Here is a 62,737-nt window from a genome sequence, read left to right as displayed (position 1 = left end):
GAAATTTGATGTGGGTGGCTGTCAACGTCCCTCTACCACCGCCACCACCACTACTAGGCCAGTCTTTCATGAATATATAACTTTGAAAGGTAGCGGATAAATGTTGGATGACCCATTGCATGTGTTGTTTCTGTGTCTTTCTTTCTTTTTCAAGTTACTGATTCATCATGCTTTTGTAAAGAAGCAGAAAGTTAAGAATTTAAATCGTTACTCTTTTTTTCTCCTGCAAGATATAGTTATATTATAATAACGAGGAAATATCTTTCCAATTCATACAATTCAACGATTCTAAAGTGTGAAATTCTTCAAGTTAGCTTTCCCAAATTCTGTAATCATTTTATATAAAAAAGATAAGTTTCAGTTCAAAGGATCATATGGTGCAAATGATAACTTAAAAACAAACTTCAGATTCTTCAACTCAGAATGCGAATAAATTTTTGACGAGAGAAAGGCGCAGTAAATTATTATTATTATTATTATTATTATTATTATTATTATTATTATTATATAGAAAATAATTCTACCTAAAACTTAATCAAAAAATTCTAAAGTGAAAGAAAAGGAATTGCAATCCAAAAAGAGGCATAAATTCTTCATTCTGTTCATGTAAACAAGTAATTTAGCGGATCACGCAGTCCTCAGAGAGAAGTGGGAACCACCGACGGGTATAACTCTAGTAGAATGAAAATTTGCAGATTCCATAAGGTAGGCTTAATGATGCCTTAAGATAAGATGATAAAAGAAAAACTAATGATTCTATAGCATCAAGCTTTCGGTTTTAATTGGGATGAACAAAGATGCTTATGTTTCAATATATGGTATCCCATGTTAAAATAGTTAAGAATTTGCTTTAGCAAGTTAATTTAACATTACAAAGAAAGTTAGTATATTTAATTTAATGTAGTGAAATTAATGATGCAATGTAGTGTGATTGTCATTTTATTTCAATATTTAATTGCAAAATAAAAGTATAATTAATTTTTTTTTATATAACCAAATAAAATAATGGAACGCAATTCTGTTACAATTTTGCTTATATCTTACTAAATGTAGCATTAGTGTATAAAAAAGAGAATAAAATGACAGCTCACACCAATTTCTTGTGTGATCAATAATTTAGAAAAATAAGATAAGATAGAATCTTCATTTTCATTGATGGTTCATTCATTGTGCTTCTCTTTCTTCTTTAGTTTTGTTACAATGAACAAGGATAAGCCACTTGAATTAACAGTGGATCAAAAGGGCAGCTTTAAAGAATTCTTTCATACCTTACTTATTTTTCCTAATTCTTAGTACATATTATGAGTCAATTCTTGGCAGATAATATAAAGTACTGGGTTTCATTCATCATATAGTTCAATTTAGTACTTTTATAGTATAGTAGGTGAGTGCGAATTCACTTCAAATGCATCAATACAAATAAGAATCCCAATACCCTAAAATCAGCTTGAACTCAAATTAACTCAATTCAACTAAACTTTTATTCCAAAAATTTGAGGTCTGCTATATGGATTTGCTTTCTCCACTCTACACGATTTTGAGTTAAATCCTTAGAAATGTGTAATGTTTCTAGGTCACGTTGTACTACTATCCTCCAAGTCAATTTAGGTCTACCCCTTTTTTTCTTTCTATCCTCTAACCTAATGTGTTCTACTTGTCTAACTGGAGCCTCCGTATGTTTATGCTTCACATGACCAAACCACTTCAATCTCCCTTCTCTCAATTTATCCTCAATTTGCACTACTCCTACCTTTTCTCTAATATTCTCATTACGGACTTTATCTAGTCTAGTATGGCCACTCATCCACCTTAACATTCTCATATATGCAACTCTTATCTTAAATGCATACGACTCCTTCAGTGCCCAACACTCACTACCATATAACATAGCGGGTCGTATGGCTGTACGGTAAAATTTTCCTTTCAACTTATTGGGAATCTTGCGATCACATAAAACTCCCGTGGCACGTCTCCACTTCAACCATCCGGCTTTAATCCTATGACTAACATCCTCCTCCCATCCTCCATCTGCCTGTCCTCTTATATAGCAAACATACTCCTGTGTCTCAAAATTATAGAGGTCATTAACGTACTACATGGAATAAATCATTAATCAACAGTTACCACTTAGGCATTTACTATTATATGACTTTCAGAAGCATGTATATGTCACATCCTACTCCCACGTAAGATGTTACATGATCCCGTAGTACACCTAATGAATTACCGTACTTCACCTACCGATAACCCATTAGATATACTACAAGGGATTTTAAAACAATTTTCGTAAAATTTAAACCATCAATTAAAATCTGGTGTTATAAAATTTTTTCAAAATTTCGGCAAAATGCCGGCTGTGTTTTGAGAAAACAGTTCTTCAAACCTGAATAGGAAAACACTCCCAATATATTTTCTCAAATACAACTCCAATAACTTCATTTCAACTCACAATTCAAATCTCAATAATCAAATCAATTCACTTTCAAACCAATCCCATCATAAAGAATATTTCATTGACTACAAGACTCAAAATTAATATTACAAAACTATTCAGGTAAATGAAATCTCAAATTTTCATTTACAATAATTTATATTTAATTACATATCAAAATATTTTACAAAAGTTTTTATACAACTGCTCAAATAATTTACATACATATTATTACATGCATACATCAAAACCTGTGTACATAGGTATGCTTGAAGCTGATCTGAATGTCTCTTCAAAGAAGCTTACTTAATTGCTCTATGCTCTTTTCACTTGCGACAGCATACAAAGCTATCGCTGAGTGGTGAACTCAGTGGTGCACAACTATAACTTAAAATATAGTTCAATATACCTTAGCAAAATTACAGCAAATAATTTGGAAATCAGAATACTCATCGAATTCCAAAAATCATATTATTCATTGCCAATAACATAAATCATTTGTATGAAATGACTTTGATCACGAAATTCAATTTATCAAATCACAACCATTTAAGGTAATTCCAACAAAATCAATTATACATAAATCATAATTGAAATCATAATTCTTTACTATTAAAAAACTATTCTTTATCTCAAAAGCCATTCTTTATCTCACTAACTATGCAAGACTAATCCGAAAGGGCCATCTTCGGGGTGATTCTAACTCCCTATGGTCGGAGAGGTCGAATCAGATTCTAACTCCCTATGGTCAGAGAGGTCGAATCAGATTCTAACCCCCTATAGTCGGGGAGGTCGAATCATCGTGTACAGTACATATCACAATAATGAAACTTCCGAAAGGGCCATAACATATAAACTTAGATCTAACCTCTAATAAGAGGAGAATCTAAGCCTGTGCACGTACCATGGTAATCAAAACACAACTAACTCCATTGTCTTCTCAACAAATGAGAGAGACAGGTAATAACCTAGTCAAACATCTATAGTGAGATATAAAATAATATCACAATCCTTTTAGTGAGCATAAATCACAATACAATTCAATTCAAAGTCAATTCCAATATCCAATAATTTTTATGCTCATCACAATACAAATCATAAATTTGTATTTTTCCATACAAATTGCCCATCACAATTCAAAACATGTTCTATCACAATTTTTCAAAACATAATTTATTCAATTCATAATAATGCTTAATACTTGTGAAAATACCATTTCACAAAGCTAAATTCATACATACTATAACAATTTCAATAATCGTTGAATTAAATCCAATGCTTGTTAAACATAATACATAAGAAAAATATGTCATTTAATCATATGAAATATTCAGAACAAAATCAGTTAAAAACTAGTTGTGCACAAACCTAATTTGAGTCACTCTTAGGCCTTGACTCAATGTTCTTTATGCTTCTCAATATCCTTATCAACTGAAACACACAATTTAAAGTGTTTCAGTACTCAATGAATTTGTTTCCAACCATAAAATCCAATATTTAAATTTTCTTGGTATTATTCCCTTCAATTTATTTCATTAGTCAACTTATAATGTTGACCTTTAATACACTCTAAGTGAGTCAATTCTAATGTTACCAATATATCACATTTTATAGCCCTTTAGTGTTGGTATATGTTACTAAATTCATTTTCAAGTGTATTGCATTTTATTGCAATTTACCTGATTTCAGTGTACTATTTTGACCTAGCCGGACAACCTAGTTTCCTCAGTTTTCGGTCCAAACTACAAACTAGTAGGTCTGCGTCTTATTGCACCCGAGGCAAAATTTCAGGTCATTCTGAGTTGTGTAGACCGAGGTATGGTCAATTTACCAATGCTGGATAGAATGCACTAAAATGGTAGGCATAGGTCATTTTTAGGTCACTTTTGGTTCGGCCAATTTTGGCACCCAAACTTGTGCAAGCTATTTGGCTTGGTTCTGGCCATTTCTGGGCTTTGGTGTCTTCATAAGAATTGTAGATCTATGTCTAAACTATTCATGGTAAAAATTTCTGGTCAAGTGGACCTGTTTTGAGTAAGTTATGGTCAAAACACTAACTGCTGCTCAAATGTTCAATTTTCAGGCTTTCAAGTCACTAATCCGGATTTGGTCATTTTTCAAGTCACCTTCTAGGCAGAATTTAGGTAAACTTCCTTCATGAAAGTTGGCACATTTTGTGCCTAGTTTTACCTTCAATTGGTCTCATACCAATTGGAGTCACACACTTAAGGTTCTAAGCTAAAATATACACTGCCCTACTACACATTCTTCATCACTTACCAATTACACATTATATACTTACCAAGCTAACTCTTTCATGCCAATTCTAGTTTGCACCATACCATTAACACACTTAACAATACATTTTGGTCATTTTGGACAGCTTGTAACCATTCTCAACATACACATTATAACTCAGAATTTTCCAAAGTCCATTTACACAATTTAACCACATGAACATACCCCATTTACATATCCAATTCCAATCTATTATACACATATACATGCTGCCACCATAAACAACATAATTCAGTAAACCAAACCATGAAACAACACATTTCAACTACACTTTAAAAGTTGCCGAATTACACATCTCTTTCAAATTGCTTCCAAGCTTCCAAAACTAAGTGCACTATCACACATACACTTAGGATATATTATCCAAATTATTTCTATGCACATAAACACTTATATCAACATCTTAAACTATCATTAACAAGTAAAAACAAGTTACAAATAGTGAGTTTCCATTGCTGCCCAAAATGAAGCAACAACATAAATCTCCAATAATTGTTTCAAACCATAATTTAAATTTCTCAATTTCAATCAATTCAATTGCTATTACTTTCCATACATATACCCATATCAAACATCATCTTTAAACTCATCTACATCATTTAAACACATCAAAATCCCATGAATTTCTTGGCTGCCGAAATGAAGGGTTCACCAAATATACATTAATTTATTCAATTTCTTCATAAATCAACTCACCCAAAGCTCAAAACAAGATCTAATGAAAGAAAATGGGGAGATTAAGCACTAACTTTTTTTGAGCTTGACTAAAACCTCACCAAACTTCCTTATTTTTGCTCCCAATATTCTGCCCAAGATGTGTACATCACTTTTAATGAAGACACTTATAGGAATCATGACTTGATCATGTAGGAGAGGAAGCTTGCATGTGGGATGGCTATGGAGGACAATGGGAGAGCTTGAATTCGGCAAGGTTTTAAAATGGGAAGAAGATGAAGTTTTAATGCAGAATTTATGGTCCTTATGTGGCTTATATAGTCCACTTAGTGCTCCACTAACCTTATTGAATTAATTAAATAATTCAAATTCTCCATAATTGCACTAATGCCCTCTTTTTCCTTAAATTACATTTTATACTTAATTTCATTTTTCATTAAATTTTACAATTTAATACTACTTATTTTAATGGATATTTAGGCCAAAAGTCCACTTTAGATGTCAAATGACCAAAATGCCCCCTCTTCGGGTCAAATTCGGACTTTTTCGGTGCTACTGATTTACTCCTTGTACCGCCGATTCCTTAAATTTTTATTTTTGTTTATATTGACTTACTAAATTTTCTTTGACATTTTCAATGTTAATTACACCTCAATAAACCTTTAATTATGTCCCGAAAATATTTTCCCAGGTTCCCGCAGTCCAGGGCTAGTCAACGGTCATCACCGTAACTTCCCAGTGCGATCACCCATCGCTACGGGTTCGGCTCGTTTAACTTAGTCACATTTTATCTCTTTAATTTTTTTTAAAATTTTTCTTATCACATTTTTCATTATTTTATATCTCCTCACTAACATTCAAATGTAGTTCTAGGCATCCTAGCTGTCCGGACCGACACTGGTCACCAAAACAGTAAGAGGTCCTCAAAATTGGGGGTCAAAAAAAGACTCATTATCCATGCAACTTGAGATTATCATACCTTAATTATTAGTCCATAGGCATTTTAAGAGGATAGAGATTCCACCAAGTTTAAGCAATCCCCATCATTTTAGTTCTGGGGCTGAGAAGCCAGGGATTTAAATTGTTCTCTTGTCGGTAAGAAATTTTCTACCACTTCTTTCAATCATTTGATGTTCTGATGATAAATATAAGATGTGGGACTAAATGTTTCCATTCTTTAAAACAATATTATATGTTCTGATGAATATATGATATTCAGAAACACAATCATATTCCACAATACCATGTCATACGTACCCCACTACAGTGGTATTGATTAGTCGTTGAAATTTTCAGTTTACAGACAAATACATGGTTGCTTGAGGATTTTTCTGTTATTGATTTGATATGATAGTCCCTGACGTAAGCTCCAGTGAAGGCATGTCTGAGTTTGTGCTACTATCCATGAGAAATCCAGGTTGTGAAGGTAGTGAGAGACTTAGGGAATGGCTACTAAGCATTAGAACAGCAGATAGACGCAGATGCCATGGTGGGTCTATCTGCTGCATTTTCTTGAACACATAATAACCTAATGGCGTACACATCTGATTATATCACTCGTTGGACCGTTTCTTAGTGTATTGTCGATCAGATCTGAAGCTGTTCCTTTTCTCCAATTCTTCCGTGCCTGAAGAGTGTGGATGGATTTAGACAATCAAACTGAAATCTTGTTCTTTGAACTCGTCAGAGAAAAAGCAAAGAGAGAGAAATAATATCTCTAGTTCTTTTCCATTAAAGGCAGGGCTAATCACACAAATTCTGATTATATAGCTTGAGTAAGAAGTAAGCACACTCACATGGCTTAAAAGATGCTCTACTTCCTCCGAATTGCTCAACCAGCTATGAAGAGAATGTTTTTGTTTACCATGTACACTGAACCATATCCTCGTTGCCCAACCTTGTTAGCATCAAAGAAGTCATCTGCTGCTGTTTTTATTGTTGTAAAATCAAATTGCAGTGATTCCAGTCTTTCGATTGTATCATCATCTGACAAAAAGTGAGAAATGAAATCAGTAAGAAGCGACATAATGGAGAAACTTCAATTACAGAAAATGCATCAATATATATTTAACTTTTACACGTATTCATGCCCACTTCTCAAGCAGCTTACCTAACTAACTTTTAACTTTATGCTTCAACCGCTTTGGCAAAATGGCGCAAGTGAGTGTGAATGTGTGATCTGTATCACTAAAATAACGACTACTGGCACAATAATTACATTAACAATTTGAGATGTTCTACTCTTGTTTCCTGCAAGGCACACAATTTTGTATTAAGCCCAAGTTGAATGCAAATTTCTGGGCTATTACCTTTTGTTCTTGTCTGAGGGGTGGAAAAAAAATTAACTGCAACAGGAGAAGAATTGACTATAGATGGGGGAGGGAGTGGTGAGGAATCAAAAGTACTAGCAGTAGAGTCATAAAATTTGAATGTGTCAAACCAAAGGATGCAGGTTGGTGTAAGAATTATTCCTCATCGCTTTCCACCTCCACATCCTTCTCTCATTGCCGCTAGTAGACAAATACTGCAATCAGCTTTGCAATATCTGGGGTGCACTGCACCAGCCCAAACCCTTTATCTGGGCTTGTGGAATTCTCATCTCCTACTGAAAACTTGAGACCAGAAGAACCTGAAGAAGCTTGGGTTGTGAGTTTCCCCACCAAATCATAAAATGTTTAATTGAATTGATAATAGTTTCCTGACGCAATGAAAGATTTGACTCCATCCTGGCAAAAACGTTGCGATTTTGTGTACGTCACCATACATTTAGACTCATCACCCCACATAATTGATTCTTTTCTTATTGTGACGCTGCTTTATAATTCCCTGGATTGATGAGTTGATGCAATTGTAGCATGTTTCCGAGGGAAGGCCTGCCGTTTTATGGAAAAACCACCATTATCTGTGATGTTTGAAGGCAGAGAAGAGAGCAGTGTATTGAGATTTTTGGTGTAGGTACTGTTTGCCGAATAAGTACCCCAATTGGAATACGGCTGTGCCTATGAAATTGTGAAAGCAAGATTTATGATCACGGGGAAAAGGACGACAATTAAACTGGCAATTTCTAAGCTTATCAGAGGATTCTTGATAGCTGAAAGATGGCTTCAGTGGAAAATTGGAAAACTGGAGATCGAGTATGCCAATTTTGTCATTGTCTCAGATACACTGGTCTCAGGGATTAATCGGTGATGAGATGTACTAAAAAATTAAGTGACCATTTAATATGGTGCTTTTTTTCCCACAATGTCTTGCAACTCATTGGACACTTTGCACTTCCTAGTAGTAAAATAATTATGGATTTATGGTCTCAACTTGTAGTCGTTTTGTTTTCTGGGTAAGTAACTCGACTACTTATTATTACATTTCCTAATCTTTTACTTTTACATTGTTCAAATAAAAAACTAAAAAACTTGTTTGGTTGTCTAATTTTTTGTCCACTTTTATTTATCTTTGCCTATAATTATTTGTTATTTTGAAAAAAATAGTTGGTATAATGTATTTATTTTAATGATTACTCATAAATCATTATTAAAATAAATTTAAATTAAAAAACAATAGAGGAAAGTTAAAAAAAAAATTGTAAAAAGTAAATTGCATTGTTGGGATTCAAATTTGAACCCAGCAAATAATTTTGTTGACATTAAGGTGTGTATTATTCAATTATAGCTAAAAAATAAATAAATTAAATTAAATTAAATTATTTTAATAAATGGTAATTCAATCATCAGTTTAATTTGGTTAATGATTTTTAAAAATTTTTTATTTTTTATAAGATAGAATTTCGTCTTGGATTAAGATAGCCCGATCCTGGTAAAGAGAATTGGCCCAAATAACTTACCCTCTAAATGCCACAAAATTTGGCCCAGCCCATCCCTTTAATCTTCCAATAGAAAAACCCTAGATCGGTCCAAAATCCTCTCTAAAAGCACCGTGTATACATCTATATATATACATAAAGCCCTAACATCTTCATATTCCTCTACCCCCGCCACTGATCTCCGCTTTTCTTCCCCTCTTTCTACTTCCACAGTTCACACACCTCACGATTTCAAGATGGTGAGTTCTTCTGTACTCGCTATGTCTGCAAACTTTCTTAGATCTCTCTAAACAACCTCTTTTATTGTATATCTGATTGATTCATTTTGGTGGTATTTTTTTGCAGCCGTTTAAGAGATACGTGGAGATCGGGAGGGTAGCTCTCGTCAACTACGGTAAAGACTACGGGAAGCTCGTGGTCATCGTCGATGTCATCGACCAGAATCGAGTACGTATTTCTTTGCATTTCTGTTTGGTAAAAGGAGAGATCATATCTATGTAGTGATACAATACCTTATGTACTAATGGGGGACTGCCTCTTGCGTTTCTATTGTCCAATCGCGTATTGGTGCTTTTTGTTATGCGTATACTATGGATGTTGTTTTTTTGTTTCCTATTTTTGATGTTTGGTTTATTTGGTTGTGTGTAACATATCTGTGTTGTATTTACTATAGAATTTTTAGCGTTAGCATCCTGCACTTGCATTTCTAGTGTGAATTATTGGGGTTGGCTGATGGTAAAGGTCGGTGCATCACCTCCTGCGTTCTTAGTTTTAATCCCTGGATATGGTGACGGGTTTTCTAGGTTTGCTTAGTTAACCACCTGCCCAAAAGAGAAATTATTTCCAAGCAATGGGATCTGTTCTGAATATGAGCTCACATTTAACAGGGTCAAGGTGCAATGTTTGTAAACTTCTTAGGATGTGATGTTCCTTTATGTGTACATTTCATTGTTTAGTTGCTGAATGTGGATCATGGTTGTCTTAAGCAATTATTTGTTGTTTCTTGTCCTTGACAGGCTCTAGTCGATGCTCCGGATATGGTCCGAAGCCAAATGAATTTCAAGAGGCTCTCACTCACAGACATTAAGATTGAAATTAACAGAGTCCCCAAAAAGAAGAATTTGATTGAGGCAATGGAGAAGGCTGGTAAGGACAACATTCCCTGTGCAAATCTAGTTTTGATTTCTGCTTTTGATGCCTATCCTTTATTCAATTGTATATTCTGTGTTGGTAGATGTTAAGAACAAGTGGGAGAATAGCTCATGGGGCAGAAAGCTTATTGTCCAGAAGAGAAGGGCAGCTCTGAATGACTTTGATAGGTTCAAGTTGATGTTGGCTAAGATCAAGGTTGGTCGAACTGAGATTTCTACAAAATTGCTTATTACTCTTATTTTCCTTCCGTTAATGTTGAAGATGAAATGCTTTTTTTATCATTTAACATGTTTTTCTTAGTTGGGCTGGGTAGATTTTCCAATTTGATGGTTTTCTTAATTTCTGTAGTAATATTACGAATTTGTTGCTGAACACGCTCACAAACACACCCATCTTACTCAAAGCTAATGTATTTTGTTAATATGTGCATGCAGAGGGGTGGATTGATCAGGCAAGAGCTTGCCAAGCTGAAGAAAGAGAATCCGGCCTAAAAGTTCTCAATTCAAGTTGTCAATTTTGTTATCAATATTTCTCAAGTTATTTTGGAATGTTATCCATTTGGTTTCCTATTCACTTAAGAGATTGATTACAGTTTAAGGGAACTTTCTATGTATGACCTTTTTGTAGTGAGTTTTATTGTTCAACTTTTACTTTGACAGTATTCTTATGCTTTCTAATTTTTATGTTGATTTCATCGAGTGTTTATGTTCTTCGGTGGCATGTGATATCTGCAATGCATAGAGTATTTCGGCTTGTCAGATTGTTAGTTAGTATTGTGTTGCATTTTCTCTTGCTGTGCTTCATCTTTAAAATGATTGATACCCCGTGTTAGGAATTTGCTTCACCAACTCTTGTAAATGGTGTAACAAGTGCACGAATTGAAGTGCAAGTTAAAGCAGAATATTGTCATGCGTAGAGTTTCTCGGGCGAGGATGCATCATTTGTTCAATGGTTTATATGAGCAGTGGTGATTCAATGTAAAATTTTTGGAGTATTCTAGTGGTTATATGTGTAGCGTAAAATGCAAGCATCCAAGGGAAGAAGTAAAATGCTATTATATATGAATAGTCTGAAATAGGACTTTTGTAGTTTATGTTTAAATTTTGCGTGAAATAGGACTTTTGTAGTTTACGTTTAAATTTTGCGTGAGAATATATATTTTGCGTGAAATAGGACTTTTGTAGTTTACGTTTAAATTTTGCGTGAGAATATATATATATATATATATATATATATATATATGTTTTGATTATAAATGTTTTATTTTATATTATTATTTTGAATATAAAATAGATTATTTATGTTATGTTTTATTAAGATTCACTTTAATCTATTGGAATATGTTAAGTGGATGATGTTACCTAAGCTGTTTGATAAACATATCTAAATTGAGGGGCGGAGTAATAGTTTTCTTTTTTATTAGGGTTAATGCGATACATAAAAATTATTTGAAAAATGATTAATTAAAATGTTATAATATGCTATAATAAACTGTTAATAAATTAAATCTTTATGGAAGGATCATGTGCAGCAGAGTCAGGGGCCTGGGCTCCCCCTTTCCTTTTGTCCCTTCGTCTCCTGCGTAGGTTTCATAGATTTGTATCCAGAAGCTAGGGAGGCAGGGATGACAATTCTTTAACCTGATTCGATCCATTTGACCTATTAATTTTTTTCAATTTTGATATTGTACAGGATGAAAATGGACACATTTTTTTTCTGTTTTAAATTCTCATAATTCATTTTGTATAATAATATATTATTTTTTATTAAAATAATTTATTTTTATATATTTAAATATAAATATTTTTATTTATATTATATAATAATAAATTAAAAAAAAATTCGCGTAAATATCTTCTTTCCTCTGCTTCTGACGAAGAAGTCTTCACTCCAACCTTAAACTCAAGACGAGAAATAGGAGCGGTTCCGACCCTAACGTGACATGTTTATGATGATAATGATATGACGCGGATTGTCAATCTTAAATAATTACTAGGTTTTTTTTTTTTTTTTTTTTTTAAATTTTTTAAGGGAATTAAATGATTACAAGTTTGCCTGTTGCGTTGGTTGGCAAAATTAAATAGAATATTTTCACATACTGGATCTTATCAGAACTCGTGCACCAATTACGTTAGGTGTATGAGTTGGTTGAAAAAGGGCCAATTTTTCGCCTTTGATTGGAAATCAGTACGCTGTACACAAGTTCCAAATTTAGTCCGCGATGAGGACAACACTGATCAACCAACAATACACCAAAAAGCTTATTGACAGGATTGGTGCTAACTTAAGTAATTAGCTTGAAAATCACATGAATAATCATTTTCAATTTAAGAGTTTAAGAACAATTACAATTTGGTGTTCTGGCCTAACTTAACTTAGTTCAATTATACATATATATATATAAAACCCCAACTAGCTGTTCTCTTGGACTGACATCACCCCCTCATATGAAGCAAATTGTCTGGTGGCTTAAATTCTGCTCATGCATTCCAAGCAATGTGGTGGAAAAAGTTAAATGTCCCTAACATATTTAATTAATGAATGTAATTAACTTCTTCACCTAGCTTACTAATTTATGGTCTTGCACAACCACCTTGGTTGGCTACACACAAATGCCCTTGAGAAATAAATCATAGTAATTCAGATTTTAATTAAAACAAATACACAGCCCTACCCAACTCTTTTTTAAGTCTTGTGGTGAAAACAATAATCCAGTGAGAAATTATTAGGGTGGATAAAACATTTCAATTTCAGTTTAAATTAGAAAGTATTAAGAATTATTTAAAGGAGTTCTTAACGTATTAAATTTTTAGTTGTTAATTATAGTAAAAGGCCTGATAAAAATTAAATTTATAATTAAAAAATAAATTAAAATGAAATTTCAAACTCAGTTACTGTAAGTTTATTAAGCAATTATATAATACTAATAAATAAACTTATAATTAAAAAAATTAGTTAAAATGAAACCTAATTAAGATAGAATTATTAAGTATCATCTGATACCAATAATTAAATTTATAAATATTAAAACGATATTTTTTAATAAAATTTTTATTTTTTTAATTATACCAAGTTTCGTAGATTCGAGCGTTAAATTTTAGCTAACAGTTTTGGCTTTTAGCTTTCATATATATTAGACATATTAGATTAGACTAGATGACCCATCTTTTTAATATTATTAATTATTAACTATACATTTATATATTTATATATTAAAAAATTCAAAATTTTGAAACTTTTGAAATATAAAATAAATATAACTTTTATTCATATTATTTATATCTTATTATATGTACTATCTATAAAATAAATTAATAATTTCTTTTTTAAACATATAATTTTTAATTCTATATATATATTTGAAATAAACTGAAATTATATTTATATTAAATATATTCTCTTTTGTTTTATCTTATATTTTAAATTTAAATAATTATATATTTTAAAATAAAATTATTCAATTAAATATTATCTAATTTTAATAATTAAATTTATAATTAAAAAAATAAATTAAAGTTAAATTTTTAAACAAAATTATCATTTTTAATTGTATCAAGTGTTAATTAATGGTGAATCCAAAGTGTCAAATTTTAATTAAAAGTTTTGAGTCATTAGCAATATATATAGCATAAACTTACATTAATATCTCAAATAATTATAAAAAATTATTATAAATAAAAAATAATTAATGTACTTTCATTTAAAAATTAAAATTAATTCATTTTAAATATGATATTATCAATATACATTTTATTTTTTTTATTTGCAATATTAAAATTGATTATAAAAATTTTGAGAATTAAATAAGCAATGAAATAATATTTTCAAGTACAATAATATGAAATTATTTAAATAATATTATATACATTTAATATATGTAAATAGGTTTAATATAGCATATACTTAAAAAGATAATATTGTAATAATGATACAAAATTCACTGTAAAAGTCAAGGCATTTGAAATAGTAAGAATTACATAAATTATGTGTTTAATATTTATTCAATAAGAAATAAATTATAATAATAATAATTTTTTTTTTTTTATGAAAAAAGAAAGATGTTTAAACCACTAATTTCTCATAAAGAGTGACATGTAACAGCAACAAATATCATTCTTGTGCCAAATGACTGTAAGAATACATATATATATATATATATATATATATATATATATATATATATATATATATATATATCCTCAACAAATATAATCAAATCCAATAAATTTTCCCATTAATGCATTGACCTAAAAAATAATATTTTGAAAGCTTAAAGACGTTTTATTGAATTCAAACATCTCTTAAATGCCTCATCAAATGTAAAGGGAAGGGCAGGCCATGCTTACCCTTTGTCAAATGAGACTCTGATCCCTCACCCCAACTCCTCTCTTCATCATCTCTTTCCATCTTAATGTGATTGTCTTCCTCAAAATTAATTAATCATATATTCACAAAGGTTCTATTATCACAATTTTGGAAGATAATGATGAGATTTAAAGATCTTCATCTCAAGCTCAAGGTATGCCGAGCTATATATATGATTTCTTGCTTTGATCATTTACATCATCTTCAAGTGAAGTTTTGGGAAATCATAGCACATGAGTTCTTTGTTACTTCTTTCTTATGTTGCACCAAACTTTCCACATCCCATATCATTTCCATTTTCACTGTTGATTTGCTTTTATTCATAATGCTACAACTTCTCTACAAGCTAAGATCTCCTTTTTTTTTTTTTTTTTTTTTTATGTGCATGTTTGCTTAATTTCTTGCCAGGCTTTTCTGATTAGAGATGGGGGCAAGAAAAGAAAGCCTGATGCGGCAAAGAAGCCTTCATGGGTGATGCCAATATCTCATGGATGTCATGTTATTGAGGATCAGTCGTTTAGAGGAGCTTCAGATGGTTCGGGCACTGGCTCAGTTGTGGTTCAGAGAGAGCAAATAGAGGAGCTGGAGCTATGGTTTTTTGGAGTTTTCGATGCTCGAATTGGAGATGGAGTCACCAAGTACTTACAATCCCATCTATTTGATAGGAACCCAAAAGAGGTTGCATTTTTAAAAGCTTTTTTTTTTTTTTTTTTTTGATCTCTAGCTGTGACATATATGTATCTTCCATGGTGCCTTGCACCCTCAGATAAGAAGAAAGAGTAAAGAGACAATGAGAAAAGCTTATCTCGGAGCAAGAGCAAAGGTTAAGGAGACACGAAGATCAGATGATGAGAAATGGAGAGTGGGTTCAGCATCAGTGATGGTGATCAATGGAGAAAAACTTGTGATGGCCAACATGGGTGATTATAGAGCTGTAGTGTGCAGAGACGGTGTGGCTCATCAGGTGGGCCGTAAGCATCAGCAAACAGCCAAAAGACGCTGGCCTCGCAGGCTCTTTTCTGGTATGAAAGACCTTCAACTCCACCTTATCTACCAATTGAAATTGGCACTACTCTTAGCCCTGGCGAGAAATAATACTCCTGTTTGGGTGTTATTTATGTCAAGTACGCATATGGGCATGGAATTCTAGCAAAGAAGCAGGCGCCAAGCACTCTAAAGGCTCAGAGCTCGTGGTTGGAGCTGAAAGGATCGACCCTGATACTGAATTTGTCATCATAGCAAGTAATGGCATATGGGAGGTAGGATAAAGAAAATTACAATGAAAGAAAGCAAGAAACAGAAGGATTCCAATGATATTCTCTTAATTTTTTTTTTTTTCCAGGTGATGAAGAATCAAGAAGCTGTGAATCTCATCAGGCACTTGGAGGATCCACAAGAAGCTTCCGAGAGTTTAGCCAAGGAGGCTTTAAATAGAATAAGCAAAAACAGCATTTCTTGTGTTGTCATTCGCTTTGATTAAAAATATGTTTTGTTTTCTTTATTTGTGTAATCCTTAATGTGCAATTGAATTTTTTTTTTTTGAAATTACCATTTTAAATTTGAATGCTAGACCATCCTAGAGGGCCCATTTTAACTTTCGTAGACCATGATAGAGAGAGTTGAGCATGCTAATCTGTAATGTCTCTCTTCACATCTAAAACCACCTCATATCAAAGGCCCACATGGTGAAAAACTCAAAATTTAATGGCATCTAATATTCATAATAGTGAGGTTCCTAAATCACAAGAAAATGGCGAAAATTCATAAATCATTTCCCTTCGCAGTAGAAACATTCAAGTTGAGGATTCATCAAGTATTCCATGGAAAAAGAAAACCAGGTTTTGGATTTACGATAGACTGCACAATCTTTTGTAGTTCAAATGTTCCAGGTTACAATGAGGGCCAAGGTCGCACTACTTCTTAAGTCTCGAAGACAACTGATTATAGGAAAATCCCAATCATGCCATTAGACAAAAAAGCTAAAGACCCAAGCAAGGTTCTGAAAGTGGAAGATTACTTCCATTGATCTATAAACGCAAACGCAAGTTCAAGAGGATTAAGAGCTCTTTACAACAACTGTACAAAAACATATTCTGCAATCTACAATGATACAAATGAGCCAGCTTCTACTAAGGGTTGGCAGTCTTTGTACCCGTCGATAGAGCAGTTGGAGATATAATGTGGGGAGACCTGATCTCCATTAATCACCGTGTCATAACTAAACAGTTCACTGGACAAAGAGCAATTTACGGAAAATAATTCACCATAAGAACTTTGAAATTGACCACGAATGTAAGAAAAACAATCGTTCAGCAACATGGTTAATGTCACTTTTCTTTCCTCGTTGCCAGATAGAGCAATAGAAGAAACACAAAATCTAAACAATCACAACCCAAATCGTGTAAAACAGGGCAAGCTCGTGCCTTCTCACCTTTTAACAGTATTCACATTGTCAAGTACTGGGCCTCTTTTCACTGTTTTTGCTTCGGAAGGGTGACAACAAGGAGAAATGGCGAGAAGCTGCAGTAGAATTGTTCACCTTAGTAACAAATGGAATTTAAAAACATGGAGAAAATAGTTAATTGAATAGTGAGACATACTCTTTTGAGCAGTACTATTAGCAGTGGGGGTTTCATCTTGAGAGATGAGATTCTTCAACGTATGAACTGGTGATTACAACCAAATATTCAGGTCAGCTTGTATTGTAGATATATCAATCACTATTTAAAGCTTCTAATAAAAAGTATCCACCAGCATAAAATTCATCTTTAAAACAGTTCAAATTCACAACTAATGTGCAAACTTCATTCATGCATAGACAATTAACTGATACAACCCCTTTCTGTCAGGAAAAACATTAGGCAATCAGGACAAGATATTGATTGTATTGGCAAGAAACAAATAACAAACACAACTTTCACGGTTCTGAAGATCCTGAACTGCTGAGTTATTACTAGTACAGCCCATATAAGAAAAGAGCACACATCATGAACATTAGCATGTAAGATGGACCGATCCATTAAAATCAAATACATTGAATTTTCATATACATTTGCCCCATAAGTCAAAAGAATCAGCTACTTGACCAGATATAGCCCACACAGATCTCCACTGCCCAATGCCCATGATTCAGGATACAACGATGAAAACTTCTGAAAATAATAAGTTTAAAAACATTACACTGTCTAAAGAAGAAAACAAATCTGACAGCCTTTTGTAACTTCTTCCTTCAAAATACTTTACCAATTGAAATAACATATAGAAATCTTTAGCATGCAGGTGAATGGTGATTCCTGATTACAATTACCTAGCATTTGAAATTGGATGGAGGAATTTGAAATGTGAAATTCAAATTTGATGATTCATAAATTTTCTTTTATTGATTAGTGTCCTAAATTTAGATTAAGTTCATAAATATGGAACCAATCATATTTGAGAGTAAGTTCAAAATGTCCTTTGAAAAGGAATCATTTGCAATCCACGTCAAATGAATTCTCAACCACATCCATTAATATAACTTAGTAAACAATGAGTCAACTCATTGAAATAATTTAAACTTAAATTAAAGTTATGAAACTCAAATATCTTATTTCAAATCATTGCGTCCAAACATATATAGCATAATGTAACTTTTGACTGATTTCACTTGCAAGGAGACAACAGTTTAAAGATGACAATTATGTCCCAGTAGAGAGTGAAATATGTCTAATAACATATTAGTCATATTTGTTCACTAATGTATCCACAATTTGTTAGTTATATTTCACGGACCTTATGAGCAGTTCCTAGAGTTATTTTTGATCTTCCATTCATCAGAGATCACAAGGAGGGAGTATAATGCTTTTACCTTCACTAGAGGAAGCAATGTTTGAAACACTATTATCTGCCTCCGAACCATTCGCACTGCCATTATCCAATTCAACATTGTGCTCACTCATAGTATGACTCTTTTTTCCAAACTTCAGCAGCCGTCTAAAACCTTTTGATGTTTCCTTCATCTGAGGCTTATCTAATCCTTCAGGGATCTTTTCTAATTTCAAGCTTTTAGGATCAGATACATGAACTTTGAGAGCCTCTGCGTATGTTGTTCTCTGTAAGCTTGTTGGAGGTGCTTTACCATACTCTGAATTCCCAGTACATGGATCTTCCAGAGAAGAGACCCGAACAAAAGGAGCTTGGTATGGTTTTTCAGCAAGGGTAACACTTGAATGCTTTGGCAATTCCTTCTCAACATTACCTGCATTTTCAGTCGTGGTCTGACAGCACGAAATTTCACACAAAAACATCGAATCATTAGGCAAGTTTCCACCACTGCCAAAGAGAATAGGTCTAATGGTTTCTGCAGATCCAGAATTCTGGACATTTGAAATAAGTTCAATTCAAAGAAATTCTAATCTCTTATCTACACAAGACAAATGATCACAACAAGGGATCACCAACTAATTGCGTGACTATGACCACAATAATTACATTTAGGACTCGGAACTAAGAAAGGATTCTGGTTAATTCAAGCATTCATAAAATCCATTGAGACACAAGAGGCTATCAACTGACTATAATAGGTGCTATGATTCACAAATAAGGGTGCGTTTGTTTTGAGGGTAATGGGGGTTAAAAGTTCCTCCTATAATGTGTTACCCCTCATTAGTCTTGTTTGGTATACCAAGATTAATTGTTAACCCTATTAACCATTCATCCCACTTGCACACAACTTTGTTAATCCCATGGGAATATTATTATTTTAACAAACATATTATTATAAGTAATTATTATAATAAAAAATATTTTTGCTAATATATAGGTCTATAATAAAAAAAAAAACATTTTTGTTAATATTAAATTTTTTTTTAATATTTTATAAATAATTATTATACGATAAAAAATATTGTTATCAATATATACTTCAATGAACATACAAATTTAATTTATATCATTCATTCATATAGGTATATAAACACATTTAACTATACAAGCTTAACTGTTAAACTCTTTTTTCAGAGGTAACACCAAACATGGCTTAGTATTAATTGATGTGCTTGTAAATTACACCATTAACTGTTACTCTTATACTTGTTAACCTTCATTCCATTCGGCCCATACCAAATGCACCCTAAAATGATAACATACGAGATTTCAATCATCAGATATTAACAGTTCAAATTCTTCCAAGATTCTGTGTTACTAGTTACTACTATATTCTATATCATACTTCAAAATGGTTAGGTGTATACAGTGGCATAAAATTGCAAGATGCGTAAATATTAAATGTGAAGAATTTAGGTGTAAAGCACATTTTAACCTTTTGAATAAACATATTGAGGCGATGCCCATTTTTGAGTTCTTACTGACCTACCTCAATTGCACTGGGTAGCACTTCTAATCGGTGTTTGCCAGGTTCAATATCAGCCCCATCCAAGTTAAGTGGTGAAACTGGTGCTCGGATAGCTGCATAGTTTGACATAGTCTCAGCTTTCTCTACAATTTTATAGTTGCTAGAGTACCCTGTTTCAGAGCCTATCCTTTCTTCTGATGTGTGCATGGCAGGAATGGATGGCTTTTCACATTCTAGCATCACAACAGACTTTTCAATTATTGAATTGTCATCTCCATCACTATGATGTGACCTTATATCACTATTCCTTTTCAGTTCAGCACCTCCAGAAGTAGTACTAGACTTGCTTCCGTTCACCTTCTGGGGCATTTCTTTCACAGATGATTTGGCTAGAGGAACTTCACGTCGTGTTGTGGTTCTAATCTTCAGTTCTGGGAGAGATGCAGTCTTGTTTTTATCATGGTTCATGATTGCAGATATTTTCTTGCTCTCAGGTCCATTTGACACTTTAGGCTTTGATACTGGTTCAGTGATTCGTGGCTTAACCAAAGAAACATGATGGCCGCTACTAATTTTAGGTTCTGATAATCTTCTAATTCGGGCCATGGATGCCTTTGCATCAGGCGTTACACTACCATTCTCTTTCTTTGGTTCAGGCAATGATGACACCGACTGGCTTAACCTATTTCCTGCAGAGTTACCTCTGGTACTTAATTTATTGGATTTAGAACCTTTAAGAGAATCAGTTGATCCTGCAGAGACAGTTCTGATCGGGAACTTTTGTAGAGGTGATACAGATCCAGGCTCGGAATCACTAAACTTTGATCCTTTGTAAGAGCTAGGGGAAAGTTTTGCTGGCAATTGTTTTCTGGCTTGTTGTGAAGAAGGCTGCGTAGGAATGGAGCTGCCTCTAGCAGCAATTCTCTTTTGCCTCTCTAATTTCAAAGCTTCTAGACGTTTTATCTCCTCCTCTTCCTGTAAAAAAATTTAAAAAAAAAAAGAAAGAAAGAAAAAAAAAAACGGGGGAATGAAAAAAAGAGGATTAAACAAATGCTATTCCAAGATATTACAATTTTAAACCATCCATCTGGTAAAACAAAGTGTTTTAAAAAAAAGAGCAACACAAAGTGGATCAATATTTTGTAGCCAGGCTCAACAGCCACTTTGCTGCAAGTGTTTGACTTTTCAATTTGGAGGTAAGTGCTCATTAAAGGGTAGAAAATGTACCTTCTCTTTCTTCATTTTCTGGAGATCAGCTTTGAAGGTTCTGAGCCTCTCAGCACGTGCCTTGGCTTCATCCAAAGGACTCAACTTTGAAGGTTTCCCTTTCCTTATTGGTCCCACTGTCTTCTTCTTATCTGAAGTATCTGGAATAAGTTTTGATTTCCGGTCCATGTCCACCTTTTTAGTGCCTTTCCTGATGCCAGTCACCACCTCCTCATTTTTCTTATCCAATTGAGCATAATTTTCAGCATGAACCTGCATATCATAATCTAAAGCAGGGTCATAACCAACTGTCCCCTTTTCTGTCCCACGCTCAGGCAACAAACTTAAATCATCTGGCTCATATTTGACTTGGCTTCCTGCCCTGTTAGATAAGTTTTCCACTTGAGATGATGGCAACTCAGAGTCCATGTCAATTGCATGCCTTCCATCAGTTCCAACTTGATCTACTGAGACTGACCTCAACGAAACCACATAAGAATCATCATCCATATAATGTGATGAACTGTCCAAGTCTTTGTTTGGATGCACAAATCCATTTACAGCAAATGGATCTGTTGAACTCATATAACCAGGATGCTTTTCTGGTCTGTTTATTATAAAATCATCATTTGTTGACCTCCTATATCTACTTTTCCTTGCATCTATCTCTGCAGGTTGTATATCCATTTGACCATCCATGAAGCTTCCACCCTCATTAGATTGACCCATTCTTCTGGATATCAATGATTCATCATTTGAGGCCTTAGTCATGCGGGCCAAGTTTCCACTAATTCTCTGCATATCTGTCATATTCCCTTCTTGATTGTAACCTACATCTCGTCCATCATAAACTAAAGGATCATGACCTGCTGCATTTTCTCTTCTTCTGACTCGAACCTCCTTTTCCATCACAAACATACCTTTATCCACAGCATGTTCATCTTCATCTGCACCTTTTAGTAAATAACTTTGAAATGCCTGCCAGTGTCCACCATCTGTCTCATTCCCATGAATTGTTCCTTCCATGTTTGATGAATCTAACTCATCTAGAGATTTGGAATGGATTCCTTTCCTTTTTGAGGATCTCAGAGAGCTCTTATGCTTGCTACTTGTAGTAACAGACAAATCTCCCTCTTCCTCATCACTTTCAGAACCAGAAGCTGATTGTGATTCACTACCAGATGATTCCTGCCTCTTTGAAGTGATATAGTTAATGTTCCGAATAACAACCTTACTGGATTGCTTTTTACTTGATCGACTAGACTTTTTCCCTGATTCTGTATCCACCTCCTCAGTTTCAGTGTCAGTGTTGCCATTCCCACTATCCATTGAATGCCTTCTTTGTCCTTTTCTTTGGCCAGTATTAAGTCTAGTATCTTCCCCCGACGGATACGGTGGCTGAAAAAATGGGCTATTTCCTGGATAATTCTGATAGTAAGGAATCCCTTGCATAGGATATCCCTGAAAGATGGGCAATGTGCCAGGTGGAGAATGAATAGGCCAAGAAGGGAACATGGGATGTGGAAACTGGCCTTGAAAATATTCTTGCTGGCTTGGAGATGACTGTTGATCCATTTGAGGCTTTTCATCTGGTGCAAAAATAGAAAAAGTAATTTTTATTGATTTTTGAAGCAGGAAAAGAGAAAGTACTAATGGAATGTGATGCTACAAATATAATAATAACATGAATTATTTCAGAAAATACCTCTAAACAAAGTATTCAAACTTCTGTGACTCTTAAACTATTACATGTGCGCAAGTTAGAAAAAGTTAAGACTTTTAGACTTGTGGTACAATCCAATTTGTTTTTTGCCATGTGTTACATTGTACAAAGAGAGCATTTCTGAGAAGTAATTATTTACAAGAAGAAGAGAGCATTTCTGAGAAGAAATTATTTACAAGAAGAAATGAGAGTCACCGAATTGATGATTCAGCATCCAGCAGCAAAAAATTTCGCTATTGTTTCACTTGAAAAAGACAGATTCTACATTTGCATGTTGATGAATCTAACAAAAAGATTAGGGAGGTAAGACAAAAGGTATCATTTTTGAATGCTGATGCAGCAAAAACCTAGGGCATATTTTGCAATTTTATGCAGATTAAACTGAAGAGTGGATTCTTCTGAATATCAGGGAAACTGACAAATCCATGAACCACTATAGTTATTAGCCAATCCATCAGTTCTTAGACTTTACTTGTTTGTATTATGTGATAGAACGAGTTAAGGTCTTATCTCATTCTCAGGCTCTTCCATACCTCATATTTGTTGCTTAAATGAGTATTAATAATTTCAGAGTTTTGTTCTATCACAATGAATTTACATCAGACTTGTATACAAGACATTGAAAACATAGAATACAAAAATATTGATGACTTCTTTTCCGCTATAACACTAGAAATTTACCATATGAATACACAAATATGAACAGAAACAAGTTAATACGGGAAGTGGTGGAAAAAAGAGCATATGGCCATTTTGAAAATACAAGGGCTAATCAAATAACAAAAAAAGGCTGGAATGGGGCATCTGTCTTGAATTTTCAAAACAAGTTCCCACAGTAAAATCTTTTGAGAGATTGTTATATTATAAGCTTATACATGTACCTGAGTCAACACCCACTTTCCCATTACCATCTGAAGTTTCAGGCCACTGCTTGTTGATCGCACTAGAAAGAACAATGCCAGATGCATTCATGGCAGAGAAGTCTGACTGGCAAGACATTACATCAGCTGCTTCAATTTCAACCCATTGGCCGTTTTCATGCTTTCTTTTCCACAAGTCCAAAAATCTCACACATGCCTCCCTGTTGATAAAAAGAAAACCACTTTAGGGATGATTCTCCAGGAAGTATAAATTTTGCTAAAAATCAATTGATGGAAAAGATAATATCTTGATTTCATAAAGATAAAAATGATCAGTCCAAAAAAAGGTGATGCTTACATTAAGCGTGAGGCTCCAAAACTTTCTGCAAATGACATCAAAGATGCCATGTGATCAACATCAAAACCAGCAGCTACAGCGCGGGCAAAGGCCATGCCTTGCTCTTTCTGCAGCACAGTTTTGCGTGTCTCCAGAACTTTCATAAGCTGAACTCTAATGATACAAACCAAACACATTTTGATGATGTAATCAATAATAAAATCTAAAAATTCAACAAGAAAATCACACTAGGCAGTCATTATGATACATACATGTTTATATTCAGATTTGACAATGAACATAATTTCAAGAGTGCAAGTAAATTACTCCTTAGCAACAAACTTTTTAGTCATTTTAAAATATGTATGGCAATTAAAGAGAAGTTAATATAGAGGTTAGAAGAAACATAAAAAGTAAATTATCCATGCAATCTGATTTGCCCATCACAATTGCGTGTCAAAAACCACGATACTACAGAAGAGATAGATATAATAAGATTACTAACTGGGGTTGGCTTTGTAATATGTTGCAACTCCTACCAAAAAAAAAAAGGGACATGCAATGATCTTTCTGCAGAAATATCTGAGAATGAAAATGGATTCAGTATAACAACAGCCCTTGGCCAACTGATTGTATCCCTGCTTTAATTATGAACTTCTAGGAAATCAAAATGCAGCATTGCATCAAGGCGTGTGTATTTTAAATACTGAACAGTTATACAAAATTGTTGATTTCATTCTCATAAATCTTGCTGCTTATGACAACCATGAACATAGATTCAGATGGCAGATGCAGTCACATGTATTATAAAAACATGGCCATTATGGCCATAACATAATGGCTTTATTTATTTTAAATTGAAAAATGCATTAAGTGAACAAATATTCAAGGAGTTGACTAAAATTAGGAACTGAAACTAACTTATGAATTATGATGAAGTCACCTATTTCAAAGAAAGTGTAGAAAGTGCTAAACGCAATCCTCTTGACTTGATTTTTGCCTTGTTACAAAGTAATATCGAACTAAAATTTTATTTAGTAATAATTGTAAAAGATTCAAGTTGAATAAGGCTACAGCATTAAAATGGTGGCTGGGAAGTATAAAAATACCAAACTGAAAATAACTTATGAATTATACTGGTAATGGCCAGCCAAAAGAAAGATGCTTTGTCTATGTGTAATGGCGCAATTATTGTACTGGTAACAGCCATTGCCGCCACACAATATTTGGTCATTACCCATGATAAAGAAATTTTCCCATTTATTATGTGCAATAAAAACAATAATGAAGCTTGTGAATCTGCTAAATTATAACCACTGTATCTATGACCACGAAGCTTGTGAATTTTTGGAGTAATCACCAGACTGTATAAATTGATTAGCTCTTCATAAATGTAAAAGTCATGTAACACATGGTACATACTTTGAATTTCCCTCCTGTGCTGTTGATCCATTTGCTTCAGGTAGGTGTGCACCAGGCTGCCAGATGCAACGAGATCAAATCAAAGAAATTTGATGGTTCAGCATACAATGAGAATTATTCGGTGTGCACCCACCTTGTAAAGGACAATGGCTTTCTCCTCATTAGAATCCAGCAGAGGCCTGCCACCTGTCAAAAACCATTGAGTGTTATTCCAAAACCAATAGAAACATGACCAAATCTGGAGATTTATATTCTTCAGAATCTAGTTCTTATAATAAAAGCTTAATAAAATATAACATCTCAAATTAAAAAACTTTGCTAATACAACTATAACACATGATGGAAAATCTAAAAGAGTATGTATAAAACCAGATAACACATATCCTCCTCCCACTAGAAAGAGAAGGAAGAAAAAGAAGAAAAATCAATTGACAGTATCTGAGGGTGAACAGCAAGCATAAAATGTATAACCATTCCAAATAGATTAAAGTTAACATGAAGTTCATAAAACTAAAAACGGTAAGGAAGATGTCTTCTTCAACAGTACCTTCAATGTGTTCCACAGATTTTGTTTGATGATCTTTGACCTGTGCAACAAAAAATGACTGAAATCAAAATATAGGATCTGATTTACAGATCATAAGTTTCTCAAGGATTTATCATACCATGGCCAACCCTATTTCATTGTTACTTTGAACCGCAATTGCCTCTTCAATCTGCAAGATCTCAGATTCCAAGGCATACACGCGTTCCAAGACCTCTGGAGTGCTCACAAAACGAACAAACCTGTAAGTCCAAAGCATACTAGTCTGCATCATTGCATCATTAGGGTTGGAATATTACATAATTGTGTTCATTAATTATACTTAAGAAGGTGAATATGAAGGCCAAACTCAAAAGTCATGACATAAAAACTGTTAAACTGAACAAATTAAAAACTCTATCCTCCTAATAAACTATCATTGCAACCAGTATGTTGAAGTTCAAGTGCTGTTGCCCTTTTTCAAATTGTGAATCCACAATAAAGAATTTTATTAGCTAGTCCACAGAATCTTCATAAACCTAGAATGGGAATATGAAAAATGTAGGGAATTTTAACATGGGTCAATGGATTCCCATATTGGCTAAATCAAAACCAAGAAAAACAAAATGCTGATGGACACCGCCAACAACAACAACAAACAAAAGACAGAATGTGAGAGGAGCAGTAAATAGCAAGGCCAACCTTTCAACTGTTCCTCTTGTGAACCATGTTGCATCAGTTCCAAGCTCTGGCTCAAGAATAATTGAGTAACCCCCCTTGCCCATTTGATCTCGCACAGTCTTCAAGTGGGCAAGAAATGGATTAACCAAACCGGAAGCTATTTTCTCCGTCTTTCCATTTGCGGAGAGAACCAAATCACACCTGACAAAAAAAATGGCAAACCCAAAAATGTATTATCTTGGTAGATTCTATAGCTAATGATATTTTAATCAATAACCTCACTACCAATGCATTAAACTCTACAGATGCAAATTCCACTCACAAATCAACAAGAAAATTAAAAATAACAAATTTTAAAAATATATTAGAAGTAAACTACTAAAACTTCACCTTGGTGACACTACAATTTTCAAGTGTGAATCAAATTCAAGTTCATCAAAACAATGTTGTTAATAACAAGATATATAAACATAACACAGAAATGAAATGAAAAAACAAGTAGAACGTAACAATATCCAATTCAAAAAAAAAAAGGTACCTGCTGACCACAAATTCAGATCGTTTAAAAAACAAGAAGGTTCTAATAATAGAAATCACTAATTAATCAGAACAAAAAAGATTGCTCCTTTAGGACCCAAACAATAAGTGATTCATTTTTTATATAAAAAAAGGCAACAAATTTACTAAAAGGAAACTAAACAATAGTGGATTTATGTGCATAATCAGCTGCACATGTCAGCAAGTTAATCAAAAGAGAGAAACGATACCTTGTCCGAGTTGGAGTGAGTTGAAAAACAGCCGAGTCAAGCCGACTTGAAGACTTCATTGTTGCCAAAAAACCAAAACGATCTTTAGTCTCCTCTAAAACGAGATCAATCACTCATCAAATGGGAACCCAAAAAGGAAACAGAAACGGGAAAAAAAAAAAAAAGAGTTTTCTAAAGATCTATAAAAAAAGACTCTGAATTGGACAAATGAAGGCAATTTTGGCTCTCCGTAAATGAAAGCTCAACAAAGTAAAGCTGCAGAGAAGCCAAAAGACCAAAAGGTTCAGAGAAAGTGGTTGTTGAGAGAGAAAGAGACTTTGGATACCAACTGGGAAGTGAAAATTTTGTTTGTGTTTCTTTGCCAGTGGCGTAGAGCGACGTTATTGTTGAATTATCCAAGCAGATGGTAAATAAAGAAAATAACAAGGGCACTTTAGGGAATTTAAAACTGCGTGAAACGTGAGAACCGTAACAGAAAAACATTGTATCGGCTCGATTGAACTTGAATTGTGATTGAATTAGAATTTTATGAATTTCAATTAAAAATAAATTGTTTTTTTGTTGTTATTAAATTGGATTGGAATTGTTTTGATTGGTTCAAATTTTTTTAAAATTAAAAAAAAATTAACAGTTAAATTATCTCAAATCAAATCATATAAAAAATAAAACTAAAGTCTACACAATTTAATTTTGGATCGTTCATTTTAATAATAAAAATTATACAAATTGACAGGCTGATCAGATCTACATTCAGAGATTTTATCTGTATGAAATAATCAAAATAACCTCAAAATGTTCAACATTACCATTGAGAGTGGACCTCAAAATGTTCAACGTTACTGTTGAGAGCTCCACTGAGAAATGTGGGATTACTGGTAGGGATAGTCAAGGCAAACGTTTGCAATTAAAAGGGACTATTATTTTATTTTATTTATTGTATATATTTTTCAAAACACTTATAGTAAAAGCTGGTTTTAATTAGTTTTTATATATTGAGACCAAAAAATAAATTTTTTAAAATATTTTTTTAGTGAAATTAAATTCTAGATAATAAGAATAGGTGATTTCATTTTTGCTTTTTTGATGGGTCATTTTTATTAATTCTATTGAATACTATCATATATTTTTAGTGCTTTACAAATTCTTAAAGATTAAGTTTTCAAATTTGGATATGAATTATGATAATGTTAGGAAATAATATTTTGTACATTTAATTAATATTTATTATTGTAAAGATAATTTTAATATTATTAAATTAAATTTTAATAAATTTTTTCTCTCATTTTTATAAAATAATTTAACTAATAAACAATTTTTATTATATTATCGAATAATTTAAACATTTTCGTATATTTAATAAGTTGTGTCTTAATACTTATTACAATATCAAAGATGAAAATATATTCATATGGAGAGTAAGGTAGAATCATCTTAAACTTAATTGTTATTATTTGAAAAATATATCAATCAATCTATTTAATTTTATATATTTTAATTAATAATTTACATAAAAAAATTTTATTAACAATTTATATTTTAAAATTCAATAATTTAAATTTTATTTATTTAAAATAGAAAATATAAATATTACTATAAAACATATGTTTTTATATTGAATTAATTACGAGTTTGGGTAATGAATACCTAATATTAAAACCCAAATCCGATAAGAGTATTATTCTTCAAATCTAAACACTTATCAAATTCAATTATATATTAATCAAACACATCATATTAAAGTTCAATTCAGATTATATAACCTTAAATGTTCGTCCTATTGCCACCCCTAAGTTTAAAAAAAAAAGAGAAAAATGGTTATAAAGCTAAAATTAAAATAAACATTTATATATAATACACATTTTAATTCCTGAAAATGGTTTCTTAGACAAGTAGAGAAAGCATTTCTTACAGTAGAGAAAGAGTACAATGAGAGTAACTTAAGCCACAAAAATTGAAATTGTGAGCAAGCAATGAAACACTTAATTATAAAGAAGTGTTTAATAAAAGATTAAAAAAAATTAAAGGTTAAGTATTACTCTAATAAATTTTAAAAGAGTAGTTGTTAAGGGATAAAAAATAATTAATGATATAATAGTTAATAATATTTAATAGGAGGTTAATAAAAGAATTTAAATGTGCAATGTGAAATATGGTGGAGGTTTTCCTTACAATGCTCCTCTAACCCATCAATAATCAACCGGTTTCATTGAAACTATGAGTTCTAATTTAATGAAAGTGATTTAGGGTTTTTAAAATTTTCCTTAATTCATCAACATTAAGTATGAGATAAGAAATAAAAAATTTATTTAATAATTATCCTTGTAAAATTAAAAAATGAAAAATTTAATTATTTAAAATTGATATTTCCAGTCAAGTTTTAATTATAGTCAATTATTATTTGAAGAAGATGTCTTATATGAATATATAAATATAATTAATTAATTTTAATTTATTTTTATATTTAATAAGATCAAGAATTATTTAACTTTAGGGATTTATGATTAAAATTTTAAATTATTCACTTTATTAAAAAAAACGCAGTCCATCCAATATGGGTATGGCATCATCAAATGAAGAGAATGAAGAATAAGTGAAATACAGTGCCTCAACTTTCTATGACTCGTTTGGGTTGAGATTTTTTTTTCCCAGTTTGGATTGAGGTTAATTTAAAAAAAATATGTATTATTATAAATATTATTAAAATAATTTAAAAAATTATTTGAAAAATATTAATTATTTCAAAAATTTTATAATAAAAATATATTAAATTTTATAATAAAAATATATTAAATTTAATTAATATATGCAAAAATATATTTTTCTTAATATTAAATATCAAACAAACCATGCATACTCAATTTCATACGATATTATTAATTATTATTATTAGGGTGTATTTAATAAAACTCGAACTTATATGAGAATGAATTTAACAACCGTTAAATTAGATAATTATATTGAGATATATATAAAACTAATTAAAATGTACATACAAAATACATGAATCTATATGTAAAAATTTAATCTAACGATTAATAATTATTTGAGTTCGAACTCTCCGTAATAGCTCCCAAAAGAGTCTATAAAGTATCAAGATTAAGCTTATATGAGTTTAATTCAACCATCACTAAAATATTAGAACTAATTAATTAGTTAATTTGATATCTAGTTTACACTCAAAAGTTAAAATTAAACCTATATCTAATATCATATTATTTATTGCAATTTTAAATGAGATTGGGCTCATATGGGCTTTGATTAAAAAGTTAGGATTAACCTATTTGTTATTTGGGCTTGATTCTTATACACCCTTTTGCATTTGATGTTTTTTAAATGGGAAACTCTTTACACATTATTGATAATCATACTATGATTGAGACCACATTGAGATATTCCTAGCGAAATCTTTATTTTTTTTTTTGCTTTTTCAATTTTCAAATATAACTCTTATAAATTACCTTCTCTAATATTAAAAGAAAAAAAAACTATATTATGCATAACTCTATTAGACAGCTATATCTTTTATGTAGTTAATTCTTTCTTTTTTAGTTGGATCACTAAATAATTTTAAAGCAGACTAATGTTTTGAGATAAACATATTTTAAATGTAAATGTATATAAATTTAATTTATTATTTAATATACATAAAACCCAAAAAAAAAAATATGAATAAAAAAAATCCATCCATCTAAGATGAGCAATTCCACACCCAACAAAGTAAAACATGTCAATCCAAAATCATCAACCCTAGAATATTAAAAAATAAAAAGCTTATTAGAAAGAAAAAATTTTAACTTTTAATAATTATTAATATTAAAAGTTTTAATTTTAGTTAGAAATGAAAAAATTTTAAGGATGAAAGTAATTATATCTAAACTTAAAATTAATTTAGTAAAATTTAAATTTTGTTAATAAAAATTATAAAAAATTATAATGAATGCTTTTTTTTATGGATAAAAAAATAAACAAAATAATTTTAATACTATAAAAATTTACAATTCGCTGTTACAAATTTTGAGTGTTGAATATAATTGTTTTCAATTTTAAAGATTTAAAAATTTTTAGTTTTCTGTATTCATTAATAGGATGCCTCAATATTCTTTAATAGGATGCCTCAATAATTTTAGTCACCGTTATAGCTTCAGGACTCAGTGAATCATCATTTGTTGCTTTCTTAGGTCATACTATCATATTCCATTGATAGAAAATAATTACCCATATTTGCACTTCTTCTCACTCCTCATTTTTATTTATTTATTTTTTTTTTTCACAATTCCAATGATTAGTGGTCCATTGACCACGATCACTTTGAGATGTTCCTAGCCAAATCTTGACTTTTTTTCTTTTCAATTTTCAAATATAGCTCTCATAATTCCCTTCTCTAACATTAAAAACAAAAAAAAAAATTATGTTATGAATCAGTAAGCTAGACATTTATTTTTTTAAGTAGTTAATTCTTTTTTTTAAGTAATTAATTTTATTTAGTTGAATCACGAAATTACTTTAAAGAAATATTAATGTTTTGTGATAGATAGATTTAAATGTTAAAGTATAAAAACTTCATTATTAATATACATTAAATCTATATGAAAAAGTCATAAATGAAACAAAATATATCCATCCAAGATGAGTAATCCCACACCTAACAAAGTAAAACGTGCCAATCCAAAAACATCAACACCTGAATTATTTTTTTTTTTAAATGGCAACTAGATTAACAAATGGGCATGTTCAATGCACAAAGGATCTCATACTGATAAGAAAAAAAAAATTAATTAAATTTCAGTAGAGTCATTGACGGTGCTTCTTTGCTCCTAATAATAATGGGTATTATTTAGTTTCCCATAACAGTCAAATTAATGGGTATTATTTTTCTTTTCAGTATGAGATCCTTTGAGCATTGAACATGCCCATTTGTTAATCTAGTTTCATTAAAAAAAAAAAAAATGGCACGATTTACTTTCTTAGGTGTGGAATTACCCATCTTGGATAGATATATTTTTTTTTTCATTTGTGGCTATTTTATATAGATTTAATGTATATAAAATAATAAAATTTATATACTTTAATATTTAAATGTATCTATCGCAAAACATTAATATTTCTTTAAAGTAATTTAGTGATTCAACTAAATAAAATTAAATACTTTTTTTTAAAGAATTAACTCCTTAAAAATATAATTGTCTAGTTTATTGATTCATAATATAATTTTTTTTTTAATATTAGAGAAGGGAATAAGAGCTATATTTGAAAATTGAAAAAAAAAAAAAATAAGACTAGGAACATCTCAAAGTGGTCTGACATGGTATGATTGTGATCAATGGAACACTAATCATGAGAATTGTAAAAAAATAAATAAATAATTGAAGAGTGAGAAGAAGTGGAAATATTTCTTAAAAGACATGAGAAATGAATGTGATATAAAACTAATAAAGTAGCTAAACAATTGGATATCTTTATAGAATTGTACATCACATTTTTAAGTGACAACACAACAAACTCTAATTAAGATATTAGATGACCACTATTATATATATGGTTGGATTGCATAATATCGTGAAAATCATATTTATATAAATTAAAAACTAAAAAAAAAATTATATGCACTCATTATTTTTCTCTTATACAAATCACTCAACAAATTTTAATAATGTTGTGGCCTAAAAAAGATTACTATCTTAACTTCGTGGAACTTCACTCACCGTGTTCCACTGCACGGTACTTATGCAAGCTCCCTTCACAGTAATCTACTACACAATTAACTTTTGGCCACTTCATGCGGTTGATAAGGAAAAGGTACCTGTTGTGAACCAATTGTGTAGTTGTTCGTTACACCTAGCAATGAAATTTGCAACTGTGAGGTTGGCCGCAAAGGAAGAAACCAGTGGGGATCTTGCATCAAGATAGGGTTTCTTTCTTGGAAATTAGAAGGCAAATTATATCTATTTGCGGGCAAATGGCAAGGTTGGTGGCAAAAGTTAGGACAAGGGGTTGGTAAATGGGTTTCTTTGGTAGGGTATGAGGCTTGGTTGCCTTGTTGAGTCTGCCATGTGAGATTCAATATGATCTATGAGTGCTTGTGAGCTCATAAACACATGGTTACAAATTCTACAGTCGATTCATGGAGAAGCATAAGGACTTTTAGGGCCCCAGTGATGGTGCGTAAAAGTTTCTTTGTCTGAACTACACGAGAGAGAGAGGATATGTATATTTTTGTTCAAGGATGCCCATTAATTTATAGGTAATTTGTTTACCATATTTAGCTTTGGCAGCATGTATTATACAATGGGCATAGATGGAGGATTAATTAATGTCTACAAGAGGGAAGAATTTTCACTAAACATGTAATTATCTAGGTTGGGTGTGAGGGAGAAGCTATTGGTTAGGTTTAGGTTAATTTTTTTTTTCCTCTAAATTTTTAATTAATTAATAAAATTTTTGTTTATAAAAAAAAATCTGTGTGCAAGAGGTGCGTGTAATCATCTACTTGACCAAAAAAATTAATATAATTGAGGGGAAATGAAAAAGAATACAGAATAATCTCTTCTCCAAACACATATTTGATGAATTTAATGCTCATTGAACTATTCTCATTATGGCCAATTTTGGAAGGAAGATAGTGAAATAGACATATATGAAAATGATGACACTATTTTTATATAAGAATTTGTGGAAGGCTAAAATTAGATTGATATCCTAAGCAATAAAGAAAGTTATTAATGAAATTAATTGAACACAATGAGAAAATAGCTGTTTATTATGTGACAAAGTACATAAATTATACTCTTTATACTTATCTTGCAAATTTATTATTATATATATTTCCCAATAATTGTGAGAAATTTTTCCTTTTTTTTCTCATATTTTAAAATTTATTTAATTAGGATAATACAGCCAGCATTTGATTCAACTCCTAGTTTTTTTCTTTCTTGGTTTAAACTTTGTTCTTCGTTTTTGTTTAAGATTATGGTTGAAAGTTAAAAAAAAATGAATTGAAATTATTTTTTTAGAAAACACTCTTTTAAATGATGTTAAGAAATAATTAAAAAAAATAGTTTTGCTATTTTAAAGTCTTTTTATTGTTGTATTTGGCTTCTACTGGAGATCGATATCTATTCTTATTATTGAAGTATATGCCAATTTAAATTTATATTAAAGTTTAAAATTTCTTAGTAAATATCTTTGAAATAATACTCTTGTAATACCAGTTCAAATAATAGTGCCAAAAAATATTAATGAATCAATAAAAAAATATAGCGTGAATGGTTTATGTCTATAAATGTCATTTAGCAATTAATATCTAGAATCTACTGATAAGATATCATTCCTAAAAAAACAAAATAATTAATTTTCAATTAATTATAATGATAATACCAAAACTTTCAGGGATTATTGGGTGTTTAATTATAACAAATACATTAATTAGCTTTTAAAGTAACCAACAATAATGGCTCTTTATAAGAAATATATTAATTAGCATGTATCTTGAAAATTAATTCAATTAAGGACAAGGTCCATTACAATGTATGTGTTAAATAGATTTTTCTACTCTTTCGGTAGAGTAAATAAGGAAAAGAGAAAAAAAAAAAATACCATATATGACTAAAGCATGGATAAGAGATTCTACAAAAGTTATGCTTCAAGAAAGCGTAAAGGTTCTCAAGAGAGTAATCTAAATAATGAAATACCTAATGAAAATTGATTCACATAGCCAAATAACTAGTCTGTGCAAAAATTAGCTTTTCAGAAAATGTGAACTAAACAAACTTCCTAGCTAAAAGATGGAATCGGATTATGTATTTTACCAAATCCTCTTAGGACAAATTCAAATTGTATATAATTAATTTTGGAAGAAATTCGAATTAAAAAATAATACCTATGTTGGATTTGGAATTTATATATTGAATGTCCATTATCTGATTTCATTTATATAAATAAATAATTAAAAATAATATATATTATAACAATATTTATAAACTTTTATATATCATAATTTAAGTAAAATTTAAATACTCTATAAAATTATTAAAAAATATATAATTTATGTATATATATATATATAATTAAATGGGTTCGGGTATTATTTCGTGTCGTACATTGTAAAAGCGTGTAAACTATAAAAAAAAAACCAAATAGATAAAATGCCAATATTTACTTGCGTAATTCACTCATCCCATAGAGGGCTACATCCATAGAAATGTCATCTTTCACTATCAATAAAAATAAATTATCCATTACAAGTTCAAAGTTATACTATTCATAAACACAATTAATCTCAAGAGAACTCTCACAATAATCTTCAAAGTTAGATTTTTTTTTCTTATATAATTACAATTTTATTAAGAAAAAATTATAATTTTTGTTTTAATTTCAATTGATTTGATATAGTCCAATAAACTTATACTAAAGTAAGTCAGCTAGCATGCTATATACTTCCCATAAATTAACTTCAAAATTTATATGAAATTGTTATAAAATTTGAAATCTAAGCCTATTGTGTCCAAAAAGAAAATTTTAGATTTGATCGCTAAAATACACAAAGTTTACCTTATTTTTTATAATTAGGTCAATTATAAAAATAAAAAATTGGTAAATCTTAGTATATTAATTTTTTTTGAATTAGCTTAAGTTTTATATGGAAAGCAATATCATCATTGCATTATTTAAAACATTTATTTTTTACCATTATATTGACTGTGTAAAATACTTTCTTTTAATTGAAAATATATCTCTCTAAGATTTTTTAAAATAAATTAAGTCAGCTAGCATGTCACGTAAAACAGATATATACTTCTTGTAAATTAATTTTAAAATTTAGATGAAATTGTTATAAAATTTTGTAATATAAGCCTATTGTGTCAAAAAAAGAAAGTTTTAGATTTATCACCAAAATACGCAAAGTTTAGCTTATTTTATAATTAGGCCAATTATAAAAATAAAAAATTGGTAAAACTTATTGTATTAATTTATTTTAATTAGATTAAGTTTTATATGGAAAAGGATCTCATTACATTATCTAAAACATTCATTTTTTTACCATTATCTTGAATATGCAAAATACTTTCTTTTAATTGAAAATATATCTCACATAGATTTTTGAAAATAAATACAACGTTTTGCTTACGTAAGATAATACGTGTATATAATTTTTTATCCGTTGATAAAAGTAAAAGTTATATGAAATTCACACTTGGACGATCGAGATTATACAATCGTGAAGTGGCATATAATCCTTGGGCCATAAGAAAACCAAACACTATGCTATGCAACCACAAATGGTAATATGCCTTTTAAGGGTCTCATGATCTATGGATGACAAAGAAAATCCCTATAAAACGGACTCTCCTTGATCCCTCATCCTTCATAAGCCATTTAGAAATTATTTTTTCTTTTTGCAAGTCCAATTTTTGTTTGCAAACTTTTCATTTTTTCTCCATCATCATGTCTGGCTCTAGTCAGAACTCAAGCCGTGGAAACTCCGTAGAATCTACCCAAATTCTGTGTGACAAATGTAACCCTGTCATATTTGGCATCGAAGTAGAAAACAACAAAAGGGGGTCTTTTGATCATCCGACAAAAAGTATTTTTCCAAGTGTCCTGCCACCAAACGGCGAGGCCACCTGTCTGTGTGCACCTCCTCCCCAATCAACAGTAGCAGAAGTGCCACCACCTCAAGTCTCGCTTATAAAGAGTGCTTTACAAACTTTGCCTGAGCAGCAGCAGATTCAAGCTCCTCCTATAGTGATTGATTTAACACAAAGTGATGGAGAGGACAAGGATAGTTCGGCAGGTGCCTCAAAAGTGATTGATTTAACACAAAGTGATGGAGAAGAAAATGATAGCGTAAGTGCACATGAGGACTCTTTTGAAGCTGATATTGATGACATCTGTAGCAGCTGCAGTAGCAACAGCATCCATTGAAGTGAAGTTGAGCTTATTAGTTTAATTAACCTTGCATACATACCATAGACGAATCAATTGGTGTTGTTGTTAAGAGTCAGAGTCATGCAAGGTACTAATACTTATTGTCTTTTTATTAGGGTCAAGTCTCTGCTATAGCAGGTGGTCTGGTTTGAATAAATGTGTCTTTTTCATTCATGCTGGTAATGAATTAATCCGTGTACCTTTTTCTTTTCCATTTCCCAGTGTTAATTTCTATCTAATCTGCTTTTATGATTCTCTAATTATTCAAGATTTGGTCACCGATAATATAAGATGATTGGTGTAATTTAGTCACTAATAAATCATTTTTACCTAATTTCGACAATAACTTTCTATAAAAATCTGATAAGATATTCATTCAAATTAAAATTAATTTTATATTTTTACTTGTTTCGATGAGAAACTCAATAAAAAACTGACACATTCAATTTATAGCTAATTTTTACAATATAGTAAAAATAAAATAAGATTCTTATATTGGTTTGGTGTGTATACTAATGATGTGATCCATGTTAACAATTTTTAGCTTGATCTTCTAATGAAAATTGGCTTAGGAAGCAACAAATAATGATCCACTCGGCTCTGATGCTATAACGATGACTAAAATTGTTGAGGTGTTCTATGAGGTGGAAGATTAGTAGAGAATATTGTTCTTCTTTGCAAGAATTTTTCTTTTTTCTTTTAAAGTGTATCCTCTATCCATCAAACTAATCACTCCTAATCTCCAGAAATAACTTGAAAAATCCCAAAAGACAAGTAACGGGATTTGATGTCCCTCAAAATCAAACCTAGCTAAAATTTTACCATCTCCAAGTCTCAGTGTTAACCATCCAACTAACACCTTATTGGCACGTATATGATTTCATTAATCAGCAAAATTACTAAAATTGCTAATTATCCAATCTGACCACATATGTATGGTGTGATCATATAATATCTTATTTAGAGTTTGTTGTGTTGTCACTTTAATATGAAAGGAAAATATGCATTGTACAATTTTAAAATATATCCAGTAAGTAGCTAAGTTAACCACCGCAAAAGAACATATATGCATACGGCGCATTCTAAATATTGGTGTAAGCAATCAAATCAGCTATATGTCTAGGATTTCGAGCACATATGGGCCTAAAGAGAAAATTAAATTTTGATTAAGTGGAGAGAAATGAAAAGAAATTACTCATTAAAAAAGAAAATGGATTAAAAAACAAGGAAACATAATTAATTTGGTTGTTGTGGTAATCAATAGGTGCAAAGAAGCATTGTCAATATGACGCCCCTTACCCGTCTGCTGTATAGCCAAGCAAGAAGTGCCACATTCGGTGCCGGAGCACCCTATCTTGTTTTATCATATCTATTGTAAACTTTTGATGTCATTTGAAACATGTATTCTATTTGTGGAATTTTTTTTTTTATATATATCTTATTTCTGTGGGGACCCGGACAGAGCCTCTCCTGTTTTATTAGCATCTGCCGGGTTCCACTAATCACCTGTTAACAGGTCTATATTCATTTTACACATTTTCATATCATATTCTCGTGTATCATATCATTTTCAATTATTTATGAGATCTAAAAATGAAGTATCATATTTCCATATCATATTGGCACATCTCAAATGAAATTTCCTAGTGGGAGTTATGGCCAAATGAACACACGGGTATCAAATGGCATTCTGGGTTCAACTTAACATTTTCCAGATTTCAATTCCTAACTTTGACTAATATTTTCCCTAGGATGCAATGGTTTCTAGAGCTTGGTCAAAACATAAAAATTGTTGTGCTATGTCTTATAAAACTTTTGGCACTAGTTTCACTCAATTTGCAGCTTTGGAGACCAAGTTATGGCATTTTTGCCAAAACTGGTCAAGCAAACTAAGGGAACAATATTTTGGATAATTTCTGGGTTGGCAGTTTTAGTGACTCAACTTGTACTAACAATTTGATTTAGTTAAAAGTAAAACTGGGTCAAGTGGTCTTCATGAAAAATATAGCCCTATGTCTAGGTCATTTGGACCAGTATAGAGAGAGTTATGACCAAATGAACACGTACTGTTCATTTGGTCATTTTCTGGGTTGGCAGTTTTAGTGACTCAAATTTTGCTAATAATTTGATTTGGTTAAAAGCAAAACTGGGTCAAGTGATCTTCATGAAAAGTGTAGCCCTATGTCTAAGCTTTTCATTGATGAAATTTTAGGTCATTTGGACCAGTATAGAGAGAGTTATGACCAAATGAACATGTCATTTTCAAGGTTGGCAGTTTTAGTAACCCAATTTATGCTAACAATTTGAATCGGTTAAAGGCCAAATTGGGTCAAGTGGTCTTCATAAAAAGTGTAGCCCTATGTCTAATCTTTCCATTGATGAAATTTTAGGTCATTTGGACCAGTATAGAGAGAGTTATGACCAAATGAACACGTACTGTTCATTTGGTCATTTTCTGGGTTGACAGTTTTAGTGACCCAACTTGTGCTAACAATTTGAATTGGTTAAAGGCAAAACTGGGTCAAGTGGTCTGCATGAAAAGTGTAGCCCTATGTCTAAGCTTTCCATTGATGAAATTTTAGGTCATTTGGACCAGTATAGAGAGAGTTATGACCAAATGAACACGTACTGTTCATTTGGTCATTTTCTGGGTTTCATTGTTTGGTCATCCAGGTTTGGGCAGAGAATTGGTCATGATTTTAGCAAAATTTAGGCATGGTGTCTACATGAAAAATGGGCTATTTTGAGTCTATTTTCACCTCCAATAGGCCTCATACCAATTTGAGTCACACATTTTTAGTTATGGGTCAATAAACCCATTGGACTCATTGAGTCCAAACCTGTAGAAAATTGAACACTCCTAATATCTCAATTCCTTCAACTTCCTTACTTCAATTTGCATGCAATACACTTCTATAAGCAACAATTTCAACTCAATAGGTTAATTTCAAAATTTACACCAAGTCCTCAAGCATTTACACAAACCCTAGTTTTCAAAGTTTTAAATTTTCACAAACACTACACAATCAAACACCCAAACATTTCAACTCATCACACATTCTCATGGAACCATTTTTCATTACTTAAAAGCAATAAACTTCAAGTTCCATGGCTGCCAAAAATTCAAGGGTTCTTTCCTCTAGATTTTCTTTTTGTTTTAATGATATTTATGCTTGGCTAAACATGCTTTTCATGTTTAATAAAGAGAAGAAGAGGGATTAGTGCACTAACCTTACTTGAGCTTCCCTAATTTCAAATTTCTTACTTCCAATGGGTGTCTATAGCTTCCTTAGGGTGTGGGGAGTATTTTTTGTGAAGTGGGCTATGGGTTTTAGTGTGTAGAAGCTTGGGAAATCAACCTTGGAAGCTTGACAATAATGGAGGAAATGAGGGAAAGAGAGAGAGAGAAGAATTGAAGGAAGAAGATGGAAGTGGGTGGGAGTTTGTCCTTTAGTGCCTATTTATAATTTTTTTTTTAAATTTTCCTAAGCTTTTTCTTTTCTTTTCTTTTCTTTTCTCTTCTCATTTTCCTAATCTATTTCATAAATTTTAATTAATGCTAATTATTTTATTCTCTAAATTTTTTTTTATTTTGACATTTAGGTCAAAATTCATCTTTGGGGGTGAAATGACCAAAATGCCCTTAGTAGTGCATATTGGGTTATTTTTATTATTTTTGTATCAATTTATAAATTCTCTAAACTTTAATTTATTTTTTTCTCTACATTTTTTTTTATATTTTCTTAACATTTATTTCTTCAATTTATGCCTTCTCACTATGGTCTAGGTGTAGTTCCAGACATTTTAACTGTCCGAACAGACATTAGTCGTCAGAACAGTAAAATTTATGGACTACCTTTAGTGAGGGAGTTACAGTCAATAACTTTACTGAAATTTAATTAATTTTTTCTTTTCAGTATGAGATCCTTTGTGCACTAAACATGCCTATTTGTTAATCTAGTTTCATTTAAAAAAAAAAATATTCCGGTGTTGATGATTTTGGATTGACATGTCCTACTTTGTTGGGGTGTGGAATTATTCATCTTAGATGAATATTTTCTTTTTTTTTTTTCATTTATGGCTATTTCCTATAGATTTTATATATACTAAACAATAAAACTTATATAATTTAACATTTAAATGTATCTGTTGCAAAATATAAATATTGCTTTAAAGTAATTTAGTTATTCAACAAAATAAAATTAATTACTTTTCTTTAACAAAAATTATTACTTAATAAATAAATAATTGTCTAACTTAATTTAATTCATAACATATTTTTTTTTTAATATTAAAGAAAGGAATTTTTATATATATTATATGTGCAAAAAGGAAATCCCAAGTCACTGTTCAGTAACAGTGACATGGACCCCCTATTCTTTTTATTTTTTTTACAAACTTTCTTTTTTTAAGATAATTTATTACCTTTTTTCCATTCTTTTTTAATTATATATATTTAAATTATTTTTTATTTTAATTTTTATTTTATTTTCAATTACTTCTCAACTATTATTATTATTATTATTATTTTGAAACAATTTTAGTTTGCAATAAAGTAAAAGTTCACTATTGCAATAATAGTGTTGTAATTATTTTACTTTGTTGCATCTCTTTATTTTTTATTTTTTATTTCATAATTTTTATTTTATTACTAAAAATGTTTAGTGACCGAATTATAATTAATAAATTTTGTAAGCACTATGAAGATTAATTAATATAAAATTCGATTACTATGGAAAATTTTACCCATGAAATTTGAAAGGCAATGAAAGGGGAAATTTTCTAATATGTCTGAAAACATGATACTTAGGGCTATAATATTTAATCAACACAGCAAATTACATTTAATGAATAATTTTTCTAACTGGTGCAAATATGCACCCATTACGTTTTTTTTTTTTTTGCCCTTTACACCTATTAAGATTTATTTAATACCTTGCTAGCATCGGGAGCAACAATTTTAATGGTAAGTGTACTTTTCCCTTACTAGTGGGTTCAATTATCAATAAAATAGTAATTATATGTGCTAGTGTGGTGTATTAAATAAATCTTAATGATTATATATTTGTATTGATTATTAGAAAAATCATTTAATGAATTATAAATTAAAATTTACCATGTTAGTAAAGTGCATCAAATAAATTTTAATGGATACAAATTTGTACCCATTAGAAAACCGTTAGGAAAATGTCATAGGCATTGTGGTTGGATTAATTATGATTGAGTTTGAATTTAAAAATTAAGATGGAATCGTTGGAGATTTGACACTGGCCTTGGTATATGCTCTCACTGAAGGTGTTTTAACAATTCTCTCACTGTCAAAAACCATTGTATGAGAATTATTAGGTGTGCACCCACCTTGTAAAGGACAATGGCTTTCTCCTCATTAGAATCCAGCAGAGGCCTGCTACCTGTCAAAAACCATTGAGTGTTATTCCAAAACCAATAGAAACATGACCAAATCTGGAGATTTATATTCTTCAGAATCTAGTTCTTATAATAAAAGCTTGATAAAATATAACACCTCAAATTAAAAAACTTTGCTAATACAACTATAACACATGACGGAAAATCTAAAAAAGTATGTATAAAACCAGATAACACATATCCTCCTCCCACTAGAAAGAGAAGGAAGAAAAAGAAGAAAAATCAATTGACAGTAATTGAGGGTGAAAAGCAAGCATAAAATGTATAACCATTCCAAATAGATTAAAGTTAACATGAAGTTCATAAAACTAAAAACGGTATGGAAGATGTCTTCTTCAACAGTACCTTCAATGTGTTCCACAGATTTTGTTTGATGATCTTTGACCTGTGCAATAAAAAATGACTGAAATCAAAATATAGGATCCGATTTACAGATCATAAGTTTCTCAAGGATTTATCATACCATGGCCAACCTTATTTCATTGTTACTTTGAATCGCAATTGCCTCTTCAATCTGCAAGATCTCAGATTCCAAGGCATACACGCGTTCCAAGACCTCTGGAGTTCTCACAAAACGAACAAACCTGTAAGTCCAAAGCATATTAGTCTGCATCATTGCATCATTAGGGTTGGAATATTACATAACTGTGTTCATTAATTATGCTTAAGAAGGTGAATATGAAGGCCAAACTCAAAAGTCATGACATAAAAACTGTTAAACTGAGCAAATTAAAAACTCTATCCTCCTAATAAACTATCATTGCAACCAGTATGTTGAAGTTCAAGTGCTGTTGCCCTTTTTCAAATTGTGAATCCACAATAAAGAATTTTATTAGCTAGTCCACAGAATCTTCATAAACCTAGAATGGGAATATGAAAAATGTAGGGAGTTTTAACATGGGTCAATGGATTCCCATATTGGCTAAATCAAAACCAAGAAAAACATAATGCTGATGGACACCACCAACAACAACAAACAAAAGACAGAATGTGAGAGGAGCAGTAAATAGCAAGGCCAACCTTTCAACTGTTCCTCTTGTGAACCATGTTGCATCAGTTCCAAGCTCTGGCTCAAGAATAATTGAGTAACCCCCCTTGGCCATTTGATCTCGCGCAATCTTCAATTGGGCAAGAAATGGATTAACCAAACCGGAAACTATTTTGTCCGTCTTTCCATTTGCGGAGAGAACCAAATCACACCTGACCAAAAAAAAAAAAAAATTCGCAAACCCAAAAATGTATTATCTTGGTAGATTCTAATATTTTAATCAATAACCTCACTACCAATGCATTAAACTCTACAAATGCAAATTCCACTCACAAATCAACAAGAAAATTAAAAATAAAAAATTTTAAAAATATATTAGAAGTAAACTACTAAAACTTTACCTTGGTGACACTACAATTTTCAAGTGTGAATCAAATTCAAATTCATCAAAACAATGTTGTTAATAACAAGATATACAAACATAACACAGAAACGAAATGAAAAAACAAGTAGAACGTAACAATATCCAATTCAAAAAAAAAAAAAGGTACCTGCTGACCACAAATTCAGATCGTTTAAAAAACAAGAAGGTTCTAATAATAGAAATCACTAATTAATCAGAACAAAAAGATTGCTCCTTTAGGACCCAAACAATAAGTGAGTCATTTTTTTATATAAAAAAAGGCAACAAATTTACTAAAAGGAAACTAAACAATAGTGGCTTTATGTGCATAATCAGCTGCACATGTCAGCAAGTTAATCAAAAGAGAGAAACGATACCTTGTCCGAGTTGGAGTGAGTTGAAAAACAGCCGAGTCAAGCCGACTTGAAGACTTCATTGTTGCCAAAAAAACAAAACGATCTTTAGTTTCCTCTAAAACGAGATCAATCACTCATCAAATGGGAACCCAAAAAGGAAACAGAAACGGGAAAAAAAAAAAAGAGTTTTCTAAAGATCTATAAAAAAAGACTCTGAATTGGACAAATGAAGGCAATTTTGGCTCTCCGTAAATGAAAGCTCAACAAAGTAAAGTTGCAGAGAAGCCAAAAGACCAAAAGGTTCAGAGAAAGTGGTTGTAGAGAGAGACAGAGACTTTGGATACCAACTGGGAAGTGAAAATTTTGTTTGTGTTTCTTTGCCAGTGGCGTAGAGCGACGTTATGGTTGAATTATCCAAGCAGAAGGTAAATAAAGAAAATAACAAGGGTACTTTAGGGAATTTAAAACTGCGTGTGAGAACGGTAAATGAAGAAACTGCTTTTCTGAACAAAAGTACTATTTTAGATGTTGTTGATAAAAGTAATTTGAAAAAAGCTGTTTTGTTATTTTAGTGTTTTTATTATTAAAACTGATCAAATTTAATTTTTAATTATTTTTTAATACTCTAACTAATATATTTAAAAAAATAATTTTTTCAACAGTAATTTCAACAACAATGCCAAATAAGCCATATATCGGCTCGATTTAACTTGAATTGTAATTGAATTAGAGTTTTATGAATTTTAATTAAAAACAAATTGTTTTTTTGTTGTTATTAAATTGGATTGGAATTGTTTTGATTGGTTCAAATTTTTAAAATTTTTTTAAAAAATTAACAGTTAAATGATCTCAAATCAAATCATATAAAAATTAAAATTAAAGTCCACACAATTTAAAATTAAAGTCCACACAATTTAATTTCGTATCCTTCATTTTAATAATTAAAATTATACAAATCGACAGGCTGATCAGATCTACGTTCAGAGGTTTTATCTGTATGAAATAACCAAAATAACCTCAAAATGTTTAACGTTACCGTTGAGAGCTCCACTGAGAAATGCGAGATACTGGTGGAGATAGTCAAGGCAAATGTTTGCAATTAAAAGGGACTATCATTTTATTTTATTTATCATAAAATGAAGAGAGTGAAGAATTAGTGAAGTACAGCGCCTCAGATTTCTATGGCTCGTTTGGGTTGAGATTTTTTTTTTCCCAGTTTGGATTGAGGTTAATTTAGTAAAAAAAAATATTATTATAAATATTATTAAAATAATTTAAAAATAATTTGAAAAATATTAATTATTTCAAAAATTTTATAATAAAAATGTATTAAATTTAATTAATATATGCAAAAATATATTTTTCTTAATTGTAAATATCAATCAAACCATGCATACCCGAATTTCATACAATATTATTAATCATTATTATTAGGGTGTATTTAATAAAACTCAAACTTATATGAGAATGAATTTAACAACCGTTAAACTAGATAATTGTATTGAGATATGTGAAACTAATTAAAATGTACATATAAAACACACGAATCTATATGTGAAAATTTAATCTAACGATTAATAAATCCATCCTTATTTGAGTTCGAACTCTCCATAATAGCTTCTAAAAGAGTCTATAAAGTATCAAGATTGAGCTTATATGAGTTTAATTCAACCATCACTAAAATATTAGAACTAATTAATTAGTTAATTGACATCTAGTTTACACTCAAAAGTGAAAATTAAACCTAGATCCAATATCATATTATTTATTACAATTTAAAATGAGATTGGGCTCATATGGGCTTTGATTAAAAAGTTAGGATTAACCTATTTGTTATTTGGGCTTGATTCTTATACACCCTTTTGCATTTGATGTTTTTTAAATGGGAAACTCTTTACACATTATTGATAATCATACTATGATTGAGACCACATTGAGATATTCCTAGCGAAATCTTTATTTTTTTTTTTGCTTTTTCAATTTTCAAATATAACTCTTATAAATTACCTTCTCTAATATTAAAAGAAAAAAAAACTATATTATGCATAACTCTATTAGACAGCTATATCTTTTATGTAGTTAATTCTTTCTTTTTTAGTTGGATCACTAAATAATTTTAAAGCAGACTAATGTTTTGAGATAAACATATTTTAAATGTAAATGTATATAAATTTAATTTATTATTTAATATACATAAAACCCAAAAAAAAAATATAAATAAAAAAAATCCATCCATCTAAGATGAGCAATTCCACACCCAACAAAGTAAAACATGTCAATCCAAAATCATCAACCCTAGAATATTAAAAAATAAAAAGCTTATTAGAAAGAAAAAATTTTAACTTTTAATAATTATTAATATTAAAAGTTTTAATTTTAGTTAGAAATGAAAAAATTTTAAGGATGAAAGTAATTATATCTAAACTTAAAATTAATTTAGTAAAATTTAAATTTTGTTAATAAAAATTATAAAAAATTATAATGAATGCTTTTTTTTATGGATAAAAAAATAAACAAAATAATTTTAATACTATAAAAATTTACAATTACATTACAAATTTTGAGTGTTGAATATAATTGTTTTCAATTTTAAAGATTTAAAAATTTTTAGTTTTCTGTATTCATTAATAGGATGCCTCAATATTCTTTAATAGGATGCCTCAATAATTTTAGTCACCGTTATAGCTTCAGGACTCAGTGAATCATCATTTGTTGCTTTCTTAGGTCATACTATCATATTCCATTGATAGAAAATAATTACCCATATTTGCACTTCTTCTCACTCCTCATTTTTATTTATTTATTTTTTTTTTCACAATTCCAATGATTAGTGGTCCATTGACCACGATCACTTTGAGATGTTCCTAGCCAAATCTTGACTTTTTTCTTTTCAATTTTCAAATATAGCTCTCATAATTCCCTTCTCTAACATTAAAAACAAAAAAAAAAATTATGTTATGAATCAGTAAGCTAGACATTTATTTTTTTAAGTAGTTAATTCTTTTTTTTAAGTAATTAATTTTATTTAGTTGAATCACGAAATTACTTTAAAGAAATATTAATGTTTTGTGATAGATAGATTTAAATGTTAAAGTATAAAAACTTCATTATTAATATACATTAAATCTATATGAAAAAGTCATAAATGAAACAAAATATATCCATCCAAGATAAGTAATCCCACACCTAACAAAGTAAAACCCCCATAGGAACTACACCTTATAGGTTAGTTTTTGGGAAATCATGCCATTTGCCCGTAGAGTTAGAACATAAAGCTTATTGGGCCATTAGAGCAATCAATTTTGATTTACAAGCTGCTGGACACAAAAGACTTTTGCAACTTGATGAATTAGAAGAATTAAGACTTGATGCTTATGAAAATGCTAGGATCTATAAAGAAAGAACTAAAAAATGGCATGGTAAGCATATCAAGAAAAAGGACTTTAAAGAAGGAGATTTGGTTCTCTTATTCAATTCAAGGTTGAAATTTTTTCCAGGAAAATTAAAATCAAGGTGGTCCGGTCCATTTAAAATTGTAAAAGTCTTTCCTCATGGTGCTATGGAAATCTTTGGTGAAAAATCGGGTAATTTCAAGGTAAATGGGCAAAGGTTGAGGCACTATTCAGTTGGTGAGCCAATTGAGAAGATAGCAACTTGCTATCTTTCTCATTCTCCATAACATCTTGAATGAGTATGGTCAAGCTAGAGACCCAAACTTAGCATTTTTGTGCATAACTCATAATTTTTCAGTGATTCTTTATTTCTTTCATTTTTTTTAAGTTTTTCTATACTCCTTATTCAGAGTTTAACATTGTTCTAATTTCCTTGTGCAGATGGGATGCAATGCATTGCAAGCAAATGAGCATTAAAAATTTTGCTTTAGTTTTAGCTTTAAATTTTAGCTTTAAATTTTAGTTTTAAATTTGTTCACTTACCATTTTCATCTTTCTATTGTTGAGTATTTGCTGGTGCATATTGCTGGATTCATTGCCCTTTTGGTTAATTTTAAGAGAAAGTTTTTCCAAATTTTGACATCTTGGTTTAAAAGGAAAACTATTTGGATGTGTGAATAGGTGTTTTGAAAAACTATTTTTTATGAGTATTTGATGAACATGATAAATTGAACAATTAGAATTCATGTTATGAAGGTTTAATCATTTGAAATCTAATTTGTTTCAATTTTTTAGGTGCTATGAAATCTGGTCAAATTTGGGCAGCAGGTTGCACAACCTGCGACATAATCGGGTTTGCTTGTGTTGTCGCTTGTGTTCACTGGGCACATTTTTGGGCAGATTGTTGCACAACCTGCGACATAACCGGGTTTACTTGTGTCGTCGCTTGTGTTCGCTGGGTACATTTTTAGGCAGATTGTTGCACAACCTGCGACATAGCCGGGTTTGCTTGTGTCGTTGCTTGTGTTCGCTGGGCACATTTTTGGGCAGATTGTTGCACAACCTGCGACATAACCGGTTTTGCTTATGTTCTAACTTGTGTCGCCTGTTTGTTTTGCAGGATAAAAACTTCCTTCACCAGAATGGGCCAGCAGCTACCCCAAGCCCAAACCCAAAAGCCCACTAACCCATTATATATATAATAATAATAATAATAATAATAATAATAATAATAATAATAATAATAATAATAATAATAATAATAAACCAAATTCAAAACCCAAAAAAAAACCATACCTCACAAGCCCAAACCCGAAACCAAACCTAAACCCATAGCCCAACTGACTAACCCCATACCCCAAGCCCACAACCCGTAAACCCATAACCCCTTCTTCCTCTCGACATCGCCCCGACACAGCCCTCCTCTTCGCCGTAACCTTCATCTTCACCGTCACAGCCCCCATCTAAACCACCATTACTTCTCTGCATTCTCTTCCTTTTCCGATCATGCCCCTCCATTTCGCCATGCCCGACTCCCCACTCTCTTTCGAAAACTCACCTCCCCACTCCTCACAGCCGCCGCAGCCCCAAACCACCCCGCCCATGAATGCCGACCCATCGCCGGCCCATTCTGGTGATGCCCCGATCGCCACATACAAGAAGAGAAAGGCAAAATGCATTAAGCCACACAAATCAACGGGCGGCGTCAAGAGGAAGCGACCCGAACCGGCCACACAACAACCCCCAATCCCGCCTCCAATGCCTGCTGCACCTGCTGTCCGACGTGGCATCCCAAAGTCGGCGGTCAAGCGCCCTGGTACATCTAAAGGTAACTTTGCAATTCCCTCCTCTTTGCCTACTGCTACACACTGGGTATTACCTACTGCCGACATGAAAAGAAATAAGGCAAGAGTCATAGCTCGACAAATGGTCCAAACTTGGTATTTGGATGTGTCTACACTTAAATCCTTGAAGATATATGATGAAATGCAGACTCTGTTAGATGCTTTAGGTTGGGTTCGATTTGCACATAAATAGGAACTGGTCTACCCCATTTTAGTGCAGGAATTTATGGCCTCCCTGTCCACTAATGAGCATAAAATTGCATTGGATAATGACTTGACAATCAATTTTAGATGTCTTGGTCAAGAGAGGGTGCTGTCTATGGATAATTTTCACCATATATTTGGCTTTCCACCTGATGCTCTGTTCAAAATACCTGCTAGCCAAAGGGACTATAATGGGTATGAATTTTGGCAGCAAATTGCACCTTCAGCAGGTACCTTCAAACCGGGGCACAGTAAGGCCTCCAAGATTGAGAATCATGCATTGAGATTGCTTCAGCGACTAATTGCAAATACAATTTTAGGAAGAGGAACTAGTGTTGGCACAATGTTACAGTATGATCTATTCTTTTTGTGGTGTGCAAAAACTGGCAAAAAGGCTTCCCCTGGTTATTATTTTTGCCATCATGTGATCCGCCAGACTACTAGGGGTACTGGTAACATTGTGTTTGGAGGTTTGGTCACACCTATTGCACATTATTTTGGCTTTAATCCTCAAATTTACAAGTTTCCTGCTCTTCCAACTGGTTTGCTATTTTTGGATGGACCTCATTTGGCCAACCAAAAATTTTGTATCAAAAATGAGGTTACCAAGCTGTATGAGATTCCTGCACTAACAAAACCACCACCTGGTTCTCCCACTGCAATTAGCTCCTCCTCAGCATCTGAGCGACCATTTGAGCAGCCTTTTACACACCCTTCACGCCAGGCTCCACCAGCTGCCCAACCTGCTTCATCAACAGCTTCTGGACCATCCATAGCAACTCTTCTGACATTCATGGAGAATCTGAGTGATGAGATCTATTCTTTTCGGCAAATGATGGATGTCTCTTTTCAGACATTACGAGATTTAGCTGACATATATTTGGATAGAAGTGCTGAAATGCAAGACGAGTTGAAAGTCATGCGAGCTAAGCTGGAGAAGATCGAAACAAACCAGGCACTGATTTTGAGCATCATCTCTCCACAGCAACCACCAAAAGCACCACCACCTCCACAAGATGGCAAGGGCAAAGGAGTTCTCATACCTGACTGACTAGCTTTTATTCTCCATTTACATTTCCTGTCTTTAATTTCGTTGCTTAATTAATTAGTATTTTGAACTTGTTTAGTTAATATTTTGCTTGTGTTGTTTTTCTTTTGCTTGAACCTTTTACTTATTCAGTTTTTTTTTAGTTCCTCATAAAATACATTTTTCTTTTATATCTTTAGTACATTGCTCACTTGCTTTGATATGCTCCTTCGGAATTTACACTTCATGGTTATATTTTTGAGCTTAACTTCCCTATTTCAACTTTTTGAGTTTAATTGATTTAATGGATTCCATTGCACTGTTTCTTTTGCAATGAGTGCAGCAGCTGTCCAAATTTTACTTAATTAAATTGGCTGCACTTCAATGAGGTAACAATTCTCATCTCAGCTTGTGTCACTTTCAACACAAGTTGTGCCATCGCTTATGCAACAGGGTAATAATTCTTTATGCACATATAACCAAATTATCCCATTCCTTGCACTCTTTTAACATTGAGGACAATGTTCATTTTGAGTATGGGGGAGAGGGTAAATTTTTTGCAAAAATTATTTTTCTTTTTCACTTGCATATAGTGACATACTCATTTATACACTCATACTTGTACATATTCACTTATATACACTGCATATAGCTTCATACACTTAGTTATGCATACTTAGTTACATATAGGTTGATTATACATTTACACTCATGCATTTCATTTGTTCATTTAAAATTTTTGAATTTTTTTTAAACCAGTCTTTGAATTCCATAAGCCACTTATTCAAGCAATCCAACTTGCCTTTAGATGGTTAGTGGAATGAAAGTTCCAGCTGGGTACAAAGTCTTAAGCATTATTCTTTCTCTTACTTAATAGCTGAAAATTAATACATTCATCTAGGTATGCAGATTCTGATTAGTTACTTTGAGTTTTGAGTGTCTGAATAAGCCTTTAAGGAAGAAAATGGTCCTTGTCGTCTCACCATTCCTAGAAAAAGCATCCTAGATCTTTCAAAGCGAAATTTTTAACTTGCATTTGATAAGAATATGATTTAGGCATTCCTTCATATTTTAAACCTCACATTTAGCCTTAACCTACCTTGATTTCATTTCAACCCTTGCAAACTCCCTTGAACCTTAATTCCCTAATTTCTTTGGAACCCAAATCATTTACCTAGCCATTAAACCTATACACTACCACCTATTTATGAGAATAATATTTTAGCAATTAAGTGCATAAAAAATTTTGAAAAAAAAAAAAAAGATGCACTTTGAGTTTCATGATTAATATTATTCTCATATTTTGTTTTCCTTATTCCCTTTCTTCGTTAACCACAATTTTACCCTATTTGACCCCATTACAACCCTTAAAAAGACCTAATGATTCTTTGAAAAATGCTTGTTATATTAGTAGAGTTAGATCTTTTATGCTTGCATATGGGTTTGGCAATATAATCTTCCATACATTACTCACCATCTATTTGAGACACATTGGCTATCTATTTCATTTAGGTTTGTTTTGGCACAATTGACTCTTGTAGCTGGTTGGTATTTGTTGCTTGGGTTGATTGGTTAATTCTTAGCTATTCTGTAATTGTTGAGAGTGCTTGCTTCATTCTTTGTGCTTTGCTGGTGGGAATTTGGAATATTGGTGGCTAGAGGTAAGTTGGTAGTTTGGATTAGTGAATTTTGTGTTTTCAAAGACTGATTCTATTCCCTTCCAAATGAGTTTTAATGAAATTTTGCTTGGGGACAAGCAAGAGTTTGAGTATGGGGGAATTTGATGCATGTATTTTAGATCATCATTTAGGTGTAATTTTTGCACATAATTTACCATTGTTCATAGCTATTATTGTCACGACCCAGGGATGGGGTTGGGACGTGCTTGTTCAACCAGCTACGCACTGGGGTGGAAACTTCGTGTCCCACATCGGAAATGGGAAGAAAAGATTTGGGCCATATATGTGGGAGTCTTCCTCACCAGTCGTAGCGCTTTTGGGAATGAAACCTCCCAAGGGACAAATCCGTGAGGCCCATGGGCCAAAGCGGACAATACTAATCGGAGAAGGATCGGTGTTACAATTTGGTATCGAGTGGACTCCTCTAGTACGGTGTGTGGTGCGAGGACGCACCAGTGAGCCGTGGGCTTGTCACGACCCAGGGATGGGGTTGGGACGTGCTTGTTCAACCAGCTACGCACTGGGGTGGAAACTTCGTGTCCCACATCGGAAATGGGAAGAAAAGATTTGGGCCATATATGTGGGAGTCTTCCTCACCTGGTCAGCGCGCTTTTGGGAATGAAACCTCCCAATGGACAAATCCGTGAGGCCCATGGGCCAAAGCGGACAATACTAACTGGAGAAGGATCAGGCTGTTACATTGTAACACCCTAGGCAAATCCCATATCGACAAAACACGGGAGAGATGCTGGGTTCATAAGATGGAGGTTCCTAACCCCTAATGACGCGTTTTAAAACCGTGAGGGCTTCGGCCCAGAGCGGACAATATCATTAGTGGGCCGGACCGTTACATTTGTGGTATCAGAGCCACTCCGCGTGCAACCTTGAACGATGGTGGGGCAAACCTCAGCGAGGACGCTGAGTCCCATAAGGGGGGTGGATTGTAACACCCTAGGCAAATCCCACATCGACAAAACACGGGAGAGATGCTGGGTTCATAAGATGGAGGTTCCTAACCCCTAATGACGCGTTTTAAAACCGTGAGGGCTTCAGCCCAGAGCGGACAATATCATTAGTGGTTCAAATGTAACGGTCCGGCCCACTAATGATATTGTCCGCTCTGGGCTGAAGCCCTCACGGTTTTAAAACGCGTCATTAGGGGTTAGGAACCTCCATCTTATGAACCCAGCATCTCTCCCGTGTTTTGTCGATGTGGGATTTGCCTAGGGTGTTACAATCCACCCCCCTTATGGGACTCAGCGTCCTCGCTGAGGTTTGCCCCACCATCGCTCAAGGTTGCACACGGAGTAGCTCTGATACCACAAATGTAACGGTCCGGCCCACTAGTGATATTGTCCGCTCTGGGCTGAAGCCCTCACGGTTTTAAAACGCGTCATTAGGGGTTAGGAACCTCCATCTTATGAACCCAGCATCTCTCCCGTGTTTTGTCGATGTGGGATTTGCCTAGGGTGTTACAATTATTATAGATATTAGTATATATTTAGTCAATTTTACAATTTTCACATTTCTTAGTTTAATTTTTAGAATTTCTTTGTTTTGTAGGTTAAATTTGGAGAAATTTGATGTATTTTGATCAGAGTAGTCATTTGGAGGAGATTATAGTCGAATTGCAAAAATTTTTGAAGTTGAGTAAAAAAATGGCCAAGAGCGACACAACCTGCAGCACAACTGATTTAGCTTATGTCACAGGTTGTGTCGAATCGTCAGATATTCAGGCAGATTGTTGCACAACCTGCAGCACAACCAAACTAGCTTATGTCGCAGGTTGTGTCGATCGTCAGATATTCAGGCCGAGAGCTACACAACCCTCTACACAACCCGCGACACAACCGATTCAACTTATGTCGTTTTTACTGGAAATGGCTGACGTGGCATTTTCGTTACTCTGACTTTTTACCTCACTTTCTTTGGAACCTTCCCCCTTTTTACCCATTCTAGGGCAGACCCCTAACCCATATAAAACCTCCTTTATCATTTTCTTTCCATAAGGAGGAAGGGAGGCAATTTTTGGCAAGATTAGAAAGAGAGAAGGAGGGAGCACGGGATTCATTTTTCCAGCAGCAGCAGGAGCTCGTTCTGCACTTTTCAGCAGCAGCTTCATCTGCATTTTTCTGAGTTTTTCTATTCCTTAACTTAGATTTCCATTATTTCTTCATTTAAGCACTTGGGTTTGTCTTGAAACTATGAATTGTGAGTAGTTGTTTGAGATTCTAGAGATGGGTTTGTAAATATTGCTTTGTATTGTGGTTTTGAACTGATTTAGCCATTTAAATGAGGTTTGTTACATTTTGATTTATTGCTTGTGTGCTTATTGCCTTGCTTGATGAATGGGCCCTCATTAAGTTAAGCTTTAATCCTTAATAGATGGACTGAAAAGTGAATATTAGGGATAGATAATCTTGCAATAAACTTTATTTTCTTGGTGTTAGAGATAAGCTAAGAGGATTAAGGGGAACTTTCCAAAAATCAATTAGAGCTTTAATTGGGTTTTTGTTAGGTTTGAAATACAGTGAAAACAGGGTTTGATTTAATGAAAACCAACTTTGAAATGCTTGAAAAAGGTTTCAAAAATTTAAGAATTGATTTCCCTCAAAATTGCAATTCTCATGTGTTTGGCTAAATTAGGGATAAACCACATGCAAACAATATGAAAAATCCAATCTTTAGAATCACTTTAATTTTTATTGAATTTAGATTTAATTCCTCTCAATTTCATAAATAGAAATTTCAATTTAAATTTTGGTAATCTAGTTTAATTAATTTAGTTAATTGTTCGATTTAGCTTAAATTCCTCAAATACCAATTTTAATTCCAAATTTCATTTTACATCTTTAAATTTTGTCATTCTAATTAGCTTATACTTTTATTTCCAATTTAAGCACAATTCCCTGTGGGATCGATATCATTTTTAAAACTATACTACTGTGGCCCGTGCACTTGCGGAAATCACACATCAGTTGGATTGCATAATATCGTGAAAATCATATTTATATAAATTAAAAACTCAAAAAAAAATTATATGCACTAATTATTTTTCTCTTATACAAATCACTCAACAAATTTTAATAATGTTGTGGCCTAAAAAAGATTACTATCTTAACTTCGTGGAACTTCACTCACCGTGTTCCACTGCACGGTACTTATGCAAGCTCCCTTCACAGTAATCTACTACACAATTAACTTTTGGCCACTTCATGCGGTTGATAAGGAAAAGGTACTTGTTGTGAACCAATTGTGTAGTTGTTCGTTACACCTAGCAATGAAATTTGCAACTGTGAGGTTGGCCGCAAAGGAAGAAACCAGTGGGGATGCTGCACTGAAGATAGGGTTTCTTTCTTGGAAATTAGAAGGCAAATTATATCTATTTGCGGGCAAATGGCAGGGTTGGTGGCAAAAAGTTCTGGGACGAGGGGTTGGTAAATGGGTTTCTTTGGTAGGGTATGAGGCTTGGTTGCCTTGTTGAGTCTGCCATGTGAGATTCAATATGATCTATGAGTGCTTGTGAGCTCATAAACACATGGTTACAAATTCTACAGTCGATTCATGGAGAAGCATAAGGACTTTTAGGGCCACAGTGATGGTGCGTAAAAGTTTGCTGTGCAGACTACACAGAGAGAGAGAGGATATGTATATTTTTGTTTTGAAGGATGCCCATTAATTTATAGGTAATTTGTTTACCATATTTAGCTTTGGCAGCATGTATTATACAATGGGCATAGATGGAGGATTAATTAATGTCTACAAGAGGGAAGAATTTTCACTAAACATGTAATTATCTAGGTTGGGTGTGAGGGAGAAGCTATTGGTTAGGTTTAGGTTAATTTTTTTTTTCCTCTAAATTTTTAATTAATTAATAAAATTTTTGTTTATAAAAAAAAAACTGTGTGCAAGAGGTACGTATAACCATCTACTTGACCAAAAAAATTAATATAATTGATGGGAAATGAAAAGAATACAGAATAATCTCTTCTCCAAACACATATTTGATGAATTTAATGCTCATTGAACTATTCTCATTATGGCCAATTTTGGAAGGAAGATAGTGAAATAGACATATATGAAAATGATGACACTATTTTTATATAAGAATTTGTGGAAGGCTAAAATTAGATTGATATCCTAAGCAATAAAGAAAGTTATTAATGAAATTAATTGAACACAATGAGAAAATAGCTGTTTATTATGTGACAAAGTACATAAATTATACTCTTTATACTTATCTTGCAAATTTATTATTATATATATTTCCCAATAATTGTGAGAAATTTTTCCTTTTTTTTCTCATATTTTAAAATTTATTTAATTAGGATAATACAGCGAGCATTTGATTCAACTCCTAGTTTTTTTCTTTCTTGGTTTAAACTTTGTTCTTCGTTTTTGTTTAAGATTATGGTTGAAAGTTAGAAAAAAAATGAATTGAAATTATTTTTCTAGAAAACACTCTTTTAAATGATGTTAAGAAATAATTAAAAAAAAAGTTTTGCTATTTTAAAGTCTTTTTATTGTTGTATTTGGCTTCTACTGGAGATCGATATCTATTCTTATTATTGAAGTATATGTCAATTTAAATTTATATTAAAGTTTAAAAATTCTTAGTAAATATCTTTGAAATAATACTCTTGTAATTCCAGTTCAAATAATAGTGCCAAAAAATATTAATGAATCAATAAAAAAATATAGCGTGAATGGTTTATGTCTATAAATGTCATTTAGCAATTAATATCTAGAATCTACTGATAAGATATCATTCCTAAAAAAACAAAATAATTAATTTTCAATTAATTATAATGATAATACCAAAACTTTCAGGGATTATTGAGTGTTTAATTATAACAAATACATTAATTAGCTTTTAAAGTAACCAACAATAATGGCTCTTTATAAGAAATATATTAATTAGCATGTAAATCAATTTTCCATACCCAGTTAAATAATATTTACATTGATATAATTTGGCAAATACTTGTCATTAGTTTGCCTAATCCAACAAGAGACGAGAAGGATGGCTTTAAATTTGGGGGGAGGGGGGGAAGGCTTTACTTGAGCTGTTTCTTTGATGCCGATCACATATCTTGAAAATTAATTCAATTAAGGACAAGGTCCATTGCAGTGTATGCGTTAAATAGATTTTTATATTCCTTCGCTAGAGTAAATAAGGAAAAGAGAAAAAAAAAAATACCATATATGACTAAAGCGTGGATAAGAGATTCTACACAAGTTACGCTTCAAGAAAGCGTAAAGGTTCTCAAGAGAGTAATCCAAATAATGAAATACCTAATGAAAATTGATTCACATAGCCAAATAACTAGTCTGTGCAAAAATTAGCTTTTCAGAAAATGTGAACTAAACAAACTTCCTAGCTAAAAGATGGAATCGGATTATGTATTTTACCAAATCCTCTTAGGACAAATTCAAATAGTATATAATTAAATTTGGAACAAATTCGAATTAAAAAATAATACCTATGTTGGATTTAGAATTTATATATTGAATATTCATTATCTGATTCCATTTATATAAATAAATAATTAAAAATAATATATATTATAATAATATTTATAAACTTTTATATATCATAATTTAAGTAAGTAAAATTTAAATACTATATAAAATTATTAATTTTTAATTATAAATTATTAAAAAATATATAATTTATGTATATATATATATAAAATTAAATGGATTCAGATATTATTTCGTGTTGTACATTGTAAAATCGTGTAAACCACAAAAGAAAAAAAAATAAAGCAAATAGATAAAATACCAATATTTACTTGCATAATTCACTCACCCCACACAGGGCTACATCCACAGATATGTTATCTTTTACTACCAATAAAAATAAATTATCCATTACAAGTTCAAAGTTATACTATCCATAAACACAATTAATCTGAAGAGAACTCTCACAATAATCTGGTCACAATAATCTTCAAAGTTAGATTATTTTTTTCTTAGATGATTACAATTTTATTAAGAAAAAATTATAATTTTTGTTTTAATTTCAATTGATTTGATATAGTCCAATAAACTTATACTAAAGTAAGTCAGCTAGCATGCTATATACTTCCCATAAATTAACTTCAAAATTTATATGAAATTGTTATAAAATTTGAAATCTAAGCCTATTGTGTCCAAAAAGAAAGTTTTAGATTTGATCGCCAAAATACACAAAGTTTACCTTATTTTTAATAATTAGGTCAATTATAAAATTAAAAAATTGGAAAATCTTACTGTATTAATTTTTTTTAATTAGCTTAAGTTTTATATGGAAAGCGATATCATCATTGCATTATTTAAAACATTTATTTTTTACCATTATATTGACTATGTAAAATACTTTCTTTTAATTGAAAATATATCTCTCTAAGATTTTTTAAAATAAATTAAGTCAGCTAGCATGCCACGTAAAACAGATATATACTTCTTGTAAATTAATTTCAAAATTTAGATGAAATTGTTATAAAATTTTGTAATCTAAGCCTATTGTGTCAAAAAAAGAAAGTTTTAGATTTATCACCAAAATACAAAAAATTTAGCTTATTTTATAATTAGGCCAATTATAAAAATAAAAAATTGGTAAAACTTATTGTATTAATTTTTTTAATAAGATTAGGTTTTATATGGAAAAGAATCTCATTACATTATCTAAAACATTCATTTTTTTACCATTATCTTGAATATGCAAAATACTTTCTTTTAATTGAAAATATATCTCACATAGATTTTTGAAAATAAATACAACATTTTGCTTACGTAAGATAATACGTGTATATAATTTTAGCCGTTGATAAAAGTAAAAGTTATATGAAATTCACACTTGGACGATCGAGATTATACAATCATGAAGTAGCATATAATCCTTGGGCCATAAGAAAACCAAACACTATGCTATGCAACCACAAATGGTAATATGCCTTTTAAGGGTCTCATGATCTATGGATGACGAAGAAAATCCCTATAAAACGGACTCTCCTTGATCCCTCATCCTTCATAAGCCATTTAGAAATTATTTTTTCTTTTTGCAAGTACAATTTTTGTTTGCAAACTTTTCATTTTTTTTCCATCATCATGTCTGGCTCTAGTCAGAACTCAAGCCGTGGAAACTTCGTAGAATCTACCCAAATTCTGCGTGACAAATGTAACCGTGTCATATTTGGCATCGAACTAGAAAACAACAAAAGGGGGTCTTTTAATCGTCCGACAAAAAGTATTTTTCCAAGTGTCCTGCCACCAAACGGCGAGGCCACCATGCGTGTGCACCTCCACCACCTCCTCCCCTATCAATGCGAAGTGCCACCACCTCAAGTCTCGCTTATAAAGAGTGCTTTACCAACTTTGCACGAGCAAAGCAGATTCAAGCTCCTCCTATAGTGATTGATTTAACACAAAGTGATGGAGAGGAAAAGGATAGTTCGGCAGGTGCCTCAAAAGTGATTGATTTAACACAAAGTGATGGAGAAGAAAATGATAGCGTGAGTGCACATGAGGACTCTTTTGAAGGTGATATTGATGACATCTGTAGCAGCTGCAGTAGCAACAGCATCCATTGATGAAGTGAAGTTGAGCTTATTAGTTTAATTAACCTTGCATACATACCATAGACGAATCAATTGGTGTTATTGTTAAGAGTCAGAGTCATGCAAGGTACTAATACTTATTGTCTTTTTATTAGGGTAAAGTCTCTACTATAGCAGGTGGTCTGGTTTGAATAAATGTAATTGTAATATCTTTTTCATTCATGCTGGTAATGAATTAATTCGTGTACCATTTTCTTTTCCATTTCCCAGTGTTAATTTCTATCTAATCTGCTTTTATGATTCTCTAATTATTCAAGATTTGGTCACCAATAATATAAGATGATTGATTTAATTTAGTCACTAATAAATCATTTTTACCTAATTTCGACAATAACTTTCTATAAAAATATGATAAGATATTCATTCAAATTAAAATTAATTTTATATTTTTACTTATTTCAATGAGAAACTCAATAAAAAAAACTGACACATTCAATTTATAGCTAATTTTTATAATATAGTAAAAATAAAATAAGATTCTTATATTGGTTTGGTGTGTATACTAATGATGTGATCCATGTTAACAATTTTTAGCTTGATCTTCTAATGAAAATTGGCTTAGGAAGCAACAAATAATGATCCACTCGGCCCTGATGCTATAACGATGACTAAAATTGTTGAGGTGTTCTATGAGGTGGAAGATTAGTAGAGAATATTGTTCTTCTTTGCATGAATTTTTCTTTTTAAGTGTATCCTCTATCCATCAAACTAATCACTCCTAATCTTTAGAAATAACTTGAAAAATCCCAAAAGACAAGTAACGAGATTTGATGTCCCTCAAAATCAAACCTAGCTAAAATTTTACCATCTCCAGGTCTCAGTGTTAACCATCCAACTAACACCTTATTGGCACATATATGATTTCATTAATCAGCAAAATTACTAAAATTGCTAATTATCCAATCTGACCACATATGTATGGTGTGGTTATATAATATGTTATTTAGAGTTTGTTGTGTTGTCACTTTAATATGAAAGGAAAATATGCATTGTACAATTTTAAAAGATATCCAGTAAGTAGCTAAGTTAACCACCGCAAAAGAACATATATACATACGATGCATTCTAAATATTGGTGTAAGCAATTAAATCAGCTATACGTCCAGGATTTCGAGCACATATGGGCCTAAAGAGAAAATTAAATTTTGATTAAGAGGAGAGAAATAAAAAGAAATTACTCATTAAAAAAGAAATAGATTAAAAAACAAGGAAACATAATTAATTTGGTTGTTGTGGTAATCAATAGGTGCAAAGAAGCATCGTCAATGTGACGCCCCTTACCCGTCTGCTGTATAGCCGAGCAAGAAGTGCCACATTCGGTGCCGGAGCACCCTATCTTGTTTTATCATATCTATTGTAAACTTTTGATGTCATTTAAAACATGTATTCTATGTGTGAAATTTTTTTTTTTTATATATATATCTTATTTTTGTGGAGACCCGGACAGAGCCTCCCCTGTTTTATTAGCATCTGTTAGGTTCCACTAATCACCTGTTAACAGGTCTATATTCATTTTACACATTTTTATATCATATTCTCGTGTATCATATCATTTGCAATTATTTATGAGATCTAAAAATGAAGTATCATGTTTCCATATCATATTGGCACATCTCAAATGGAATTTTCTAGTGGGAGTTATGGCCAAATGAACACAAGGGTATCAAATGGCATTCTGGGTTCAACTTAACATTTTCCATATTTCAATTCCTAACTTTGGCTAATATTTTCCCTAAGATGCAATGGTTTCTAGAGCTTGGTCAAAACATAAAAATTGTTGTGCTATGTCTTATAAAACTTTTGGCACTAGTTTCACTCAATTTACAGCTTTGGAGACCAAGTTATGGCATTTTTGCCAAAACTGGTCAAGCATACCAAAGGAACAGTATTTTGGACAATTTCTGGGTTGGCAGTTTTAGTGACTCAACTTGTACTAACAAATTGATTTGGTTAAGAGCAAAACTGGGTCAAGTGGTCTTCATAAAAAATGTAGCCCTATGTCTAAGATTTCCATTGATGAAATTTTAGGTCATTTGGACCAGTATAGAGAGAGTTATGACCAAATGAACATGTACTGTTCATTTGGTCATTTTCTGGGTTGGCAGTTTTAGTGACTCAAATTTTGCTAACAATTTGATTTGGTTAAAAGCAAAACTGGGTCAAGTGGTCTTCATGAAAAGTGTAGCCCTATGTCTAAGCTTTCCATTGATGAAATTTTAGGTCATTTGGACCAGTATAGAGAGATTTATGACCAAATGAACACGTATTGGTCATTTGGTCATTTTCGGGGTTGGCAGTTTTAG

The 62,737-nt window shown here is 31.7% G+C and overlaps 3 protein-coding genes across 5 annotated transcripts; 2 read left to right on the top strand and 1 right to left on the bottom strand.

The window, feature by feature from the left end:
- Positions 1-9,310: 9,310 nt before the first annotated feature.
- On the top strand, positions 9,311-11,034 carry LOC110643452 (60S ribosomal protein L14-1). The gene is made up of 5 exons (XM_021795827.2): positions 9,311-9,460; positions 9,567-9,668; positions 10,238-10,367; positions 10,456-10,568; positions 10,808-11,034. The coding sequence occupies exons 1-5, from the start codon at positions 9,458-9,460 to the stop codon at positions 10,862-10,864; spliced, it is 405 nt and encodes a 134-aa protein (XP_021651519.2). The 5' UTR covers positions 9,311-9,457; the 3' UTR covers positions 10,865-11,034.
- Positions 11,035-14,859: 3,825 nt separating this feature from the next.
- On the top strand, positions 14,860-16,296 carry LOC110643449 (putative protein phosphatase 2C-like protein 44). Its single transcript, XM_058146183.1, has 5 exons — positions 14,860-14,892; positions 15,147-15,416; positions 15,505-15,760; positions 15,864-15,997; positions 16,081-16,296. Exons 1-5 carry the CDS (start codon positions 14,860-14,862, stop codon positions 16,216-16,218), a joined length of 831 nt encoding a protein of 276 aa, XP_058002166.1. The 3' UTR covers positions 16,219-16,296.
- Positions 16,297-16,561: 265 nt separating this feature from the next.
- LOC110643441 (COP1-interacting protein 7) lies at positions 16,562-45,022 on the bottom strand. Of its 3 annotated transcripts, none has more exons than XM_058145190.1 (14): positions 44,709-45,022; positions 43,961-44,140; positions 43,404-43,524; positions 43,286-43,325; positions 42,872-42,924; positions 25,619-25,674; positions 24,218-24,370; positions 23,881-24,080; positions 21,298-22,865; positions 20,092-21,045; positions 18,586-19,093; positions 17,339-17,404; positions 17,170-17,258; positions 16,562-16,968 (listed from the first exon to the last, which is right to left on the bottom strand). In XM_058145190.1, exons 1-13 carry the CDS (start codon positions 44,765-44,767, stop codon positions 17,191-17,193), a joined length of 4,026 nt encoding a protein of 1,341 aa, XP_058001173.1. In that variant the 5' UTR covers positions 44,768-45,022; the 3' UTR covers positions 16,562-16,968; positions 17,170-17,190. The 3 variants fall into 3 exon arrangements, with proteins under 3 accessions (XP_058001173.1, XP_058001172.1, XP_058001174.1); XM_058145189.1 differs by lacking the exons at positions 42,872-42,924; positions 43,286-43,325; positions 43,404-43,524; positions 43,961-44,140; positions 44,709-45,022 and adding exons at positions 25,752-25,804; positions 26,166-26,205; positions 26,284-26,404; positions 26,844-27,023; positions 27,590-27,963; XM_058145191.1 differs by lacking the exons at positions 42,872-42,924; positions 43,286-43,325; positions 43,404-43,524; positions 43,961-44,140; positions 44,709-45,022 and adding exons at positions 25,752-25,804; positions 26,166-26,205; positions 26,284-26,404; positions 26,844-27,023; positions 27,590-27,962 and having other exon boundaries at positions 18,586-18,994.
- Positions 45,023-62,737: the final 17,715 nt, after the last annotated feature.

Source organism: Hevea brasiliensis, chromosome 4 (assembly GCF_030052815.1).
Source record: "Hevea brasiliensis isolate MT/VB/25A 57/8 chromosome 4, ASM3005281v1, whole genome shotgun sequence".
Classification (NCBI taxonomy): domain Eukaryota; kingdom Viridiplantae; phylum Streptophyta; class Magnoliopsida; order Malpighiales; family Euphorbiaceae; genus Hevea; species Hevea brasiliensis.
This window is presented reverse-complemented; position numbering and strand designations above follow the sequence as displayed.

Coding starts and splice junctions, on each gene's coding strand:
- LOC110643452 (XM_021795827.2), top strand. Junction 10,368..10,455: donor TGAGGCAATGGAGAAGGCTG/GTAAGGACAACA, acceptor CTGTGTTGGTAG/ATGTTAAGAACAAGTGGGAG. Junction 10,569..10,807: donor TGATGTTGGCTAAGATCAAG/GTTGGTCGAACT, acceptor ATGTGCATGCAG/AGGGGTGGATTGATCAGGCA.
- LOC110643441 (XM_058145190.1), bottom strand. CDS start 44,767: ATGAAGTCTTCAAGTCGGCTTGACTCGGCTGTTTTTCAACTCACTCCA. Junction 25,675..42,871: donor AAGCCATTGTCCTTTACAAG/GTGGGTGCACAC, acceptor TGCATCTGGCAG/CCTGGTGCACACCTACCTGA. Junction 24,081..24,217: donor TTTGGAGCCTCACGCTTAAT/GTAAGCATCACC, acceptor TTTTATCAACAG/GGAGGCATGTGTGAGATTTT.
- LOC110643449 (XM_058146183.1), top strand. CDS start 14,860: ATGAGATTTAAAGATCTTCATCTCAAGCTCAAG. Junction 15,761..15,863: donor GCCTCGCAGGCTCTTTTCTG/GTATGAAAGACC, acceptor ATTTATGTCAAG/TACGCATATGGGCATGGAAT. Junction 15,998..16,080: donor CAAGTAATGGCATATGGGAG/GTAGGATAAAGA, acceptor TTTTTTTTCCAG/GTGATGAAGAATCAAGAAGC.